Below are 71,423 nucleotides of genomic sequence, written 5' to 3'. Positions count from 1 at the left end.
GTAACACGAGTCACTAACTGAGCCGAGGGATTAACTTGAACGTGAACTGGATGGAAGAATCTCCAATCACGTTAAAGTTCCCATTCAAACATTCCTTAAACGTGAACACAACCTGGCAACAGTTCAGAAGTGAAGTGGTTGTGACCAGGAGCAGTGACTGCTCTCTACCTGTCTCCGACAGCTCTTCAACGTGATCCCTGTTTTTGCACTGACATCGTCCAGGTCTTTCTTGGTCCCCTTCGATAGTTTCTTCCCCAGAACCTCTCGCACAAACGGTTCATCAAACGTGTAATACCTGCCAAACGGAGAAGTGTTTCAATTCATCTTGTTTTACACAGCACACGTCCCAGCACGGGGCTAGATACAGAGTAAAGCTCCCTCTGCACTGTCCCCATCAAACACTCCCAGGACAGGTACAGCACAGGGTTAGATACAGAGTAAAGCTCCCTCTACACTGTCCCCATCAAACACTCCCAGGACAGGTACAGCACGGGGTTAGATACAGAGTAAAGCTCCCTCTACACTGTCCCCATCAAACACTCCCAGGACAGGTACAGCACGGGGTTAGATACAGAGTAAAGCTCCCTCTACACTGTCCCCATCAAACACTCCCAGGACAGTTAGAGCACGGGGTTAGATACAGAGTAAAGCTCCCTCTACACTGTCCCCATCAAACACACCCAGGACAGGTACAGCACGGGGTTAGATACAGAGTAAAGCCCCCTCTACACTGTCCCCATCAAACACTCCCAGGACAGGTACAGCACGGGGTTAGATACAGAGGAAAGCTCCCTCTACACTGTCCCCATCAAACGCTCTCAGGACAGGTACAGCACGGGGTTAGATACAGGGTAAAGCTCCCTCTACACTGTCCCCATCAGACACTCCCAGGACAGGTACAGCACGGGGTTAGATACAGAGTAAAGCTCCCTCTATATTGTCCCCATCAGACACTCCCAGGACAGGTACAGCACGGGGTTAGATACAGAGTAAAGCTCCCTCTATATTGTCCCCATTAAACACTCCCAGGACAGGTACAGCACGGGGTTAGATACAGAGTAAAGCTCCCTCTACACTGTCCCCATCAAACACTCCCAGGACTGGTACAGCACGGGGTTAGATACAGAGTAAAGCTCCCTCTACACTGTCCCCATCAAACACTCCCAGGGCAGATACAGAATCATAGGATTATTAAGGCACAGGAGGAGGCCATTTGGCCCATCATTTCTGCACCGGCTCTTCAAATGAGCATTATGACTTAGTGCTGTTGCCCTGCCTTTTCTCCAGACCCCTGCCCATTGCTTCTATAAAATTATCATCAAATGCCCTCTTGAATGCCTCGATTGAACCTGCCTTCACCACGCTTCCAGGCAGTGCATCCCAGACCCGAACCACTCGTGTGAAAATTTTTTTTCTCACGTTACATTTGCTTCTTTGGCAAATCACTTTAAATCTGTGCCCTCTCGTTCTTGATCCTTTTACGAGCAGGAACAGCATCTCCCTATTTACTCTGTCCCGCCCCCTCATGATTTTAAACATCTCTATCAAATCTCCTCTTAGCCTTCTTCTCTCCAAGGGGAACAGTCCCAACCTCTCCAATCTATCCTCACAACTGAAGTTTCTCATCCCTGGAACCATTCTTGTAAACCTCTTCTGCACTCTCTCCAATGTGTTCACATCCTTCCTATAATATGGTGCCCAGAACTGCACACAATATTCCAGCTGAGGTCTAATGAGTGTCTTCTATAAATTCAGCATAACTTCCTTGTTCTTGTACTCTATGCCCCTATTAATAAAGTCCAGGATACTATATGCAGCACGGGGTTAGAAACAGAGTAAAGCTCCCCCTACACTGTCGCCATCAAACACTCCCAGGACAGGTACAGCACGGGGTTAGATACAGAGTAAAGCTCCCTCTACACTGTCCCCATCAAACACTCCCAGGGCAGGCACAGAATCATAGGATTATTAAGGCACAGGAGGAGGCCATTTGGCCCATCATTTCTGCACTGCCTCTTCAAATGAGCATTATGACTTAGTGCCGTTGCCCTGCCTTTTCTCCAGACCCCTGCCCATTGCTTCTATAAAATTATCATCAAATGGCCTCTTAAATGCCTCAATTGAACCTGCCTCCACCACACTTCCGGGCAGCGCATCCCAGACCCGAACCACTCGCTGTGTGAAAATTTTTTTTCTCACATTACATTTGCTTCTTTGGCAAATCACTTTAAATCTGTGCCCTCTCGTTCTTGATCCTTTTACGAGCGGGAACAGCATCTCCCTATTTACTCTGTCCCGCCCCCTCATGATTTTAAACATCTCTATCAAATCTCCTCTTAGCCTTCTTCTCTCCAAGGGGAACAGCCCCAGCCTCTCCAATCTATCTTCATCGCTGAAGCTTCTCATCCCTGGAGCCATCCTTTAAACCTCTTCTGCATTCTCTCCAATGTGTTCACATTCTTCCTATAATATGGTGCCCAGAACTGTACACAATATTCCAGCTGAGGTCTAATGAGTGTCTTATATAAATTCAGCATAACTTCCTTGTTCTTGTACTCTATGCCCCTATTAATAAAGTCCAGGATACTGTATGTAGCACGGGGTTGGAAACAGAGTAAAGCTCCCGCTACACTATCCCCATCAAACACTCCCAGGACAGGTACAGCACGGGGTTAGATACAGAGTAAAGCTCCCTCTACACTGTCCCCATCAAACACTCCCAGGACAGGTACAGCACGGGGTTAGATACAGAGTAAATCTCCCTCTATACTGTCCCCATCAAACACTCCCAGGACAGGTACAGCACGGGGTTAGATACAGAGTAAAGCTCCCTCTACACTGTCCCCATCAAACAATCACAGGACAGGTACAGCACGGGGTTAGATACAGAGTAAAGCTCCCTTTACACTGTCCCCATCAAACACTCCCAGGGCAGGTACAGCACGGGGTTAGATACAGAGTAAAGCTCCCTCTACACTGTCCCCATCAAACACTCCCAGGACAGGTACAGCACGGGGTTAGATACAGAGTAAAGCTCCCTCTACACTGTCCCCATCAAACACTCCCAGGACAGGTACAGCACGGGGTTAGATACAGAGTAAAGCTCCCTCTACACTGTCCCCATCAAACACTCCCAGGACAGGTACAGCACGGGGTTAGATACAGAGTAAAGCTCTCTCTACGATGTCCCCCACTTCACAGGCTGGCAAGGCAAGGATGGCAGGACTCGCTCCCAAGGTGCTTGGCATTGTCAGTCCCACTGTCCCCATTATTCCAAACTCGCCGATTTAACTTAAATCCAACTCGGACAGCGTACTTTTCAATTAACATCGACTGCATGGGCGGGGGGATCTGGAAGAGCAGTTGGTTGATCAGCTTTTGGGGGCTGTGCAGGAGGCGCTCCAACATCTGGAAGGCCCGGTAATGATCCATCGTGTCGCTCTCCAGAACATCTGACGTCGCTCCGATCTGCTCTAAAACGCCACTCTGGATCCGAATTGTTACAGCATCGCTGACTGAAACAAAGGTGCGGCAGTGGATTAGACCAGACCGAGATGGGAGTACCCCCAACCCCAGATCACCCCCGACCCCTTCTGCCAAACATCCAGCGCATCGACCTCCCGACTGTCTAGTTCCTTTTTCAAATCCAGTCTGAAAATGGGGAATATTATTTCAGAATTCTGTCCCGGTTTGGGCTGAACAGCATTTAACTGTCCCTTGAGAAACTGTCCCTGGAAGATCCACATTATGATCAAGGATGGGGTGAGACGGAGAGAGGCAGGTGGAGGCTCATAAACACCGGTACTGACCCGAGGGGCTGAATGGCCTCTTTTTGTTTCTGACGTAACGGAATGTAAGACAGAGGTTAAGCTCTGACCTTTCACGCACAGGTTAAAGGTTAACATTGCAAGATATGGTTCACCGTTGGCGCCCTCGAAGGGACCGGGTTCACTGTTGGCCACCGCGGGCCAGTTTATCGTTGGGGCTATGCTCCGCGCGCCTCCTCAGCCTGTTACCTGAATACCCGTCCAGCCAGAGCTGATAAACGTCCTTGTCGATCAGTGTTGTGTTTCCCACAAACACGTCCAGTTCCACCGCCATGACTCCACACAATCTCCCAGCTCACGCACACCGTAAACACCGCCTGGTGTCCTCTGGTAACTGTAGCGACTGCACCCCTCCACAGGTCCTATCATTAATGTGTCCCTTCCTGTTACTGTGGTAACTGTCACCCTCCCAGCCCTTTGCACCTGTTACTGAAGTAACTAGCCCCCCCAGAACATGTTACTGTGGTAACTAACTCCCCAGACCCTGCTACTATGGTAACTAGTCCCCCAGAAACCTGTTACTATGGTAACTACTGCCCCAGAAACCTGTTACTATGGTAACTAACTTCTCCAGAACCTGTTGCTATGGTAATAACTGCCCCAGAAACCTGTTACTATGGTAACTACTGCCCCAGAAACCTGTTACTATGGTAACTAACCCCCTCAAACCTGTTACTATGGTAACTAACCCCCCCAAACCTGTTACTATGGTAACTAACTTCTCCAGAACCTGTTACTATGGTAACTAGCCCCCCAGAACCAGTTACTATGGTAACTAACTCCCCAGAACCTGTTACTATGGTAACTAGCCCCGAAACGAGGTGACAGTTGCTTTTTATGAAGGTCGGGCAGTTTTAGTGATCTTTTTCCCCCTCAGATAGTTTGAAATCCTCCCCTGAACCGCATGAAACCCTCTGAGGGAATCTCAGCCGCTGGAAAATACAATAAACCCCCTAAAATAAACAGCTCAAGGCAACCGCTTCCGGGTCAAAGAGGCCGGCCAATCAGACAGCAGGTAGCGTGACCGGGAACGTCCGGTGGGACGATGGCCAATCGGAACAGGCCAGCGAGACGCGTCACAGATAGGACCAGCGCATGCTCAGTAGAGGAGGTGGCGAGAGCAGGGAGGCGGGAGCTACATAGTCCCAGCCACCAGCAACTGAGCCCCAGCCACTAGCAACAGAGACCCAGATCTTAGCAACTGAGCCCCAGCCACTAGCAATAGAGGCCCTGCTCCGAGCAACAGAGACCCAGCCCCTAGCAACGGAGTCCCAGCCCTTAGCAACTGAGTTCCAGCCCCTAACAATGGCACCCGACCCATCCCCCTTCAGACCCTGTCATTCTTCTAAATGCCCTCCATCCCTCACTCTACCTCTTCCTTCACTCCATCCCCTTGTCTCACTCCATCCCATCCCGCTAAATTCACTTCATTCCCTCGCTCACATCCCTTGTCACAACGATGGGAAATTGTAACTGAGTGGTAGCTACCTATAACTTCACCAGCTAACCAAAGACATACTGAACTGTTTAGACAGTTTTAAATACAAGAAAAAAAAGTACTGACTAAAGATGGCTGCCACATGTTTCCTGATGTCTGGAAATGTAAGTTGACCACTGGGTTACTATATGGATTGCACTGCAGACAGGCCCTGACATGATTGCTTATGGAATGTCACACCTGGGGGTGTCAAGCCCCACTTCAAAAAGGACAATTGAAAGGAATGGGCCTGCCATTTGCATCTTTATGAGCTTATCTCTCCAGCAAAAACCAAGAGTCCACCAAGGCAACAGCAACCTGGGAGGTGGGGTCACCAAAATGGATAATGACTCCTTCAGAAGCTGATAACTCGGCCATTATAAGCCATAGAACAAAAGTCAGACACGGACATCAACATCCAAAACTAAGGAGGATATTAAAAATGTAAAGTGTTGGACTTTAATCAACTGTAATGCTACCAATGAAGAACTGCTAGCTAGCCAGGATATACAACCAACAGACACTCAAACCCCCACAGTGGAAGATGAAGGGACCCCATCTCCTGTTGGCTGCCACGATCTTGAAATGTGTCATAGGTTTCTAAGATAAAACATCAAAATGTGATCACTTGTTCTACAGCAATGATGACAGCAGACATGGTAACTGGAATTCCTTTGGAATCGACAGTGGGCAGGACTTTAACAACTGGGTTTATGAAGCAGAAGCAGAGGAATCTGGAGAAACTGCTAATGGAGTAGTAAGGAATCTCTCTCCCTCTCCTTGGGAATAAGCGCAATTCAAGTAATCAACGCAGCCAAGACCTACTGACGAACCGGGATCTTGAAAGAAGTGCAACATATCTACACCTATATGTCCCAAGAGTCATATGGACTCAAAACATTATCTCTTGTTTCTCTCTCTACAGATGCTGTCAGATCTGCTGAGTTTTTGCAGCATTTTCTGTTATTATACCAGATAACTTCAGTCGGCCACAATGTTTAATAATCTACGCCTCAAAGGACTTCGAGCCACATATCCTTTTAACTTTTATTTGGACTGTAACTTTCCTTTCTTCTTATGTGTGTGTTTGTGCATGTGTATGCACGTGTGTGCCTCTTTGTGCATGTGTGTATGACGTTACAACTTTAATTATTTTTTCTCACATTTATTAAACTTGCTCGCTTTTTGACTCAAGAAAACCTCATTAATTGGCTCCTTATGATTCACTGTTTGGATATAGATTTGAAAAAGGCATCCAGGGTAAAAGAAATGTTAAAACATTTGTGGTGACCAACTGAGGAGGCTGAGCTTGAAGGGAGCCAGTTCACTCCTCCTCACCTGGTCATAACACCCTCAAATCCATTCCATCCTTCCACTCCCTCGGTCCTTCTCGATCCCCCATTCACATTCCTCCAAACTCACGCTTTCCCCTCACTCATCCCTCCAATCCCCTCCCTACGCCTTCTCTCGCTACATCCCCTTCCCTCACTCTATCTCCATCACTCCCTCAAACTCACTCACAGGATCACAGAATGGTTACGGCACAGAAGGAGGCCATTCGGCCCATTGTGTCTGCACCAGCTCTCCGAACGAGCATTTCACTCAGTGCCACTCCCCTGCTTTCTCCCTGTAACCCTGCACATTCTTCCTTTTCAGATAACATCTGATTCCCTTTTGAAAGCCCCAATTGAACCTACCCCCGCCACACTCTGGGGCAGTACATTCCAGACTCTAACCACTCGCTGTGTGACTAAGTTTCTCCTTTTGTTGCTTTTGCTTCTCTTAAACCTGACTTTAAACCTGTGCCCACTCGTTCTTGATCTTTCCACCAATGGGAACAGTTTCTCCCCTATCGACTCTGTCCAGACCTCTCACTGTTTTGACTCTATCAAATCCCCTCTCAGCCTTCTGTTCTCCAAGGAAAACAGTCCCAACTTCTCCAATCTACTCACAGAACTGAAGTCCCTCATCCCTGGAACTATTCTCGTGAATCTTTTCTGCACCCTCTCTAATGCCTTCACATCCTTCCTAAAGTGTGGCACCCAGAACGGGATACAATACTCCAGTTGAAACTGAACCAGTATTTTGGACAAGTTCAGCATAACCTCCTTGCTCTTGTACCCTATGCCTCTACTGATAAAAGCCCAGGAGTGTGTATGCTTTATTAACCGCTCTCTCAACCTGTCCTGCCACCTCCAATAACTGATGCACATATACCCCCAGTTGCCTCTGCTCCTGTTCCCCCTATAGAATTGTACCCTTTAGTTTATATCACCTCTCCATGTTCTTCCTACCAAAATGAATTCTAGAAAGAGAAAACAGTTGGGACCAGTACTCTTATTTCCCAGTTTTTACTGGTGTTCCATTTTAAGGTATACAAGACCAGTTCAGACCAGTACTCTTATTTCCCAGTTTTTTACTGATGTTCCATTTTAAGGTATACAAGACCAGTTCGGACCAGTATTATTTCCCAGTTTTTACTGGTGTTCCATTTTAAGGTGTACAAGACCAGTTGGGACCAGTACTCTTATTCCCCAGTTTTTACTGGTGTTCCATTTTAAGGTAGACAAGACCAGTTGGGACCAGTACTCTTATTTCCCAGTTTTTTACTGATGTTCCATTTTAAGGTATACAAGACCAGTTCGGACCAGTATTATTTCCCAGTTTTTACTGGTGTTCCATTTTAAGGTGTACAAGACCAGTTCGGACCAGTACTCTTATTCCCCAGTTTTTACTGGTGTTCCATTTTAAGGTATACAAGACCAGTTGGGACCAGTACTCTTATTTCCCAGTTTTTACTGGTGTTCCATTTTAAGGTATACAAGACCAGTTGGGACCAGTACTCTTATTTCCCAGTTTTTACTGGTGTTCCATTTTAAGGTATACAAGACCAGTTCGGACCAGTATTATTTCCCAGTTTTTACTGGTGTTCCATTTTAAGGTGTACAAGACCAGTTGGGACCAGTACTCTTATTCCCCAGTTTTTAGTGGTGTTCCATTTTAAGGTAGACAAGACCAGTTCGGACCAGTACTCTTATTTCCCAGTTTTTTACTGATGTTCCATTTTAAGGTATACAAGACCAGTTCGGACCAGTATTATTTCCCAGTTTTTACTGGTGTTCCATTTTAAGGTGTACAAGACCAGTTCGGACCAGTACTCTTATTCCCCAGTTTTTACTGGTGTTCCATTTTAAGGTATACAAGACCAGTTGGGACCAGTTCTCTTATTCCCCAGTTTTTACTGGTGTTCCATTTTAAGGTAGACAAGACCAGTTGGGACCAGTACTCTTATTTCCCAGATTTTTACTGGTGTTCCATTTTAAGGTATACAAGACCAGTTGGGACCAGTACTCTTATTTCCCAGTTTTTACTGGTGTTCCATTTTAAGGTATACAAGACCAGTTGGGACCAGTACTCTTATTTCCCAGTTTTTACTGGTGTTCCATTTTAAGGTATACAAGACCAGTTCGGACCAGTATTATTTCCCAGTTTTTACTGGTGTTCCATTTTAAGGTGTACAAGACCAGTTGGGACCAGTACTCTTATTCCCCAGTTTTTAGTGGTGTTCCATTTTAAGGTAGACAAGACCAGTTCGGACCAGTACTCTTATTTCCCAGTTTTTTACTGATGTTCCATTTTAAGGTATACAAGACCAGTTCGGACCAGTATTATTTCCCAGTTTTTACTGGTGTTCCATTTTAAGGTGTACAAGACCAGTTCGGACCAGTACTCTTATTCCCCAGTTTTTACTGGTGTTCCATTTTAAGGTATACAAGACCAGTTGGGACCAGTTCTCTTATTCCCCAGTTTTTACTGGTGTTCCATTTTAAGGTAGACAAGACCAGTTGGGACCAGTACTCTTATTTCCCAGATTTTTACTGATGTTCCATTTTAAGGTATACAAGACCAGTTCGGACCAGTATTATTTCCCAGTTTTTACTGGTGTTCCATTTTAAGGTATACAAGACCAGTTGGGACCAGTACTCTTATTTCCCAGTTTTTACTGGTGTTACATTTTAAGGTATACAAACCAGTTGGGACTAGTACTCTTATTTCCCAGTTTTTACTGGCGTTCCATTTTAAGGTATAAAAGACTAGTAGGGACCAGTACTCTTATTTCCCAGTTTTTTCCCTCACTTGCATCCCTCCAAACCCATTACCAAATGATCTCATTGACACGTGTAAAATTCGGAGGGGGTTTGACAGGGTCAATACCGAGAGGATGTTTCCCCCCGGCGAGGGACAGTCTGGAACACTGGGGTCACAATCTCAGAGGAAGGGGGTCGGCCATTTGGGACTGAGACAAGGAGGAATTCCTTCACTCCGAGGGCAGTGGATCTTTGGAATCCTCTACCCCAGAGAGCTGCGGACGCTCAGTCGTTTGGTACGTTGAAGACTGATTTTTGGAGATGGATGGGGGGGTGGGGGAGTGAGTGGGGAAGTGCAGTTGAGGTGGATGATCAGCCATGATCGTGCTGAATGGGGTAGCAGACTCAAGGGGCTGAATGGCCTCCTCCTACTTCTCAAGGTTTTATGTTCAATCGGTTAATGAATGCAGGCTCTGCTCACGCACTCAGCACCGCTGACGCTGGTTGGCCTGAAAGCCCTCTCCGGGGGACAGAGTTTTACGTTGGTCCCAAATCCAACCCCTTCCCAACCCTACCCCCTCAGCTCCGCAGGCTGGTGGTGGAGTGGTGGGGGCGTTCATACGATGCCAATGGGTGCTCGCTGCCTACCTCCCCACTCCTGCCTCTGCATCAATTTTACCAGCAGCAAGGGGGTGGGGGTGAGGGTGGGGGGGAAGCATTGGCATTTCCTCTCACCACCCTCCCCCACCCCCACCGATCTGCAACCCCCCTGTTCCTATCAACCCCAGCCTCTCTTCACCATCGCCGACATCCCCAACCTTGCCACTGCACCTCCCCAGCGAAGTCCATCAACGCGTTCAAGTGCCCGGGCTACCTGCTCTCTCGCTGTGTCCTACCGCCTTCGAGGATCGATGCCACGTGAACCACCCCAGGCCTCTCTGTGCCCGCACGCTTGTTCGAACCACGCTATTAAGCCTGTACTGCCTCTCTCTTTGCCACTGCCACCAGAAACAACACCAATCAGGGGCAGGAGCCAGCCTGATTGGCCCCTCGGGCCTGCTCCCCCATTCAATAAGGTCACGGCTGACCTGACTGCAACCTCTCGCCTACACCTCCCTGATAACCTCTCGGCCCCCTCGCTTATCAAGACTCTCTCGACCTATCATCTCACAGTTCACTGAGTTAACCCATTCTGCTGGAGCCACACTCATATCACCCTGCTGCAGAAATAACACACACACACACACAGACAGACAGACAGACACACACACACAGTCAGACAGACACACAGAGACAGTCAGACAGACACACAGAGACAGTCAGACAGACACACACACACACACACACACAGTCAGACAGACAGACAGACACACACACACACAGTCAGACAGACAGACAGACACACACACACACAGTCAGACAGACAGACAGACAGACACACACACACACACACAGTCAGACAGACAGACAGACAGACAGACACACACACACACAGTCAGACAGACAGACACACACACACACACCGAGTCAGACAGACACACACACACACACACACCGAGTCAGACAGACACACACACACACACACACCGAGTCAGACAGACACACACACACACACACCGAGTCAGACAGACACACACACACACACACACCGAGTCAGACAGACACACACACACACACACACCGAGTCAGACAGACACACACACACACACACACCGAGTCAGACAGACACACACACACACACACACCGAGTCAGACAGTCAGACACACACACCGAGTCAGACAGTCAGACACACACACCGAGTCAGACAGTCAGACACACACACCGAGTCAGACAGTCAGACACACACACCGAGTCAGACAGTCAGACACACACACCGAGTCACAGTCAGACACACACACCGAGTCAGACAGTCAGACACCGACACCCAGACAGTCAGACACCCAGACAGTCAGAGACACCCAGACAGAGACACCCAGACAGAGACACACAGACAGAGACACACACACAGACAGAGACACACACACAGACAGAGACACACACACAGACAGAGACACACACACAGACACACACACACACACAGACACACACACACACACACAGACAGACACACACACACACACAGACAGACACACACACACAGACAGACACACACACACAGACAGACACACACACACACACACACAGACACACACACACACACAGACAGACACACACACACACACACAGACAGACACACACACACAATGATGATCAGAGCGTTTGAAGGGGGGGGGGGAGCCAGAGGCATCTCTGCAGTAAGTGGGTTTCAGTGGCTGCTGTCTGACTCTGCTCTCTCCCGGTAGCTTTGGATTCAGCAGCTGGATCAATGGAAAGGCTTCCTCCCTTCCCCTGCCTCCCCCACACCACCCCACCCTACCCTCGACCTCCCGCTTCCCATTCCTGCCTTTCTCCCGTCTCCACCTCCCCACCCCACCCCCACCCCCACCCCCACCCCTCCACTGGCTCTTATCCAACACCACTCAGAAGGACTGGTGCGAGAGGCTGAAACAGGATGCTCCCATTGTCATAACCGGAGGCTGCCATTGATGCACAGGAGCTGCCTTCAATTCAACGGGTGCGTTCAAGACGGCCGGTCCCAGAGCGGAGCCCCCGGCTGGGTTTTAACCGGGCGGGCAGGACAAGGCTCTGGGTCGCCGCTCGCCTGCTCCCCCCCCCCCCCCACTCCCACTCCCACCCCACCTTGCACAATCGGGAGTTCAAGAGGCCCCATCCGAAACAAGACAAGGACACCAGCGGGGCCGGAGATCCAAGACATCCGCCAGACACCAGCGGGAGTGGGGGGGGGGGGGTGGTGGTGGGGGGGGCAGCCGTGTCCGAAGCACCCATGCGAGGCGTCGGGCGCTGTCTGGTCCGGGGAGGGGGCTGCCTGCGGGCCCTGTGCTGAAGATGAGCGGCGCGGGGGAGGGGGGTTCACGGTCACGGTCACCCCCCGCCGACCTGTCCCAGCTCTCGGAGGACGACCTGCTGGCCTGGGGCAAGGAGGAGCTGGTCCAGCGGCTCCGGCAGGCCGAGGCGGACAAGATCGCGGCCCTGGTGCAGCGGGGCAGGCTGATCCAGGAGGTGAACCGCCAGCTGCAGGGCCACCTGCGGGAGGTCCGGGAGCTGAAGGCCGTCAACGGCCAGCTGCAGGGGGAGAACCAGGAGCTGCGGGACCTCTGCTGCTTCCTGGACGAGGACCGGCTGAAGGTGAAGGGGCTGGCCCGCGAGTGGCAGGCCTTCGGGCGCTACGCGGCCCGCGTGATGCGGGAGGACGTCGGGGGCTACCTGAGGAAGCTGGCCAACCTGGAGCGGCTGCAGGAGGCCCTGGTGAGGGAGAACCTGGACCTCAGGGAGCTGTGCTCGGCCCGCCGCCGCCGCCGCCGCCGACGCCACCGGGAGGACGAGGACGGGGACGAGCCGGGGGAAGAGGAGGAGGAGGAGGAGGAGGAGGAGGAGGAGGAGGAGGAGCGGGCCGCCACCTCGGACGCCAGCCCCGCGGGGTCCTCCGACCTCAACATCCTGCCCTGCGGGCCCCGGGACCTGGGCGACGGCAGCTCCAGCACCGGGAGCGTGGGCAGCCCGGACCAGACCCACCTCGCCTGCTCACCCGAGGATTAAAAGGCCGGTTCCCACCCCCCCGGGGGGGGGGGGGAGGGGAGGGGAGGGGGTGAGCAGCAGGGTCCACGCGCGAATCATCGCCGGAGACATAAACAGCCAAATGGACGCCAGCCCCTCCCTCCCGACCCCCAACCCCTCCCTCCCGACCCCCAACCCAGCCCCCCAACGCTGCCCCTCGCCCCACCCAGCCCCAACCTAGCCCCTCCCACCCCTTCCCAACCCCGCCCCTCCCCCACCCCCAACCTAGCCCCTCCCACCCCTTCCCAACCCTGCCCCTCCCCCCACCTCCCACTCCCCCACCCCTCCCAACCCCGCCCCTCCCCAACCGAACCATATCCCTCCCACCCCTCCCCACATCCTCCCAACCCTGCCCCACCCACCCCCTCCCAACCCTCCCCACATCCAACCCCGCCCCTCCCCCCACCCTGCCCCTCCCAACCCCGCCCCTCCCCTCCCCCAACCCTGCCCCTCCCAACCCCGCCCCTCCCCTCCCCCAACCCTGCCCCTCCCAACCCCGCCCCTCCCCTCCCCCAACCCTGCCCCTCCCAACCCCGCCCCTCCCCTCCCCCAACCCTGCCCCTCCCAACCCCGCCCCTCCCCAACCGAAACATGTCCCTCCCAACCCCGCCCCTCCCCCAATCCAACCCTGCCCCTCCCCCACCCTTCCCAACCGAACCATGTCCCTCCCACCCCTGCCCCTCCCACCCCCTCCCAACCCTGCCCCGCCCACCCCCTCCCCCATCCAACCCCGCCCCACCCACCCCCTCCCCCATCCAACCCCGCCCCGCCCACCCCCATCCAACCCCGCCCCGCCCACCCCCTCCCCCATCCAACCCCGCCCCGCCCACCCCCTCCCCCATTCAACCCCGCCCCTCCCCCACCCCTCCCAACCCCGCCCCCTCCACCCACCCCTCCCAACCCCGCCCCTCCCACAACCCAACCCTGCCCCTCCCCCACCCCCGCCGTTCCCAACCGAACCATGTCCCTCCCACCCCCTCCCCACCCTGCCTCTCCCACGCCCTCCCCACCCTGCCCCGCCCACCCCCTCCCCACCCTGCCCCGCCCACCCCCTCCCCCCATCCAGCCCCGCCCCTCCCCCACCCCTCCCAACCCCGCCCCCTCCCCATGCCCCTCCCCCCACCCCCCAACCCTGCCCCTCCCTAACCCAACCGAACCCTGCCCCTCCCACCCCCACCGGTTATCTGAAGCGAGGCCCGGGTTGCACGGGGCGGGGGGGGGGCCCACGGGATCTTGCCGGCGTGGCGGCGGCACGAGCAGGCCACGCCTCCAATGGACTTTTTTTGGCGGGGTGGGTGGAGCTAACGTCCTGAAGCTGGAGACGGGCGCCGCACGAATTCTTTCCCGTCAGCCGCCGGCAGAACTGGTTGTCAAGGTGACGGGGGCCTTGAGTGAGGATGGCGGACATCACCGGACATCCGAAAAAGTTCCGGCCGCTTTCCGAAGGGATTCGTTCTTCCGACTTCGCATCATGTTCGTGGACGATCCCAGTGAATGTTGTGTGTGATGACCGGGGTGTGTACTGTGTAATACACTGTATATTGTTTACAAACTCAGCCTGGTCTAGCTTCAAAACCCTCTTCCTCATCGGCATCACACAGCTGGAGGCGCCGCTCACCCTGCAGCACGTAGCAGTGCCCAATATAACTCACTTCAAACTCTCTCACACCATGGCCTCTCCGCCTCCCTATCCCTGTAACCTCCTCCATCCCTCCCTATCCCTGTAACCTCCTCCATCCCTCCCTATTTCTGTAACCTCCTCCATCCCTCCCTATTTCTGTAACCTCCTCCAACCCCTACAACCCTCCCTATCTCTGTAACCTCCTGCAGCCCCTACACCCCTCCCTATCTCTGTAACCTCCTTCGGCCACTACACCCCCTCCCTATCTCTGTAACCACCTCCAGTCACTAAAACCCTCCCTATCTCTGTAACCTCCTGCAGCCCCTACACCCCTCCCTATCTCTGTAACCTCCTTCGGCCACTACACCCCCTCCCTATCTCTGTAACCTCCTCCAGTCACTAAAACCCTCCCTATCTCTGTAACCTCCTTCGGCCACTACACCCCCTCCCTATCTCTGTAACCACCTCCAGTCACTAAAACCCTCCCTATCTCTGTAACCTCCTGCAGCCCCTACACCCCTCCCTATCTCTGTAACCTCCTCCAGTCACTAAAACCCTCCCTATCTCTGTAACCTCCTCCAGCCCCTACACCCCTCCCTATCTCTGTAACCTCCTCCAGCCCCTACAACCCTCCCTATCTCTGTAACCTCCTGCAGCCCCTACACCCCTCCCTATCTCTGTAACCTCCTCCAGTCACTAAAACCCTCCCTATCTCTGTAACCTCCTTCGGCCACTACACCCCCTCCCTATCTCTGTAACCACCTCCAGTCACTAAAACCCTCCCTATCTCTGTAACCTCCTGCAGCCCCTACACCCCTCCCTATCTCTGTAACCTCCTCCAGTCACTAAAACCCTCCCTATCTCTGTAACCTCCTCCAGCCCCTACACCCCTCCCTATCTCTGTAACCTCCTCCAGTCACTACAACCCTCCCTATCTCTGTAACCTCCTTCGGCCACTACAACCCCTCCCTATCTCTGTAATCTCCTCCAGTCCCTACAACCCTCCCCATCTCTGTAACCTCCTCCATCCCTCCCTATCTCTGTAATTTCCTCCAGTCGCTACAGCCCTCCCTATCTCTGTAACCTCCTGCAGCCCCTACAACCCTCCCTATCTCTGTAACCTCCTCCATCCCTCCCTATTTCTCTAACCTCCTCCAACCCCTACAACCCTCCCTATCTCTGTAACCTCCTGCAGCCCCTACACCCCTCCCTATCTCTGTAACCTCCTTCGGCCACTACACCCCCTCCCTATCTCTGTAATCTCCTCCAGTCCCTACACCCCTCCCTATCTCTGTAACCTCCTCCATCCCCTACAACCCTCGCTATCTCTGTAAACTCCTCCAGCCCCTACAACCCTCCCCATCTCTGTAACCTCCTCCATCCCTCCTTATCTCTGTAACCACCTCCAGCCCCTACAACCCTCCCCATCTCTGTAACCTCCTCCATCCCTCCCTATCTCTGTAACTACCTCCAGCCTTACAACCCTCGCTATCTCTGTAACCTCCTCCAGCCCCTACACCCCCTCCCTATCTCTGTAATCTCCTCCAGTCCCTACAGCCCTCCCTATCTCTGTAACCTCCTCCATCCCTCCCTATTTCTGTAACCTCCTCCAGCCACTACTACTCTCCCTATCTCTGTAACCTCCTCCAGCACCTAAACCCCTCCCTATCTCTGTAAACTCCTCCAGCCCCTACAACCCTCCCTATCTCTGCAACCTCCTCCAGCCCCTACAACCCTCTCTATCTCTGTAACCTCCTCCAGCCCCTACAACCCTCCCCATCTCTGTAACCTCCTCCAGCCACTACACCCCCTGCCTATCTCTGTAATCTCCTCCAGTCCCTACAACCCTCCCCATCTCTGTAACCTATTCCAGCCACTACACCCCCTCCCTATGTCTGTAATCTTCTCCAGTCTCTACAACCCTCGCTATCTCTGTAACCTCCTCCATCCCTCCCTATTTCTGTAACCTCCTCCAACCCCTACAACCCTCCCTATCTATGTAACCTCCTGCAGCCCCTACACCCCTCCCTATCTCTGTAATCTTCTCCAGTCCCTACAACCCTCCCCATTTCTGTAACCTCCTCCATCCCTCCCCATCTCTGTAATTTCCTCCAGTCCCTACAGCCCTCCCTATCTCTGTAACCTCCTGCAGCCCCTACACCCCTCCCTATCTCTGTAACCTCCTCCAGCCCCTACACCCCCTCCCTATCTCTGTAATCTCCTCCAGTCCCTACAACCCTCCCTATCTCTGTAACATCCTCCAGCCCCTACACCCCTTCCCTAACTCTGTAACCTCCTCCTGCCACTACACCCCCTCCCTATCTCTGTAATCTCCTCCAGTCCCTACAACTCTCCCTATCTCTGTAACCTCCTCCATCCCGCCCTATTTCTGTAACCTCCTCCAGTCCCTACACCCCTCCCTATCTCTGTAACCTCCTCCAGTCCCTACAACCCTCCCTATTTCTGTAACCTCCTCCAACCCCTACAACCCTCCCTATCTCTGTAACCTCCTCCAGCACCTAAACCCCTCCCTATCTCTGTAAACTCCTCCAGCCCCTACAACCCTCCCCATCTCTCTAACCTCCTCCAGCCACTACACCCCCTGCCTATCTCTGTAATCTCCTCCAGTCCCTACAACCCTCCCCATCTCTGTAACCTATTCCAGCCACTACACCCCCTCCCTATCTCTGTAATCTCCTCCAGTCCCTACAACCCTCCCTATCTCTGTAACCTCCTCCATCCCTCCCTATTTCTGTAACCTCCTCCAACCCCTACATCCCTCCCTATCTCTGTAACCTCCTCCAGCCCCTACACCCCTCCCTATCTCTGTAACCTCCTCCAGTCACTACAACCCTCCCTATCTCTGTAACCTCCTTCGGCCACTACAACCCCTCCCTATCTCTGTAATCTCCTCCAGTCCCTACAACCCTCCCCATCTCTGTAACCTCCTCCATCCCTCCCTATCTCTGTAATTTCCTCCAGTCGCTACAGCCCTCCCTATCTCTGTAACCTCCTGCAGCCCCTACACCCCTCCCTATCTCTGTAACCTCCTTCGGCCACTACACCCCCTCCCTATCTCTGTAATCTCTTCCAGTCCCTACACCCCTCCCTATCTCTGTAACCTCCTCCATCCCCTACAACCCTCCCTATCTCTGTAAACTCCTCCAGCCCCTACAACCCTCCCCATCTCTGTAACCTCCTCCATCCCTCCTTATCTCTGTAACCACCTCCGGCCCCTACAACCCTCCCCATCTCTGTAACCTCCTCCATCCCTCCCTATCTCTGTAATCTCCTCCATCCCCTACAACCCTCCCTATCTCTGTAACATCCTCCATCCCTCCTTATCTCTGTAACCTCCTCCCGCCATTACAAACCTCCCTATCTCTGTAACCTCCTCCAGCCCCTACACCCCCTCCCTATCTCTGTAACCTCCTCCAGTCCCTACAACCCTCCCTATTTCTGTAACCTCCTCCAGCCCCTACATCCCTCCCTATTTCTGTAACCTCCTCCGGTCCCTACAACCCTCCCTATCTCTAACCTCCTCCAGCCCCTACACCCCCTCCTCATCTCTGTAACCTCCTCCAGCCCCTACAACCCTCCCCATCTCTGTAACCTGCTCCATCCCTCCCTATCTCTGTAACCTCCTCCAGCCCTTACAACCCTCCCTATCTCTGTAACCTCCTCCAGCCCCTACACCCCCTCCCTACGTCTGTAACCTCCTCCAGCCCCTACACCCCCTCCCTACGTCTGTAACCTCCTCCAGCCCCTACACCCCTCCCTATCTCTGTAACCTCCTCCAGCCCCTACACCCCTCCCTATCTCTGTAACCTCCTCCAGCCCCTACACCCCTCCCTATCTCTGTAACCTCCTCCAGCCACTACTACTCTCCCTATCTCTGTAACCTCCTCCAGCACCTAAACCCCTCCCCATCTCTGTAAACTCCTCCAGCCCCTACAACCCTCTCTATCTCTGTAATCTCCTCCAGCCCCTACAACTCTCCCCATCTCTGTAACCTCCTCCAGCCACTACACCCCCTGCCTATCTCTGTAATCTCCTCCAGTCCCTACAACCCTCCCCATCTCTGTAACCTATTCCAGCCACTACAACCCCTCCCTATCTCTGTAATTTCCTCCAGTCTCTACAACCCTCCCTATCTTTGTAACCTCCTCCATCCCTCCCTATTTCTGTAACCTCCTACAACCCTCCCTATCTCTGTAACCTCCTGCAGCCCCTACACCCCTCCCTATCTCTGTAACCTCCTCCAGTCCCTACAGCCCTCCCTATCTCTGTAACCTCCTCCAGCCCCTACACCCCCTCTCTAACTCTGTAACCTCCTCCTGCCACTGCACCCCCTCCCTATCTCTGTAATCTCCTCCAGTCTCTACAACCCTCCCTATCTCTGTAACCTCCTCCATCCCTCCCTATTTCTGTAACCTCCTCCAACCCATACAACCCTCCCTATCTCTGTAACCTCCTGCAGCCCCTACACCCCTCCCTATCTCTGTAACCTCCTTCGGCCACTACACCCCCTCCCTATCTCTGTAATCTCTTCCAGTCCCTACACCCCTCCCTATCTCTGTAACCTCCTCCATCCCCTACAACCCTCGCTATCTCTGTTATCTCCTCCAGCCCCTACAACCCTCCCCATCTCTGTAACCTCCTCCATCCCTCCTTATCTCTGTAACCACCTCCAGCCCCTACAACCCTCCCCATCTCTGTAACCTCCTCCATCCCTCCCTATCTCTGTAACTACCTCCAGCCCTTACACCCCTCGCTATCTCTGTAACCTCCTCCAGCCCCTACACCCCCTCCCTATCTCTGTAATCTCCTCCATCCCCTACAACCCTCCCTATCTCTGTAACCTCCTCCATCCCTCCTTATCTCTGTAACCTCCTCCCGCCATTACAAACCTCCCTATCTCTGTAACCTCCTCCAGTCCCTACAACCCTCCCTATTTCTGTAACCTCCTCCAGCCCCTACATCCCTCCCTATTTCTGTAACCTCCTCCGGTCCCTACAACCCTCCCTATCTCTAACCTCCTCCAGCCCCTACACCCCCTCCCCATCTCTGTAACCTCCTCCAGCCCCTACAACCCTCCCCATCTCTGCAACCTGCTCCATCCCTCCCTATCTCTGTATCCTCCTCCAGCCCTTACAACCCTCCCTATCTCTGTAACCTCCTCCAGCCCCTACACCCCCTCCCTACATCTGTAACCTCCTCCAGCCCCTACACCCCTCCCTATCTCTGTAACCTCCTCCAGCCCCTACACCCCTCCCTATCTCTGTAACCTCCTCCAGCCCCTACACCCCTCCCTATCTCTGTAACCTCCTCCAGCCACTACTACTCTCCCTATCTCTGTAACCTCCTCCAGCACCTAAACCCCTCCCCATCTCTGTAAACTCCTCCAGCCCCTACAACCCTCTCTATCTCTGTAATCTCCAGCCCCTACAACTCTCCCCATCTCTGTAACCTCCTCCAGCCACTACACCCCCTGCCTATCTCTGTAATCTCCTCCAGTCCCTACAACCCTCCCCATCTCTGTAACCTATTCCAGCCACTACACCCCCTCCCTATCTCTGTAATTTCCTCCAGTCTCTACAACCCTCCCTATCTTTGTAACCTCCTCCATCCCTCCCTATTTCTGTAACCTCCTCCAACCCCTACAACCCTCCCTATCTCTGTAACCTCCTCCAGCCCCTACACCCCTCCCTATCTCTGTAACCTCCTCCAGTCCCTACAACCCTCCCTATCTCTGTAACCTCCTCCAGCCCCTACACCCCCTCCCTAACTCTGTAACCTCCTCCTGCCACTACACCCCCTCCCTATCTCTGTAATCTCCTCCAGTCCCTACAACTCTCCCTATCTCTGTAACCTCCTCCATCCCGCCCTATTTCTGTAACCTCCTCCAGTCCCTACACCCCTCCCTATCTCTGTAACCTCCTCCAGTCCCTACAACCCTCCCTATCTCTGTAACCTCCTCCAGCCCCTACACCCCCTCCCTATCTCTGTAACCTCCTCCTGCCACTACAACCCCTCCCTATCTCTGTAATAGTCCCTACAACCCTCCCTATCTCTGTAACCTCCTCCATCCCTCCCTATTTCTGTAACCTCCTCCAGCCCCTACAACCCTCCCTATCTCTGTAACCTCCTGCAGCCCTACACCCCTCCCTATCTCTGTAACCTCCTTCGGACACTACACCCCCTCCCTATCTCTGTAATCTCCTCCAGTCCCTACAACCCTCCCTATCTCTGTAACCTCCTCCATCCCTCCCTATTTCTGTAACCTCCTCCAACCCCTACAACCCTCCCTATCTCTGTAACCACCTCCAGCCCCTACAACCCTCCCCATCTCTGTAACCTCCTCCAGCCACTACACCCCTCCCTATCTCTGTAACCTCCTCCATCCCTCCCTATTTCTGTAACCTCCTCCAGCCACTACTACTCTCCCTATCTCTGTAACCTCCTCCAGCACCTAAACCCCTCCCTATCTCTGTAAACTCCTCCAGCCCCTACAACCCTCCCTATCTCTGCAACCTCCTCCAGCCCCTACAACCCTCTCTATCTCTGTAACCTCCTCCAGCCCCTACAACCCTCCCTATCTCTGTAACCTCCTGCAGCCCCTACACCCCTCCCTATCTCTGTAACCTCCTCCAGTCACTACAACCCTCCCTATCTCTGTAACCTCCTTCGGCCACTACACCCCCTCCCTATCTCTGTAATCTCCTCCAGTCCCTACAACCCTCCCCATCTCTGTAACCTCCTCCATCCCTCCCTATCTCTGTAATTTCCTCCTGTCCCTACAGCCCTCCCTATCTCTGTAACCTCCTGCAGCCCCTACACCCCTCCCTATCTCTGTAACCTCCTTCGGCCACTACACCCCCTCCCTATCTCTGTAATCTCCTGCAGCCCCTACACCCCTCCCTATCTCTGTAACCTCCTCCAGCCACTACACCCCCTGCCTATCTCTGTAATCTCCTCCAGTCCCTACACCCCTCCCTATCTCTGTAACCTCCTCCATCCCCTGCAACCCTCGCTATCTCTGTAAACTCCTCCAGCCCCTACAACCCTCCCCATCTCTGTAACCTCCTCCATCCCTCCTTATCTCTGTAACTACCTCCAGCCCTTACAACCCTCGCTATCTCTGTAACCTCCTCCAGCCCCTACACCCCCTCCCTATCTCTGTAATCTCCTCCAGTCCCTACAGCCCTCCCTATCTCTGTAACCTCCTCCATCCCTCCCTATCTCTGTAACCTCTTCCAGCCCCTACACCCCCTCCCTATCTCCGTAATCTCATCCTGTCCCTACAAAACTCCCTATCTCTGTAACCACCTCCATCCCCTACAACCCTCCCCATCTCTGTAACCTCGTCCATCCCTCCTTATCTCTGTAATCTCCTCCCGCCCCTACAAACCTCCCTATCTCTGTAACCCCCTCCAGCCCCTACACCCCTCCATATCTCTGTAACCTCCTCCAGTCCCTACCACCCTCCCTATCTCTGTAACCTCCTCCAGCCCCTACACCCCCTCCCTATCTCTGTAATCTCCTCCAGTCCCTACACCCCTCCCTATCTCTGTAACTTCCTCCATCCCCTACAACCCTCGCTATCTCTGTAAACTCCTCCAGCCCCTACAACCCTCCCCATCTCTGTAGCCTCCTCCATCCCTCCTTATCTCTGTAACCACCTCCAGCCCCTACTACTCTCCCTATCTCTGTAACCTCCTCCAGCACCTAAACCCCTCCCTATCTCTGTAAACTCCTCCAGCCCCTACAACCCTCCCCATCTCTGTAGCCTCCTCCATCCCTCCTTATCTCTGTAACCACCTCCAGCCCCTACAACCCTCCCTATCTCTGTAACCTCCTCCAGCCCCTACAACCCTCCCCATCTCTGTAACCTCCTCCAGCCACTACACCCCCTCCCTATCTCTGTAATCTCCTCCAGTCCCTACAACCCTCTCCATCTCTGTAACCTATTCCAGCCACTACACACCCTCCCTATCTCTGTAATCTCCTCCAGTCTCTACAACCCTCCCTATCTCTGTAACCTCCTCCAGCCCCTACACCCCTCCCTATCTCTGTAACCTCCTTCGGCCACTACACCCCCTCCCTATCTCTGTAATCTCCTCCAGTCCCTACAACCCTCCCTATCTCTGTAACCTCCTCCAGCCACTACACCCCCTCCCTATCTCTGTAATCTCCTCCGGTCCGTACAACCCTCCCTATCTCTGTAACCTCCTCCATCCCTCCCTATTTCTGTAACCTCCTCCAGCCCCTACAACCCTCCATATCTCTGTAACCTCCTCCAGCCCCTACACCCCTCCCTATCTCTGTAACCTCCTCCAGTCCCTACAACCCTCCCTATCTCTAACCTCCTCCAGCCCCTACACCCCCTCCCTATCTCTGTAATCTCCTCCAGTCCCTACACCCCTCCCTATCTCTGTAACCTCCTCCATTCCTTAGAACCCTCGCTATTTCTGTAAACTCCTCCAGCCCCCACAACCCTCCCCATTTCTGTAACCTCCTCCATCCCTCCTTATCTCTGTAACCACCTCCAGCCCTTACAACCCTCCCTATCTCTGTAACCTCCTCCAGCCCCTACACCCCCTCCCTATCTCTGTAATCTCCTCCAGTCCCTACAACCCTCTCCCTATCTCCGTAATCTCATCCTGTCCCTACAAACCTCCCTATCTCTGTAACCTCCTCCATCCCCTACAACCCTCCCTATCTCTGTACCCTCCTACAGCCCTCCCCATCTCTGTAACCTCCTCCATCCCTCCCTATCTCTGTAACCTCCTCCAGCCCCTACAAACCTCCCTATCTCTGTAACCTCCTCCATCCCTCCCTATCTCTTAACCTCCTCCAGCCCCTACAACCCTCCCTATCATTGTAACCTCCTCCAGCCCCTACACTCCTCCCTATCACTGTAACCTCCTCCAGCCCCTCCACCCCTCCCTATCTCTGTAACCTCCTCCAGCCCCCCTATCTCTGTAACCTCCTCCAGCCCCTACAACCCTCCCTATCTCTGTAACCTCCTCCAGCCCCTGCAACCCTCCCTATCTCTGTAAACTCCTCCAGCCCCTACAACCCTCCCTATCTCTGTAACCTCCTCCAGCCCCTATATTCCTCCCTGTCTCTGTAACCTCCTCCATCCCTCCCTATCTCTGTAACCTCCAGTCCCTACAAACCTCCCTATCTCTGTAACCTCCTCCATTCCTCCCTATCTCTGTAACCTCCTCTTGCCCCTACATCCCTCCCTATCACTGTAACCTTCTCCAGCCCCTACACCCCTCCCTATCTCTGTAACCTCCTCCAGCCCCTACAACCCTCCCTATCTCTGTAACCTCCTCCAGCCCCTACAACCCTCCCTTTCTCCGTAACCTCCTCTATCCCCTACAACCCTCCCTATCTCTGTAACCACCTCCAGCCCTCCCTATCTCCGTAACCTCCTCCATCCCGCCCTTTCTCCGTAACCTCCTCCATCCCTCCCTATCTCCGTAACCTCCTCCATCCCTCCCTATCTCCGTAACCTCCTCCATCCCTCCCTATCTCTGTAACCTCCTCCATCCCTCCCTATCTCTGTAACCTCCTCCATCCCTCCCTATCTCTGTAACCTCCTCCAGCCCCCTCTATCTCTGTAACCTCCTCCAGTCCCTACAACCCTCCCTATCTCTGTAACCTCCTCCAGCCCCTACAACTCTCCCTATCTCTGTAACCTCCTCCAGCCCCTACACCCCTCCCTATCTCTGTAAACTCCTCCCCACCCTACAACCCTCCCTATCTCTGTAAACTCCTCCAGCCCCTACAACCCTCCCTATCTCTGTAACCTCCTCCAGCCCCTACAACCCTCCCCATTTCTGTAACCTCCTCCATCCCTCCCTATCTCTGTAATCTCCTCCAGTCCCTACAACCCTCCCTATCTCTGTAACCTTCTCCTGACCCTCCAACCCTCCATATCTCTGTAACCTCCTCTAGCCTCTACACCCCTTCCTATCTCTGTAACCTCTTCCAGCCCCTACAACCCTCCCTATCTCTGTGACTTCTCCCAGCCCCTACAACCTTCCCTATCTCTGTAACCTCCTCCAGCCTCTACACCCCTTCCTATCTCTGTAACCTCCTCCAGACCCTTCTTCCCTCCCTATCTCTGTAACCTCCTCCAGACCCTACAACCCTCCCTCTCTCTGTAACCTCTTCCAGCCCCTACAACCCTCCCTATCTCTATGACTTCTTCCAGCCCCTACAACCTTCCCTCTCTCTGTAACCTCCTCCAACATTTACAACCCTCCCAATTTCTGTAACCTCCTCCAGCCCCTACAGCCCTCTCTCTCTCTGTAACCTCCTCCAACCCTTACAACCCTCCCAATTTCTGTAACCTCCTCCAGCCCCTACAACCCTACGAGATCTCAGCGCTCCTCCCATTCCAGTCTCTTGCCCGTTCCCTGATTTCCCATCGCTCTACCATTGGCGGCCATACCTTCAGCTGCCTGGGGTGGGGGGGGGGGGGTGGTGGGGTCCTAAGCTCTGGAATTCCCTCCCTACACCTCTCCACCTCCCTCTTTACACCTCTCTCTCTCCTCTGTCTCTCTCTCTCTCTCTCTCATATTCTCTCTGTCTCTCTCCTCCTTTAAGACCTCCTTAAAACCGACCTCTTTGACTGTGCTTTCTGTCACCTGCCCCTAATATTTCCTTAGAAGGCTCGGGGTCAAATTTGTGACTGATGGCGCTCTTGCAGGTTGCTTTGCTGAGCCAAAAGGCGTTATATAAATGCACGCCATTGTTGCAGTGCCGTCAACAATCTGTGTATTGCAAGGATTTCGAGTGCCTGGCTGCACAAAGCTCAGGAAGCCCAGAGTTTCCTGTGCTTCTCGCTGATCTTATTTTAGCGTTCCACAGCCTTTTCCTGTTTTCCCAGAACCGGGGGGTTGGGAGGCGGGGGCGGAGAAACCCTCACCCCTCTCACAGTTAAAGGATCCCCACAGCCGATCCCACTTCTGCCCTGTCCCCACTTACAGGAGCCCAGAGCGTACAGATAAAAGAACGAATATCCCTGAGCCTGTTCAGGAGGCCGGGAGGTGGTGTCAAGCCTGTTCCAGGCCTCAGTTAGGCCTCGAAAAACTCAGCAGGTCTGGCAGCATCGGCGGAGAAGAAAAGAGTTGACGTTTCGAGTCCTCATGACCCTTCGACAGAAGACCCTTCTGTCGAAGGGTCATGAGGACTCGAAACGTCAACTCTTTTCTTCTCCGCCGATGCTGCCAGACCTGCTGAGTTTTTCCAGGTAATTCTGTTTTTGTTTTGGATTTCCAGCATCCGCAGTTTTTTTGTTTTTATCTCAGTTAGGCCTCGCTTGCAGAGCCTCTGAGCAGCTCTGGCCTCTGTATCATGAAAAAGGATAAAGGGGCACTGGAGAAGGTGCAGAAAAGATTTACTGGAATGATATCAGAGCTGAGGGGGCGATAACCCATCAAGAAAGATTGAACAGACCAGGGCTCTTTACTCTAGAAAAGAAAAGGCCGAGGGGTGACCTGATAGAGGCCTTCTAGATTCTGAAGGGGGTTTCGATAGGGTCGACGTACAGATGATCTGGGTGAGACCAGGACTAGGGGCCCATCAATATAAGAAAGTCCCTAATAAATCTGATCAGGAATTCAGGAGAAACCTCTTCACCCAGAGAGTGGGGAGGGTGTGGAACTCGCTCCCACGTGAGGTGAATTGTATAGATACATTTAAGGGGGAAGCTGGATAAACACATGAGGGAGAAAGGAATAGAAGGATATGTTGATGGGAGTGGGGGGGGTGGAGGGGGAGATGAAGAAGGGGGTGGGAGGAGGCTCGTGTGGAGAATAAACACCAGCACAGAGCAGATGGGCCAAATGGCCTGTTTCTGTGCTGGGAATAAGTCTTAAGTCTATCTGATAATTCGCAGGAGTTGCATTCCTTTGAGGCTGATGGTCTTCACTATGGGTTATCACCGGCAGTTTCCCTCTCATTCCCCTTTAAGTAGCCAGTCTGGCTTGCTTCCATTCAGCCCCATTGCAAAAAATACTTCTGCACCTCCGCAAGCAGTCTCTTCCAGGGCTGGTGACCCTGCCTCCAGGAAGGGCTGCCCGGCCTGTGAATGCCGTACTATCCCGGCTGAGCAGTGGCTGGCACACGTGCCAGCGAGCCACAGCGCCGGGCACTGAAGGAGTGCAGCACTGTCAGAGCTGCCCGTCTTTCAGGATGAGGCCTTAAACCAAGGCCCTGTCCGCCCCCTCGGGTTGGGTGTTAAAGATCCCACAGCTGCTACAGAGGGGAAGAGCAGAGGGGAGTTCCCCCATGTATCCTGGGGGCCAATAGTTATTTGTTAAAAAATTCAGTTATTCTTTTGTGGAATGTGGGCATCGCTGAACAAGGCCCAGCATTTGTTGCCCATCCCTAATTGCCCTTGAACTGAGTGTCTCGCTCGGCCATTTCAGGGGGCAGTAAAGAGTCAACCACATTTGCTGTGGGGTCTGGAGTCACATGTAGGCCCAGACTGGGTAAGGACGGCAGATTTCCTTCCCTAAAGGGAACGTTAGCGAACCAGGTGGGATTTCACAACAATCGATAATAGTTTCATGGTCACCATGACTGAAACTGGCTTTATAATTCCAGATTTGTTAGCTGAATTTAATTTCCACTAGCCACCCTGGTGGGATTTGAACCCCGCAGCATTATCCTGGGCCTGTGGATTACTAGTCTAGTGACATTACCACAACACCAGCTCTCTCCTCTCGATCGATGTCACTGGAAAAAAAAAACAGATGATCTGGGTCATTATCACATCGCTGTTTGCGGGAGCTTGCTGTGCGCAAATTGGCTGCGTTTTCCTACATCGCAACCTGTCATTGCCCGCAAAGCGCTTTTGGAACGGCCTGAGGATGTGAAAGGCGCTACAGAAATGCAACGTCTTCCTCGCAGCTCCCCTGAAGTTCAGCATCGCCAAATCCAGAACTCTTTCTGGTCGATCACAGGAGACACAGTTTGACCCCTTTGAGATATTTAGGGACAGGTGACTAAAAGCTCAGTCAAAGAGGTCAGTCTTAAAGGAGAGAGAGGGAGGCGGAGAGGTTTAGGGGGGGAATTCCAGAGCTCAGGGCCCCCAGGCAGCTGAAGTCGCCAATGGTGGAGCGATGGGAATCGGGGGGGGGGGGGGGTGTGAGAGGCTGGAATCGGAGGAGCGCAGAGATCTCGGAGTGTTGGGGCTGGAGGAGGTTACAGCGATGGGGGGTTGGGGTGGTGGGTTGTGAGGGGGCAATCTCTCAGTGAGGGAGAGAACCTTCCTCAGCACTGGGTGACGCACACTTCCCAAAACCCATGTCCAACACACCTGAGGACATTAACCTTTCACCCCACTCAGGTAGGGACAAAGGGGTTCGAGCCTCCATAGCTGCACCTCAGGGAGTGTGAATATTCCAAATGCACAGGGAGCTCGTGGACTCTAACACCCTGGTCACCCACAACCGAGAGATGAATAACTGAACATTCTTCACCCGTAGGAATGGGCAGGGGCCATTCAACCCACTGGAACCTGCTTCCCCCTTTCACTTACTGTAGGCCTCATCCCCACTGCTCCATAACCCTTGGCACCACAACACATAATAATGGTCTTGAAGGTGCTGATAACACCCTGGCAGAGTCTGCAGGCGCTTCCGGGAGAGAATTCCCGATTCCCACTGCCCCTGTTGTGTGGAGAAATGCTCCCGGATTTCACTCTGCGATGGCCTGCCTCCACTTTTAGGAGACCACCCCCCCCCCCCCCACCACAATCCACGTCACCCTGTGTGTGCGTGCGAACCTGGTCATGTTGAACACCCCCTGGAGGAAGAGCCGAGGGTGGCAGGGGCGCAGAATGTACTCAGGGCCGGTGGTGGGGGAGTGGGGGGGGGGGGGGGACTTCAGCACCCATCACCAACAGTGGCTCGGTAGCGCCACAAATGGACCGAGCTGGCACCAGTCCTTGCGGGCAGCGGATGGAACCAACGAGAGGGTAAAACCTATCGCCACCTCGCCCTCACCAACCTGTCTGCCCGTGAGAGCATTGGCGGGAGTGACCACCGCAGGGCCCTTGTGGAGAACGGGTGCCCTCCACTCCCTACCCACCCCCTCACGTTGATGTTACTGTGCTTTTGCGCTGGGTGGCACGACCAGGGTGATCAATGGGATAGACTCAGGGCAGAGCTGGCCGGTCAGAACTGGGCACCCGGTCCATAGCGCTGGTAATCCACTGAAATACCGTCTAAAAGAGTCTGCAGGAGCAGGTTCACATTCGCAGCCGGCAGGATAGATTGAGAGTTTGGTAGGCAAAGCATCGGGGACCTTGGGCTCCACAAATAGAGGCACTGAGTACAAAAGCAGGGAGGTTACGTTTGGAGGGCTCTGGGTCTATACTCGATGGAGTTTAGAAGGATGAGGGGAGGATCTGATTGAAACTTACAGAATACTGAAAGGCCTGGATAGAGTGGACGTGGGGAAGATGTTTCCATTAGTAGGAGAGACTAGGACCCGAGGGCACAGCCTCGGAGTAAAGGGAAGACCTTTTAGAACAGAGATGAGGAGAAACTTCTTTAGCCAGAGAGTGGTGAATCTATGGAATTCATTGCCACAGAAGGCTGTGGAGGCCAGGTCATTGCGTGTACTTAAGAGCGAGATAGATAGGTTCTTGATTGGTAAGGGGGTCAAAGGTTACGGGGAGAAGGCGGGAGAATGGGGTTGAGAAACTTATCAGCCATGATTGAATGGCGGAGCAGACTCGATGGGCCGAATGGTCCTGTGTCTTATGGTCTTATGGTTACGCTGCACCTTTATGAAGCTCTGGGCTAGGCCACAAATTGGACGAGAGAAATCGGCTTGCAGGACCACAGGGACCGAGCGGGGAGCGGGATGGACTGGAAAAAGCTCCACAGAGAGCTGGCATGGGCTTGATGGGCAGAATGGTAGCCTCCTCCTCCTCCTGTGCCTCCTCCAATGGGAGTTAAATGCTGCAGCGGAGGAGGGGCGGGTTTTGCAGGGCTGCGGCGTTGACATGGCAAGGAAGTGGCTCCAGTTTGGGTCTTGCCTCGCGTTTGCCCACCTTTGTGTGTCTGGGCCTCTTGTCTCATCCTGTATCAGGGAACGGGGCAGACTTGCACCACCTCACGGCTGCCACCGGGCGGCACAAAGAGCAGAGTTTCCCCAGGCCCTGTAGTACCCCCTGCCTGCCACTGCGAGCTGCTGTCCGCCAGTCGCAGAGGCCATTCTGCCCAACCGGTCCCTGCTAGCCCTCTGATCCAACACCAAAAAAACCTCTCCCCTCCCCACCCCATCCCCGCTGCCCAACCACTTTCTTAACATGCCGTTTACCAGAAGATGAAGGACAGAGATTGTGTTTGAGCTGGCAATTTGCATGGTGGGAACAGAAATGCAGATTATTTTCTAGAAGGTGCCAAAATGTCAAATATTCAGAGAGGCTTGGGGATGTACTCGTACAGGGGACACAAAAAGTCAGCATGCAGGTGCAGCAAGCAATGAGGAAGGTAGATGACGTGTTGGCCCGTATTGCAAGCGGATTGAGGAACAAGAATAAGGAAGTCTTTTTTTTACAATTGTATATGGTTTTCGTGAGGTCACACCTGTTTTATTTATTCATTCACAGGGATGTGGGTGTCGTTGGCTGGGCCCAGCATGTATTACCCATCCCTAATTGCCCCTTGAGAAGCTGGGGGGGTGAGCCGCCTTCTTGAGCTGCTGCAGTCCGTGTGGTGTAGGTACACCCACCGTGTTGTTAGGGAGGGAGTTCCAGGGTTTTGACCCAGCGACAGTGAAGGAACGGCCGATATATTTCCAAGTCAGGATAGTGAGGGGGACTCCCAGTTGGTGGTGTTCCCATGTGTCTGCTGTCCTTGTATATTGATCTGTGACCAACACTACACCATGAGTGAGTGAGGGAGGGGCGTTGACGTTGGAATTTCCACTTTTTTGTCTCTGACTTGGACGCGTTAGCTTTCCTGCAGGGATTCTCCTCCTTAAAGGGGAGGCTGCTGGCCTGTCACCATCCATTTTGTTTTTGGCCCCATTTATTCCACACTCCAGTTGCTGGGCTGCAGCTGAAGGGCAGCAGGACAGACATGTGGGGCAACAGAGTCCTTCCCCCTCCCTCCTCTCTCTCTCACACACACACACACACACACACACAGAGTAAGGCTAGAAAGCCAGGCTCTATATGGGGCGCTGGTAAATTGGGTGACGTTCAAAAAAGGATCGAGTCTTCACCGCCCCTGAGATCCCCATCGCTTGTACTTGCCGAGTGCCAGCTTGGCGTAGCGCTGGCACACAATGACTCCGGTGGAAACATCATCTTTCACCCAACTCCAGGTGCCCCGCAGCGCTTCTTTCAAGGCCCTAAAGCCAATGAGTCTGTAAGATTTGAGCCCCACTGCTCCAGGACTCGAGCAAACAAATCCAACCAGTTGCCGGTACTGAGTGAGTGCAGCACTGTCCGAGGCGCTGTCCTTTGGATGAAACATTAAACCGAGGCCCACGCACCACCGCCTCCCCCAGCTCCGCTCCTTGTCTACCCTCTCGGGTAAAAGTTCCCATGGCACTTATCTCGAAGCGGAGAGAGGGGGAGGTCTCCCCAGTGCCCTGGCCAATATTTACCCCTCAACCATCATGAAAAGTGGATGACCTGGTCATTATTTATTTCTGGGAGCATGCTTGCTTGGACGTTGTGGATCCTATGTTACAAGAATAACTGCACTTCAAAAAGTACTTCATTGACTGTGAGGTGATGCACTTGGGCAGGACAAACAAGGCACGGGAATACACGATGAATGGTAGGACCCTGGGAAGTACTGAGGATCAGAGGGACCTTGGTGTACATGTCCACTGGTCCCTTAAGGTAGCGTGACTGGTAGATAAGGTGGTTAAGAAGGCATATGGGCTACTTGCCTTTATTAGGCAAGGCATAGAATTTAAGAGCAGGGAAATTATGCTGGAACTGTATAAAACACTGGTTAGGCTACAGCTAGAGTATTGTGTGCAGTTCTGGAATGCGCATTATAGGAAAGATGTGATTGCATTAGAGAGAGTGCAGAGGAGATTTACCAGGATGTTGCCTGTTCTGGAGAGTTTTAATTATGAGGAGAGATTGGATAGACTGGGGTTGTTTTCCCTGGAGCAGAGGAGATTGAGGGGGAAATTGAGGCGTATAAAATTGAGGGGCATAGATAGGGTAGACAGGAGGGAACTTTCCCCTTGGTGGAGGGATCAGTAACCAGGGGGCATAGATTTAAGGTAATGGGCAGGAGGTTTAGAGGGGATGTGAGGAAGAATTCTTTCACCCAGAGGGTGGTGGGGATCTGGAACTCACTGCCTGAAAGGGTGGTAGAGGCAGAATCCCTCATAACATTTAAGCAGTATTTGGATGTGCACTGGTGATGCCATGGCATACAAGGCCTAGTGGTGGAAAATGGGATTAGAATAGTTAGGTAATTGTTTGACCGGCGCAGACTCAATGGGCCGAAGGGCCTTTTTCTGTGCTGTGGACCTCTATGACTATGACTATGACTTGTCCTTCTAGATGGTAGAGGTCATGGGTTTGGAAGGTGCTGTCGAAGGAGCCTTGGTGAGTTGCTACAGTGCACCATGTAGATGGTACACACACTGCTGCTACTGTGCGTCGGTGGTGGAGGGAGTGAGTGTTTGTGGATGTGGCGACAATCAAGGGGGGGCTGCTTTGTCCTGGATGGTGTCGAGCTTCTTGAGTGTGTGAAATTTTGGTCTCCATGTGTAAGGAAGGATCCACTTGCACTGTAGGCGGTACAGTGAAGGTTCACTAGATTAGTCCCTGTGATGAGGAGGTTGCTCTATTGAGAGACTGAGTAAATTAGGCCTATATTGTCTGGAGTTTAGAAGAATGAGAGGCGATCTCGCTGAAATGTCCAAGATTCTGAAGGGGCTTGAGAGGGCAAGACTAGGAGAGATTTCCACTGGCCGGGGGAATCTACAACAAGGGCCCAGTCTCAGGATAAAGGCCTGAGATGAGGAGAAATTACTTCACTCAGAGGGTTGTGAATCTTTGGAATTCTCTACCCCAGAGGATTGTGGATGCTCCATCGTTGAATAAGTTTAAGGCTGCAGAAGAGACAGAGTTTTGGGGTCTCGGGGTATGAAGGGATGTGGGGAGCGGGTGGGAAGGTGGAGTTGAAGCCCAAGGTCAGCCAGGATGGTCCTGCACGGTGGAGCAGGTCCAACGGGAGTGGTGGGTCTTGTCTTGTGTCTGATGCTGGGCGCCGCACTTTTGGAAGTATGTAAAGGCTCTGGGGAGGGTGCAGAAGAGATTGGGCAAGAACAGTGCCAGGGATGAAGGATTAAAGTTACGCGGACAGACTGGAGGAAGTCGCGGGGGTGGAGGGAGGGGGTCGGTGGAGGAATTACAGGGAGATAGTGAGGAAGCCGGGGCAGTGCGACTAACTGGATGGCTCCTTGAAAGGACTGGTACAGAACGGACAGGCCGAATGGCCTCCTTCTGCGTTGTACCACTCTCTGACAGAGTGACGCATCGCCCTGGTGTGGCTGGACAGAGCCGAGGGCCACTTCCTGTCCGACCCTGTCCCTCTTCCCCTCCCCAACCATCACCAAGTTGCCTCTTCCCCCAATCCTGACACACTGACCTACCCCAATTCCTAACCTCGTGTTTTTCAACTTTGAACCCTTCCGCTATGCCTTTTGACCCTTGACCCGGTAGTTCAATGCTCAGAATTTTTGAGAGGCTCCTGCAGCTCCACAATTGTCTCAAATTTCAATTATTTGTCTCCCGGCATTGTGACACATAGGTTTCAGGAACATGACTCGCACCAGCCTGATATGACTCAGGAGTATACAATCCATTGCTACATCCTGCACGTCCGACTGAATGCAAGACTTGTTTTTCCTTCACACGCCCCTCATCAAGCTCTTATTCATTTCCCCATTCTCAGTAAAGGACAACCACAGACAAATAATTTTTCTAAATCTTTCCCATCTGCATTCAGCTCTTTCACTGCAGCACCACCACATGTGTTAGAGACAGAGTAAAACTAGCTCTACATGTCCCCATCAAACACTCCCAGGACAGGTACAGCACAGGGTTAGATACAGAGTAAAGCTCCCTCTACACTGTCTCCATCAAACACTCCCAGGACAGGTACAGCACGGGGTTAGATACAGAGTAAAGCTCCCTCTACACTGTCTCCATCAAACACTCCCAGGACAGGTACAGCACGGGGTTAGATACAGAGTAAAGCTCCCTCTACACTGTCCCCATCAAACACTCCCAGGACAGGTACAGCACGGGGTTAGATACAGAGTAAAGAACCCTCTACACTGTCCCCATCAAACACTCCCAGGACAGGTACAGCATGGTGTTAGATACAGAGTAAATCTCCCTCTACACTGTCCTCATCAAACACTCCCAGGACAGGTACAGCACGGGCTTAGATACAGAGTAAAGCTCCCTCTACACTGTCCCCATCAAACACTCCCAGGACAGGTACAGCACGGGGTTAGATACGGAGTAAAGCTCCCTCTACACTGTCCCCATCAAACACTCCCAGGACAGGTACAGCACGGGGGTAGATACAGAGTAAATCTCCCTCTACACTGTCCCCATCAAACATTCCCAGGACAGGTACAGCACGGGGTTAGATACAGAGTAAATCTCCCTCTACACTGTCCCCATCAAACACTCCCAGGACAGGTACTGCACGGGGTTAGATACAGAGTAAAGCTCCCTCTACACTGTCCCCATCAAACACTCCCAGGACAGGTACAGCACGGGGTTAGATACAGAGTAAAGCTCCCTCTACACTGTCCCCATCAAACACTCCCAGGGAAGGTACAGCACGGGGTTAGATACAGAGTAAAGCTCCCTCTACACTGTCCCTATCAAACACTCCCAGGACAGGTACAGCACGGGGTTAGATACAGAGTAAAGCTCCCTCTACACTGTCCCCATCAAACACTCCCAGGACAGGTACAGCACGGGGTTAGATACAGACTAACCTATCCCAGTTCGTCTTGTTAGGGTGGAACTCTATCAGTGCAATCACATTGTCGTCAGTTAGTTCCGGAACAGGCTGTTTGTCAGAGCGCTGCTCTCTGATCAGGTACTGGCGTCTGTGTGTGAGGTGTGGCAGAATTCAAGCCACCTTCTAATCTGAGTGAAGGTCTAATGTTCATTTGTCATGGAGAGAGCCGTGAGCAGGTACTGTATGATAGGCCTTTACTGCCAGGGGGATGGAGTATAAAAGTAGGGAAGTCTTGCTACAACTGTACAGGGCACTGGTAAGACCACACCTGGAGTACAGTGTACAGCTTGGGTCTTATTTAAGGAGAGATATACTTGCATTGGAGGCAGTTCAGAGAAGGTTCACTGGGCCGAACTCTGGGATGAAGGGGTTTGTCTTATGAGCAGAGGTTGAGCAGGTTCGGCCCTGTACCCTTGGTGTTTAGAAGAACGAGAGGTGATCTTATCGAAACATGTAAGACCCTGAGGGGTTGGGGGGCTCAACAGGGTGGGTGCTGGGAGGAAATGTCTCCTCCTGGGAGAGACTAGAACTTGGGGTCGTTTCAGGATAAGGGCTCTCCTGTTTAAGTGGAGGTGAGGAGGAATTTCCTCTCTGTGAGCCGTGAGTCTGTGGAATTCTCTTCCCCAGAGAGCAGAGGAGGCTGGGTCATTGAGGATATGGTCAAGGGAGAGTTAGACAGGTTTTTGCTCGAAATGGGGGTAGAGTGGTGACAGGCAGGGAAGTGGAGCTAAGGCTGCAATCAAATCCCCTGTGACCTTATTGAATAGCAGCGCAGGCTAATCCCACCCCTATTTCTCAGGCTCTTAACGTGAGGCCCAGTCAAGGGCAGGCCTTAGACAGCGTGACCGAGCTGCTCTCTCAGTCCGAAACGATTTGAAGTACACGGGAAATGCCAAGTGTGCGCGAGTGAGAGAGAGGGAGAGAGAGAGAGTTGAAGAACGAGAAAATGACATTAAAAAAAATACACCGGAACCTCAGCTGGGAGAGCAATGATTTAATTTTTAGCCTTTTTGCTGATCGGTGCTTTCAGAAATCGATGCGCTCCCCTGGAGTAAAAAATAAATTATACAAAAATACATTTGGAAATAAATAGTGAATTGAGGAAAACGAGCGTCCAGGACGGTGAAGTCGGGGGGGGGGTGTGGGTGGGAGGGTGGGGGGGGGGGCGAGGTTTTCGTTCCTGATAACCCGTTGCTAAGCTTCCCCGGAAACGGGTCCTGGATTCTGGTCACAAGAGCGACAGCAGGAATGGCGTCGTCGCCAAGGGATGCCCGGCGATGGCCAGTGGGCAGGGGGCCTCAAGTATCGCCAGAGGTCCAGCGCCCAGCCAGGCACACGTCCTGCTCGACCTCTCGCTTGGTCCAGGCTGAATTCTCGAGGGAGTCGATGGGACGGCAGCGGAATTAATAAACCCTCGGGGGTGGCGGGTGGGTGGGGTCGGGGGTGGTGGTGGTGGGGGATGGAGGGGTTGGTAATGGCTGGAGTGGCACCCTTGCCCGTTCTGGCCATGGCACAAGGATGGTCAGTTTGAGCTTCGCCCGCTCCCAAAGGTTCTGCCACTGACCCGCTGACCGTCCCTTCCTGGCGACCCCAATGGCCGCCACACGTGAGGCGGTCAACCCACCCCTTGTGCCCTTTGACCCCTGGCCCCACAAGCCCATCCAAAGAGGGGAGCGCCCCCTCCCCACTCCACCCCCCTGGAAGTCAGGGTCAATCTCTTCAGTGGGCAAGGGGAGGAGGCCATTCGGCCCCTTGAGTCTCTTCCCGCTCACCTGTGACGGGGAGGGGGGGTGGTGGGGAGCGGTGAAGGCGAGCCCTGCACTCTGCCCCCGCCCCCCCATGGCGCCGGGGGGGGGTTGGGGGAGGAGGGGGTGGGGTGGGGTGGGGGTGGCGATAGCCTCTCGCCGGCGCGCGGCCTAAAGGGTCACCAAGGTCGGGGAGCTGAGCGAGTCCGACGATTGGTCGCCGCTGCTGCTGCCACGGCGATGGGCGGCGGCGCACGGCTCCGGGGGGGCAAAGAGGCCCAGGCCCTGGCCCGAGGGGCCGGCGGAAGGTTCCGGGTCGTAGGCCGGCAGGCTGGGGTAGGTGAAGGCCAGGCTGGCAGTGAAGGGGGTGACCAAGGGGGTCCGCAGGAGGGTGGGCGTGTGCAAGGCCTCGGGCTCAGGGCTCCCCTTGCTCACACTGATCTCGGGGATAGGCCTGATGGGGACTTTCAGTGGCTTGGGCCTGGAAAGGCAGCCGGCTGTCTCAGCAACCAGGTCCTTAGGCCTCGCCGGGAGACCTCTGACCATTCCCGAAGTCGAGGGGCCCCTGGAATCGTCCGGAATTTTGCAAATGGGATGATGAGCCTCCAGGATGAGCTCTAATCTGTCCTTCTCCTTCTGCAGATCAGCAATTTCCTTCTGCAAGCCTGACTTCACGTCCTCGAGTTGGTCCGTTTCCTGGGAAAAAATCAAATCGATCGTTTCATCCACAGGGATATCAAACAGCACAGGGTCAGATACAGAGTAAAGCTCCCTCTACACTGTCCCCATCAAACACTCCCAGGACAGGTACAGCACGGTGTTAGATACAGAGTAAAGCTTCCTCTACACTGTCCCCATCAAACACTCCCAGGACAGGTACAGCACAGGGTTAGATACAGAGTAAATCTCCCTCTACACTGTCCCCATCAAACACTCCCAGGACAGGTACAGCACGGGGTTAGATACAATGTATAACACCTTCTGCACTGTACCCATCAAAGTCGCCCAGGACAGGTACAGCACGCGGTTAGATACAGAGTAAAGAACCCTCTACACTGTCCTCATCAAACACTCCCAGGACAGGTACAGCACGGGGTTAGATACAGAGTAAAGCTCTCTCTACACCGTCCTCATCAAACACTCCCAGGACAGGTACAGCACGGGGTTAGATACAGAGGAAAGGTCCCTCTACACCGTCCCCATCAAACACTCCCAGGACAGGTACAGCACGGGGTTAGATACAGAGTAAATCTCCCTCTACACTGTCCCCATCAAACACTCCCAGGACAGGTACAGCACGGGGTTAGATACAGAGTAAAGCTCTCTCTACACCGTCCTCATCAAACACTCCCAGGACAGGTACAGCACGGGGTTAGATACAGAGGAAAGGTCCCTCTACACCGTCCCCATCAAACACTCCCAGGACAGGTACAGCACGGGGTTAGATACAGAGTAAATCTCCCTCTACACTGTCCCCATCAAACGCTCTCAGGACAGGTACAGCACGGGGTTAGATACAGAGTAAAGCTCCCTCTACACCGTCCCCATCAAACACTCCCAGGACAGGTACAGCACGGGGTTAGATACAGAGTAAAGCTCCCTCTACACTGTCCCCATCAAACACTCCCAGGACAGGTACAGTATGGGTGTTTGAGTGTGCTCAGGGGGTGTCCTTGCTCCATCTGATACTGTGGATTTCTCTCTATCTCTGAGAGTTCCTGGCACTCACCACCTGCAATCTCTCGGTCAGCTCTCTCCTCCTGTTCCGACACTTTGCTGCTGCCAGTTTGTTTCTCTCCCTTCGCAGTTTCTTCCTCTCCTCCTCCTCTGGTGACACCTGGGAAAGATCGCAACACATTAAAACTCAAGAGAAACCAAGTACAATCCACCCTTCAGAATCTGATGCCAGCTGCACTTTGGCAGGCCACAAACTACCCTCAAAATCAGCTGGTTCTGGCCCCTACTCCAATAGGGGCCAGAGCCCAATAATCCAGGCCAACCCTCCCAGGGTCAGTGCTGACAGAGCACTGCACTGTCAGTGGGTCAGTACTGAGGGAGTGCTGCACTGTCCGAGGGTCAGTGCTGAGGGAGTGCTGCACTGTTGGAGGGTCAGTGCTGAGGGAGTGTTGCACTGTTGGAGGGTCAGTGCTGAGGGAGTGCCGCACTGGCAGAGGGTCAGTGCTGAGGGAGCGCTGCACTGTCGCAGGGTCAGTACTGAGGGAGTGCCGCACTGTCAGTGGGTCAGTACTGAGGGAGTGCTGCACTGTCCGAGGGTCAGTGCTGAGGGAGTGCTGCACTGTTGGAGGGTCAGTGCTGAGGGAGTGTTGCACTGTTGGAGGGTCAGTGCTGAGGGAGTGTCGCACTGGCAGAGGGTCAGTACTGAGGGAGCGCTGCACTGTCGGAGGGTCAGTACTGAGGGAGTGCCGCACTGTCGGAGGGTCAGTACTGAGGGAGTGCCGCACTGTCGGAGGGTCAGTACTGAGGGAGCGCCACACTATTGGAGGGTCAGTGCTGAGGGAGTGCTGCACTGGCAGAGGGTCAGTGCTGAGAGAGTGTCGCACTGTCAGAGGGTCAATACTGAGGGAGTGCTGCACTGTCGGAGGGTCAGTATTGACGGAAAACTGCACTGTCGGAGTGACAGTACTGAGGGAGTGCTGCACTGTCGGAAGGTCAGTACTGAGGGAGTGCTGTACTGTCGGAGGGTCAGTACTGAGGGAGCACTGCTCTGTTGGAGGTTCAATACTAAGGGAGTGCTGCACTGTCGAAGGGTCACTACTGAGGGAGCACCGCACTGTGATAAAGTCAGTACTGAGGGAACGCTGCACTGTGGGAAGGTCAGTGCTAAGTGAGTGCTGCACTGTCGGAGGGTCAGTACTGAGGGAGCACCGCACTGTCGGAAGGTCAGTACTGAGGGAGTGCTGCACTGTCGGAGGGTCAGTGCTGAGGGAGTGCTGCACTGTCGGAGGGTCAGTACTGAGGGAGCACTGCTCTGTTGGAGGTTCAATACTAAGGGAGTGCTGCACTGTCGAAGGGTCACTACTGAGGGAGCACCGCACTGTGATAAAGTCAGTACTGAGGGAACGCTGCACTGTGGGAAGGACAGTGCTAAGTGAGTGCTGCACTGTCAGAGGGTCAGTACTGAGGGAGCACCGCACTGTCGGAAGGTCAGTACTGAGGGAGTGCTGCACTGTCGGAGGGTCAGTACTGAGGGAGTGCTGCACTGTCAGTACTGAGAGAGTGCTGCACTGTCGGAGGGACAGAACTGAGGGAGCGCCGCACTGTCGGAAGGTCAGTACTGAGGGAGTGCTGCACTGTTGGAGGGTCAGTACTGAGGGAGTGCTGCACTGTTGGAGGGTCAGTACTGAGGGAGTGCTGCACTGTCAGAGGGTCAGTACTGAGGGAGTGCTGCACTGTCGGAGGGTCAGTACTGAGGGAGCGCCGCATGTCGGAAGGTCAGTACTGAGGGAGTGCTGCACTGTTGGAGGGTCAGTACTGAGGGAGTGCAGCACTGTTGGAGGGTCAGCACTGAGGGAGTGTCACACTGTCGGAAGGTCAGTACTGAGGGAGTGCTGCACTGTCGGAGGGTCAGTACTGAGGGAGTGCTGCACTGTCAGTACTGAGAGAGTGCTGCACTGTCGGAGGGACAGTACTGAGGGAGCGCCGCACTGTCGGATGGTCAGTACTGAGGGAGTGCTGCACTGTTGGAGGGTCAGTACTGAGGGAGTGCTGCACTGTCAGAGGGTCAGTACTGAGGGAGTGCTGCACTGTCGGAGGGTCAGTACTGAGGGAGCGCCGCATGTCGGAAGGTCAGTACTGAGGGAGTGCTGCACTGTTGGAGGGTCAGTACTGAGGGAGTGCTGCACTGTTGGAGGGTCAGCACTGAGGGAGTGTCACACTGTCGGAATGTCAGTACTGAGGGAGTGCTGCACTGTCGGAAGGTCAGTACTGAGGGAGTGCTGCACTGTCAGAGGGTCAGTACTGAGGGAGTGCCGCACTGTCGGAGGGTCAGTACTGAGGGAGCGCCACACTGTTGGAGGGTCAGTGCTGAGGGAATGCCGCACTGGCAGAGGGTCAGTGCTGAGGGAGTGCTGCACTGTCGGAGGGTCAGTATTGACGGAAAACTGCACTGTCGGAGGGACAGTACTGAGGGAGTGCTGCACTGTCGGAAGGTCAGTACTGAGGGAGTGCTGCACTGTCGGAAGGTCAGTACTGAGGGAGTGCTGCACTGTCGGAAGGTCAGTACTGAGGGAGTGCTGTACTGTCGGAGGGTCAGTACTGAGGGAGCACTGCTCTGTTGGAGGTTCAATACTAAGGGAGTGCTGCACTGTCGAAGGGTCACTACTGAGGGAGCACCGCACTGTGATAAAGTCAGTACTGAGGGAACGCTGCACTGTGGGAAGGTCAGTGCTAAGTGAGTGCTGCACTGTCGGAGGGTCAGTACTGAGGGAGCACCGCACTGTCGGAAGGTCAGTACTGAGGGAGTGCTGCACTGTCGGAGGGTCAGTGCTGAGGGAGTGCTGCACTGTCGGAGGGTCAGTACTGAGGGAGCACTGCTCTGTTGGAGGTTCAATACTAAGGGAGTGCTGCACTGTCGAAGGGTCACTACTGAGGGAGCACCGCACTGTGATAAAGTCAGTACTGAGGGAACGCTGCACTGTGGGAAGGACAGTGCTAAGTGAGTGCTGCACTGTCAGAGGGTCAGTACTGAGGGAGCACCGCACTGTCGGAAGGTCAGTACTGAGGGAGTGCTGCACTGTCGGAGGGTCAGTACTGAGGGAGTGCTGCACTGTCAGTACTGAGAGAGTGCTGCACTGTCGGAGGGACAGTACTGAGGGAGCGCCGCTCTGTCGGAAGGTCAGTACTGAGGGAGTGCTGCACTGTCAGAGGGTCAGTACTGAGGGAGTGCTGCACTGTCGGAGGGACAGTACTGAGGGAGCGCCGCACTGTCGGATGGTCAGTACTGAGGGAGTGCTGCACTGTTGGAGGGTCAGTACTGAGGGAGTGCTGCACTGTCAGAGGGTCAGTACTGAGGGAGTGCTGCACTGTCGGAGGGTCAGTACTGAGGGAGCGCCGCACTGTCGGAAGGTCAGTACTGAGGGAGTGCTGCACTGTTGGAGGGTCAGTACTGAGGGAGTGCTGCACTGTTGGAGGGTCAGCACTGAGGGAGTGTCACACTGTCGGAATGTCAGTACTGAGGGAGTGCTGCACTGTCGGAAGGTCAGTACTGAGGGAGTGCTGCACTGTCAGAGGGTCAGTACTGAGGGAGTGCTGCACTGTCGGAGGGTCAGTACTGAGCGAGCGCCGCACTGTCGGAGGGTCAGTACTGAGGGAGTGCTGCACTGTTGGAGGGTCAGTGCTGAGCGAGCGCCGCACTGTCGGAAGGTCAGTACTGAGGGAGTGCTGCACTGTTGGAGGGTCAGTACTGAGGGAGTGCTGCACTGTTGGAGGGTCAGTACTGAGCGAGCTCCGCACTGTCGGAAGGTCAGTACTGAGGGAGTGCTGCACTGTTGGAGGGTCAGTACTGAGGGAGTGCTGCACTGTTGGAGGGTCAGCACTGAGGGAGTGCCGCACTGTCAGAGAGTCAGTGCTGAGGGAGTGCCGCACTGTCAGAGAGTCAGTGCTGAGAGAGCGCCGCACTGTCGGAGGTGCCATCTTTCAGGATGAGATATTAAACCGAGACCCTGTCTGCCCTCTCGGGTGGGTGTAAAAGATCCCACGGCCACTATTGGAAGTAGAGCAGGGGGGAGTTCTCCCCGGTGTCCTGCGGCCAATATTTATCCCTCACCCAACATCACTAAAAACAGATGATCTGGGTCATTATCACGTTGCTGTTTGTGGGATCTTGCTGTCACAAATTGACTGCACTGAACCATTCTATTCTGCATGCTAAGAAACAGAGGCACTGGCACAAATGCGAATAAAGTTTCTGAGGATGATACCGGATTGGAGAGGTTATAATCTGTCGGGAAAGATTGAACAGGTTGGGGCTCTTTTCTCTAGAAAAGAAAAGGCTGAGTGAGGTGGGGTGGGTGACCTGATAGGGGAATTTAAAATGATGGAGGGGGTTTTGATAGGGTTGACGTAGAGAAGATGTTCCCACTTGTTGTGGGGGGAGACCAGAACTCGGGCTGTCAATATAAGACAGTCACTAATAAATCCCATCGGGAATACAGGAGAAATGTCTTTACCCAGAGAGCGGGGAGAATGTGGAACTCGCTCCCACAGGGGGTGGTCGAGGTGAATAGTGTAGATATGTTTAAGGGGGAAGCTGGATAAACACAACGGGGGAAAGGAACAGAAGGATAGGGGGATGGGGTGAGATGGAGAGAGGGGCAGGAGGAGGCTCGTGCGGAGAATAAACACCAACACGGAGCAGATGGGCAGAGTGGCCTGTTTCTCTGCTGTAGTATCAATTGAAATAGATCACAGGATTATGGAATGATATTAGCACAGGAGGAGGCCATTCGGCCCACAGTGCTTGTGCTGGCTCTTTAAAAGATCCGCTTAGTCCCACTACACAACTCCCCCCCGCTCTTTTATCCCCACAGTCCTGTAAATTTCTCCTTTTCGAGTATTTATCCGATTCCCCCCTTTTGAAAGTCCCTACTGAATCTGCTTCCACCGCCCTTTCAGGCAGCGCCTTCCAGATCACAACAACTCGCTGTGTAAAAAAAAACATTCTCCTCATCTCCCCTCTGGCTCTATTACCAATTCTCTTCAATCTGTGTCCCTCTGGTTACCGACCCTCCTGACACTGGAAACAGTTCCTCCTTATTTACTCTGTCCAAACTCTTCCTGGTTTTGAAAGCCTCGATTAAATCTCCCCCTTTAACCTTCTCTGCTCGAAGGAAAAACAGTCCCAGCTTCTCCAGTCTCTCCACATTAACTGAAGTCTCTCATCCCTGGGACCGTTCTGGGAAATCTCCTCCGTACCCTCTCCGAGGCCCTGACGCAAGTGCCAGGCAATGACCATCTCCAACAAGAGAGAATCTAACCATCTCCCCTTCACATTCAATGGCATTACCATCGCTGAATCCCACACCATCAACATCCTGGGGGGTTACCATTGACCAGGAACCGAACTGGACCAGCCATATAAACACTGTGGCTACAAGAGCAGGTCAGAGGCTGGGAATCCTGCAGCGAGTAACTCACCTGCTGACTCCCCAAAGCCTGTTCACCATCTACAAGGCACAAGTCAGGAGTGTGATGGAATACTCCCCACTTGCCTGGATGAGTGCAGCTCCCACAACATTCAAGAAGCTCGACACCATCCAGGACAAAGCAGCCGCTTGATTGGCACCACATCCACAAACATTCACTCCCTCCACCACCGACACACAGTGGCAGCAGTGTGTGTACCATCTACAAGATGCACTGCAGCAACTCACCAATGCTCCTCTGACAGCACCTTCCAAACCCACAACCTCTACCATTTAGAAGGACAAGGGCAGCAGACACATGGGGACACCACCACCTGCAAGTTCCCCTCCAAGTCACTCACCATCCTGACTTGGAAATATATCGGCCGTTCCTTCACTGTCACTGGGTCAAAATCCTGGAACTCCCTCCCTAACAGCGCTGTTGGTGTACCTACACCACAGGGGCTGCAGCGGTTCAAGAAGGCAGCTCACCCCCACCTTCTCAAGGGGCAGTTAGGGATGGGCAATAAATGCTGGGCCCAGCCAGCGACACCCACATCCCATGAACGAATAAAACCTTCCTAAAGTATGGTGCCCAGAATTGGACACAACTCCTCATCTAATCAATGATTAATCATAAAACTCTTTGTATTTGTTCCGGTACTTATAAAATGAAGGATTCCTTTAGCTTTTTTTTACGCACTTGCCCCGGCCTTCAAAGATGTACTTACACCCCCAGGTCTCTGTTAAAATTGTGGCCATGGGCTGACGATACCTCACCTCACGCTCCTGGAGCAAAGCGAGTCCCTCCTCACCAACTCCTCACCCCGCTCCGTGTTAATGTGTACTCACCACGTGTTAGCCTGTGGTGCCAACCCTCACCCGCCCTTTCGGGAGAGTGGAGGTTGAGGGGATCTGGAAAGTGGCAAGGCGAGGGTGCAGTGGAAGAGAAGGCGGGAAAGGGAGCTGGATATGCCAGTTCAACTGAGAGTTAGTAAGGCAGGAACTATGAGTGAGTAAGCACAGTCTTGGCCAAGACCAAACAGTTGGCAAGGGATGTGTTAGTCAGCAGGAAATCATTCCATTCTGTGGACGATGTTGCTGGAGGACTTCCTGCCATGGAGGGAGCATTGACTCATTGCCTTGCATCTTGGGGAGAGGGACTGGAAGTTAGGAGGCACCTAAGAATCTTAAAAGGTGAGAGAGAGAGAGAGTGTGTGTGAAAGAGAGAGAGAGAGAGAGTGTGTGTGTGTGAGAGAGAGAGAGTGTGTGAAAGAGAGAGAGAGAGAGAGAGTGTGAAAGAGAGAGAGAGAGAGTGTGTGTGTGTGAGAGAGAGGGGAAGGGGCTAGGGAGGGAATTCCAGCCAATTGGCTGTCAGCCGCCATCTTGTACCTCCTCCGAGGGTGGGGGGGGGGGGGGGGGGGGGTGGGTGGGCAGGGGAGGGGGGTGGGGGAGAGGGCCTCGGGTTCACTGCCTGGTCGGAAAGACCCGGCACCTGCGGCAAGGTGGCACCAGGTGACCGGAATGTCAGCCTGGATCCCGCTCGCTAGTCTCTGGAGTGGGACTCGAACCCCCGACCTTCCGACTCCAAAGTGAGAGAGGGAGGGAGAGAGCACTGTGCACTCACAATATCTAACACGCTGTGCTCACAGGAACAGGTGGAGGCCATTCAGCCCCTCGGGCCTGTTCTGCCATCCAATGAGCTCATGGCTGATCTGGGACCTAACTCCATGTTCCCACCTTTACCCCACATCCTTTAACACCTTCGGTTAACAGCAATCTATCGCTCTCAGATTTAAAATTAATTAATCCGGCATCGATCGCCGATTGCAGGAGGGAGTTTCCAAATGTCCCCCACCCTTTGAGTGTGGAAGAGTTTCCCAATCTCACTCCTGAAAGGACTGGGTCTCATTTCAAGACTCTGCCCCCTCGTCCGAGACTCCGCCAATCAGCGGGAGAAGCTTCTCGCTCTCTCTTCCCTTCAAATCCTTGAAAACTTTGATCAAATCTCTCCTTAACCTCCTAAGTTCCAAGGAACGAAAGCCTCATTAAACCGATTTGTAGCTTTTAAATGTTTTGATCTCTCCAGGGTCAGCCTCTTGCAGCTGCAGTTTGGACAGCATGTTTCACTGTGTAATGTTTAATTGGGGGACGAGGAGGGCCAGGGTTCTGTCAGGAGACGAGTGAACCAGGTGCCAACTCTCACCACAGCACATGTCTGGCCGTTTACCTCACAGCAGTGCCAGATGTGTTGCAACATCTGTTTCTCATGGAGCCTGTGCAGCTGCTGCTGTGATTCAGACGCTGGCAGAGACTGGACTGCAGAGATGGGACTGAGCTCGCAGGTTTAAGCTATCGCTGGGCTGAACCTGCGACATGGAACTGCCTTAAAGTGTCGTTCAGTGTAGGAGGCTGCACACGTTCACTCACTCACACTCACATTCACACACACACACACACACACGCTCACCTTCACACACTCACACACACACACTCACACACACACACACACACACTCACACACACTCACACACACACACTCTCTCACACACACACACACACTCTCACACACAAGCTCACACTCACACACTCATAGACACTCACACACACTCTCACACACACGCTCACACTCACACACACAATCACACACACACTCTCACACTCACACACTCTCTCACACACACACACACACAGGCTCACACTCACACACTCACACTCACACAGACACTCACTCACACTCACACTCACACACACTCACACTCACAGACACTCACACTCACACACACGCTCACACTCACTCTCACACTCACTCGCTCACTCACACACACATGCTCACACTCACTCACACACACTCACTCTCACACACTCTCACAGACACACACTCACACTAACTCACTCACACACTCACACTCACTCACACATACACACTAACTCAATCACACACACACACATTCACTGTCACACTCAGAGACACACACTCCCACTCAACTCACACACACATGCACACACACACACACTCATTCACTCACCCTCACACTCACTCACACACTCACACCCACTCTCACACACACACGCTCGCTCACACTCATTCATTCACACTCACACTCACTCAATCACACACACACACACTCACTCACACAGACTCACTCACACACACTCATTCACATGCACTCACATACACTAACATACACACACACACTTACTCACACACACTTGTTCACACACACACTCACTCACCCACACATTCACTCACGCACAACACAGACACACACAGACGGATACTCATGTACACATACACAGACACACAAACACAGACACACACATACACTAGCCACACAGGCACACTCAAATATACAGCCATGGATGCACATATGTCACAAACAGACACACAAACACAGACACTCACATACACAGGCACAGACATAGACACACACACAGATACACTCGCTACACAGGCACACTCACATACACAGACAAGGAGGCACACACACTGACACACACACACACACACACACACACAGGAGGATTATGTGTCAGCATATAGCGTATAAACAGGAGCAATGTCACTATAACACAGCCTGAATGGTTCCAACAAGAAGCATAGAGGCTATAATATATAATAATATATCCTGAAAGATTGGACAGGTCAGGGCCTCTTTTCTCTAGAAAGGACAAGGCTGAGGGGTAGCTGATTGGGGATTTCCTAAGGGTCGACGAAGGGAAGATGTTTCCTTTTATGGGGGAGATCAGAACTAGGGGCCATCAATATGCGACAGTCACTAATAAATCCAATCGGGAATTCAGGAGAAGCTTCTTCACCCAGAGAGCGGGGAGAATGTGGAACTCGCTCCCACAGCGGGTGATCAAAGTGAATAGTATCGATACATTTAAGGGGGGAGCTGGATAAACACACGAGGGAGAAAGGAGTAGAAGGATATGGTGATGGGGGAGATGGAGAGGGGGTGGGAGGAGGCTGGAGTGGAGCTGGCCTATACCCAGTGGCCAGCTACAAAGCTGGATATTCTACGTAAAGGTTATTTCAGTAGCAGTTTCTTTCTGAACTTAGACTCACATATCCCTCTCTGACCCGCCCAGAATAACACCCATCCAACATCCACTCTGCTGTTACACACTATGTGATCAACATACGGGATTATATATTAAACTGACCACCCAATCAAGTTCCACATTCATCTAAAAACTTCACTGTTCCAGTCTGTAACTCACTCCCGGGTATCTGTTATTCTAAATATAAACCACCCCGAGCCCCTCGATTAGATTCCAGTCTGTTACTCACTCCCGGGTATCTGTTATTCTATATATAAACCACCTCGAACCCCTCGATTAGATTCCAGTCTGTAACTCACTCCCCGGTATCTGTTATTCTATATATAAACCACCCCGAACCCCTCGATTAGATTCCAGTCTGTAACTCACTCCCGGGTAGCTGTTATTCTATATATAGACCACCCCGAGCCCCTCGATTAGATTCCAGTCTGTAACTCACTCCCCGGTATCTGTTATTCTATATATAAACCACCCCGAGCCCCTCGATTAGATTCCAGTCTGTAACTCACTCCCGGGTATCTGTTATTCTATATATAAACCACCCCAAGCCCCTCAATTAGATTCCAGTCTGTAATTCACGCCCAGGTATCTGTTATTCTATATATAAACCACTCCGAACCCCTCGATTAGATTCCAGTCTGTAACTTACTCCCGGGTATCTGTTATTCTATATATAAACCACTCCGAACCCCTCGATTAGATTCCAGTCTGTAACTCACTCCCGGATATCCGTTATTCTATATATAAACCACTCCGAACCCCTCGATTAGATTCCAGTCTGTAACTCACTCCCGGGTATCTGTTATTCTATATATAAACCACTCCGAACCCCTCGATTAGATTCCAGTCTGTAACTCACTCCCGGGTATCTGTTATTCTATATATAAACCACTCCGAACCCCTCGATTAGATTCCAGTCTGTAACTCACTCCCGGGTATCTGTTATTCTATATATAAACCCCCCGAACCCCTCGATTAGATTCCAGTCTGTAACTCACTCCCGGGTATCTGTTATTCTATATATAAACCACTCCGAACCCCTCGATTAGATTCCAGTCTGTAACTCACTCCTGGGTAGCTGTTATTCTATATATAAACCACTCCGAACCCCTCGATTAGATTCCAGTCTGTAACTTACTCCCGGGTATCTGTTATTCTATATATAAACCACTCCGAACCCCTCGATTAGATTCCAGTCTGTAACTTACTCCCGGGTATCTGTTATTCTATATATAAACCACTCCGAACCCCTCGATTAGATTCCAGTCTGTAACTCACTCCCGGGTATCTGTTATTCTATATATAAACCACCCGAACCCCTCGATTAGATTCCAGTCTGTAACTCACTCCCTGGTAGCTGTTATTCTATATATAAACCACTCCGAACCCCTCGATTAGATTCCAGTCTGTAACTTACTCCCGGGTATCTGTTATTCTATATATAAACCACTCCGAACCCCTCGATTAGATTCCAGTCTGTAACTCACTCCCGGGTATCTGTTATTCTATATATAAACCACCCGAACCCCTCGATTAGATTCCAGTCTGTAACTCACTCCCTGGTAGCTGTTATTCTATATATAAACCACTCCGAACCACTCGATTAGATTCCAGTCTGTAACTCACTCCCGGGTATCTGTTATTCTATATATAAACCCCCCGAACCCCTCGATTAGATTCCAGTCTGTAACTCACTCACGGGTATCTGTTATTCTATATATAAACCCCACCGAACCCCTCGATTAGATTCCAGTCTGTAACTCACTCCTGGGCAGCTGTTTTTCTATACATAAACCACCCCGAACCCCTCAATTTGATTCCAGTCCGTATCTCACTCTCGCTTAACTGCTATCATATAGATTGGTTCACTATTTATGGTCAGTCCCTGGACTGTGTTAATATTTACAGGGGGTCTATTGGGAGTGAGTCAGTATTTACAGGGGTCCCCGGGGATTGTGTCAGTATTTACAGGGGGTCCCCGGGGAGTGAGTCAGTATTTACAGGGAGTCGGTGAGGTGAGGGTTACGAATCTGAGCTCTCGCTCCATACATGACAGTTCTCTGCTGGACAATGTTGACAATAAACGTTACCCTGTCTAAGTTAATCTTGGTAACTTTTTTCTGTAGAAGATAGCCTCATATCACAACTGCTTCTGTGGCTGGGCGGGACACAAATTTTAAAATTTTCCCTGTGTGACACAGGTCAGGAGTGTGATGGAATACTCCCCACTTGCCTGGGTGAGTGCAGCTCCCACAACATTCAAGAAGCTCGACACCATCCAGGACAAAGCAGCCCCGCTTGATTGGCACCACATCCACAAACATTCACTCCCTCCACCACCAACGCACAGTAGCAGCAGTGTGTGTACCATCTACAAGATGCGCTGCAGCAACTCACCAAGGCTCCTTCGACAGCACCTTCCAAACCCACGACCTCTACCATCTAGAAGGACAAGGGCAGCAGACACATGGGGAACACCACCACCTGCAAGTTCCCCTCCAAGTCACTCACCATCCTGATTTGGAAATATATCGGCCGTTCCTTCACTGTCACTGGGTCAAAATCCTGGAACTCCCTCCCTAATAGCGCCGGGGGTGTACCTACACCACATGGATTGCAACGGCTCAAGAAGGCAGCTCACCCCCCCACCTTCTCAAGGGGCAATTAGGGATGGGCAATAAATGAGAAAATAAACAGATGCGCAAACTGTAAAGACGGGTGTATGACAATGTTTCAGGCGGCCCTACCTCCTCTTCTCTGCGCCGTCTCCCCACGAGAGGGGGCACCATCGCCCTGATGACCCCGGCCCGCGAGGTGCCTGAGGTGCCCGGGGCAGGGCCCACCCCAGGGTGTGGGTAAGGGTAGGTCCTTGGGTAGAGGTTCGACGTGGAGGTGGTGATGACTGTGGGCTGCACCATCCACTGGAGCTCCTGGCTGCTGGCGATGGTGGTGAGTGAGGGTACCACACTGCCCATCCCACACGGGGGCATGCTGTACTTCTGGAACAGAAAGCGAGGGTGAAGGGGGGGAGGTTAAAGCACTTTAACAGTTAACTGAGACTTAAACCACAAACAAAACCCATCCCCCACCAGCCTCCTCCCAGCCCCTCTTCATCTCGCTCCCTCCCTCCCTCTCTCTCCCTCCCTCTCTCTCCCTCCCTCTCTCTCCCTCTCCCTCCCTCCCTCTCTCTCCCTCTCCCTCCCTCCCTCTCTCTCCCTCCCTCTCTCTCCTTCCCTCTCTCTCCCTTCCTCCCTCTCTCTCCATCCCTCCCTCCCTCCCTCCCTCCCTCTCCCTCCCTCTCTCTCCCTCCCTCTCCCTCCCTCCCTCTCTCTCCCTCCCTCTCTCTCTCCCTCCTCTGTCTTCCCCCTCTCCCTCCCTCCCTCTCTCTCCTCATCTGTCTCCCTCCCTCTCTCTCCCCTCTCTCTCCCTCCCTCTCTCCTCATCTCTCTCCTTCCCTCTCTCTCTCTCCCCCTCCTTCCCTCTCTCTCTCTCCCCCTCCCTCCCTCTCTCTCTCTCGCCCCTCTGTCTCCCCCCTCTCCCTCCCTTCATCTCTCTCCCCTGTCTCTTCCTCTCTCCTCATCTCTCTCCCTCCCTCTGTCTCTCCCCTCTCTCTCCCTCTCTCTTCATCTCTCCCCCTCCCTCTCTCTCCCTCCTGCCCTCTTCATCTCGCCCTGCCACCCCAACCCTACCCTTCTATTCATCCCTCCCTCGTGGAGTGGGACCCTTCTGACTCCAGAGGCGGGAGAGAGAGAGAGAGAGAGGGAGAGAGAGAGAGAGGGAGAGAGAGAAAAACCCACTGAGCCACAACTGAGACCTCACCCCAGAGTGGTTTAAAAATGAAGATGAAAATGCAGGTCACAGTTTCAAATCCTCTTGTGGTACAGGGGAGGGGCTAGGGGCCAGGCTCCCTCAGTGTGACGGAGAATCCCTGTCTGTGAGCTGTCCCTGAGATGTTAGTGACTGACCCCCTCTCTGAACCACATGCTGGCATCTAGACAACTAGAGTTTCTCGATGCATTTGGTGCATAGGCCAAGGTTAAGCCGAGTCATCCTAAGCTCACACAGTCAACTCTGACTGTTTCCTTCTTGTCCCACTGCCTGTCAAATCCCCTCCCTCCCTCCCTCTCTCTCTCTCTCTCTCTCCCCACCTTGGTCTCTCTCCCCCTCTCTGTCTCCCTCCCTCTCTCTCCCTCCCTCCCTATCTCTCTCCCCCCCTCTCTCTCCCTCCTCTTCCTCCCTCTCCCTCTCTCCCCACCTTGCTCTCTCTCCCCCTCTCTGTCTCCCTCCCTCTCTCTCTCCCTCCCTCCCTATCTTTCTCCCCCCCCTCTCCCTCCTCTGCCTCCCTCTCCATCCGTCCTGTCTCCCCCTCTCCCTCCCTCCCTCTCTCTCTCCCCTCTCTCTCTCTCTCTCTCTCCCCTCTCTCTCCCTCTCTCTCTCTCCCCTCTCTCTCCCTCTCTCTCTCCCTCCTCTGGTTTCCCCTCTACCTCCTTCCCTCTTTCTCTCCCCTCTCTCTCCCTTTATCTCTCTCCCTCCTCTGTCTTCCCCTCTCCCTCCCTCCCTCTCTCTCTCTCTCCCCTCTCTCTCTCTCCCCTCTCCCTCCCTCCCTCTCTCTCTCCCCTCTCTCTCCCTCTCTCTCTCCCCTCTCTCTCCCTCCCTCTCTCCCTCTCTCTCTCCCTCCTGTCTCCCCCTCTCCCTCCCTCCCTCTCTCTCTCCCTCCTCTGCCTCCCTCTCTCTCCCTCCGTCCCTCTCTCTCTCCTCTCTCTCTTTCTCTCCCCTCTCTCTCCCTTTCTCTCTCTTCCTCCTCTGTCTTCCCCTCTCCCTCCCTCCCTCCCTCTCTCTCTCCCCTCTCTCTCCCTTCTATCTCCCTCCCTCCCTCTCCCTCTCTCTCTCTCCCTCCTCTGCCTCGCTCTCTCTCCCTCTCTCTCTCCCCTCTCTCTCCCTCCCTCTCTCTCCCCCACCCCCTCTCTGCCTCTAGTCCTCTTTCACTGGTGTCTCTCACTTTAGTTTCTTCTCCAGTTTCTGCCTTTTGCTCTCTGTATCAGTTTCTGCCATTCTGAATTCTTTTGGTGTGTCTTAAATATTTCAGGTTCTCTCGCTCTCTGTTTTTATTTCTGAAGTTTCGCTACCTGTTTTTCCTCTCTGTGTGTCTATACCTCACCGCTCCCCCCTTTCTGTCTCTCACTTCACCACCCAACCTCTCGCCTTTTCTCTGCCTCTAACTGTATCCCCGTCTCGCTTCTGCCTGTTCCTCTCACTCCTTCTTTCTCTCCGGTCTCTATTGGCCTTTTATAACCCTCCCTCCTTTATCAGGTGGTTTCCGCTCTTGAGATTGGCCAGAATTGGCTATCACCACACAAACGGGAGTCCAGGGCCTGAGAAGACCAGCCAGGGCAGTTCGGAGGCTGCAGCCATGGATCCTGTTCCCCGGGTCATCGATCACACACAGACTGGATCCCAGGACAGGGCACAGACTAGATCACAGACCACACACAGATGGATGCCAGGACACGCAAACAGACTCGATCACATAACACATGCATAGACTGGATCACAGGTAACACAGAGACTGGATCCCACAGACAGGCATAGAGCGGATAACGTGACACACACAGGCTGGATCCCCGATCACACAGACAGGCTGGATCACGGGCTAAATGCACATACTGGATCACAGGTCACACACACAGACTAGATACAGGTCACACAGAAACTGGGTCACAGGTCACAGGCTGACTAGGTCACAGGTCACAGGCTGGATCACAGATCACATAGAGCCAGGATCACAGGTCACCCACAGACTGTATCCCCAATCACACACAAACTGGATCACAGTTCACACACAGACTGGATCACAGATCACACACACAAACTGGATCACAGGTCACACACAGACTGGGTCACAGGTCACACACAGACTGGATCACAGGTCACACACAGACTGGATCACAGGTCACACACACAATCTGGATCAGAGGTCACACACAGACTGGATCACAGGTCACCCACAGACTGTATCCCCAATCACACACAGACTGGATCACAGGTCACACACAGACTGGATCACATGTCACCCACAGACTGTATTCCCAATCAAACACACAGACTGGGTCACAGGTCACACACAGACTAGATCACAGGTCACACACACAATCTGGATCACAGGTCACACACAGACTGGATCACAGGTCAAATACACAGACTAGATCACAGGTCACACACAGGGACTAGATCACAGGTCACACACAGACTGGATCACAGGTCACACAGGGGGACTAGATCACAGGTCACACAGACTGGACCACAGGTCACACACAGACTGGATCACAGTTCACATACACAGACTAGATCACAGGTCACACACGGAGACTGGATCACAGGACATACACAGACTAGATCACAGGTCACACACACAGACTGGATCATATTTCACATACACAGACTAGATCACAGGTCACACACAGGGACTAGATCACAGGTCACACACAGACTGGATCACAGGTCACACATGGGGACTAGATCACGGGTCACACACAGACTAGATCACGGGTCACACACACACACACACACACAGACTGGATCACAACTCACAAGACACAAGGTATGTCAGACCCACAGATGCTGCATTACAGGCACCACCAGGCCCTGAAACCCAAGCCAACACAACACAGCCGCCTGCTGCCTCCTCCCCTCACACCTGCCTCCAGCTCCTTACCTGTGTAGGCCTGGGGACCGGGGAGCTGCTGTAGGGCCCTGCGCCTCTGTAGCTGCCTGGGAACATGCTGGCCGTGTGGCTGAGCTCTCTCTCTCTCTGTCTGTCTATCTATGTGTCAGGGTTTACTTCAATTCCCTGTGTGGGGTGACTCAGAGACTCGCAGCCTCCTCCCGCTGACAGCTCATAAGTGGGACACCCCACCCCAGCCCGAGGGTGGGAGGAGGGAGAAACTCCTGTCATATCATGTGGAATAGGAACCCTCTTCAAATCCAGCCAAAGGGGAGTAAATATCCTCCTATAAACCAACCAGACCTGGTTAATTAATCTCCACAAGTTCTGCTGCGAGTTTTCTCTTGACTCCCTCTGTGTGTGTTTTTTTCTAATTGATTTATTGCAGTTGGTTGTCTAGTTTGAGTTCACTCCACGAAAGCGCAAACTGTTGTAATATCCTTAGTTGCTGACACACTTGCCCATATTTGGTGGGAGTTTCCTTCTCTAGGGAATCCCTCCGTATCCTCTTCAAGTTCCCAAACTGTCTCACCACCGCACCTCTTTTTTCCTTTTCTCTGCGCACATTTAAGGAAGGGTTTGTGTTTCTTAATGCCAGGTATCTCCGGCCAGCTTCAGTTTCTGAGCCTGGCTTAATGTTCCTCCATAAGCAATTCGCAATCTCTCAGCCTTTTCATTCATTCCAAATGATAAGACACACAAACACACACACACACAGACACACACACACACACACACACACAGACAAACACACACGCACACACACACACACACACACACACACACAAACACACACACACACACAGACACACACAGATGCACACACACACACAGACACACACATAGACACACACAGATGCACACACACAAACACACACACACACAGACAAACAAACACAGATGCACACACACACAGATGCACACACACACACACATAGACACACACACAGACACACACACACACACACACACACAGACACACACAGATGCACACACACAGCTGCACACACACACACACACACAAACAGACACACACACAGACACACACACACAGATGCACACACACACACAGACACACACACACAGATGCACACACAGATGCACACACACACAGACACACACAAACACAGACACACACACACAGACACACACACAGATGCACACACACACACAGACACACACAGATACACACACAGACACACACACACACACACACACACACACAGACACACCCACAGACAAACACACACACACAAACACACACACACAGACAAACACGCACACAGATACACACAGATATATACACACACACAGATGTACACACACACACACGGACACACAAACACGCACAGATGCACACACACACAGACAAACACAGCACACACACACACACACACACACACAGACAAACACTCACACGGACAGACAGACGCACACAGCACACACACACACACACAGACAAACACACACACAGATGCACCCATAGACACACACACACAGTGAGCACACACAGACACACACAAACATATACATACACACACACATGCACACAGACAAACACACACATGGACAGACAGACACACACACAGCACACACACACACAGACAAACACACACATAGATGCACACACAAGCACACACACACAAACATATACATACACACACACATGCACACAGACAAACACACACACACACAGATGCACACACACACACACACATACACACAGACAACCACACACAGGCAGACACACACACACAGATACACACACAGATATATACACACAGATGCACACACACAGACAGATGCACACACACACAAGATGTACACACACACACACACACACACACAGACAAACACACACGCGGACAGACACACACACAGATATACACACACACAGATGCACACACACAAACACAGACAAACACACACACAGATGCACACACACAGACAAACACACACACGGACAGACACACACACACACAGATACACACACAGATACACACAAACACAGACAAACACACATACAATCATACACACACAGACAAACACACACACAAACACAGACAAACACACACACAAACATACGGACACACAGACGACCACACACACAAACACAGACAACACACACACACACAAATACAAACACAAACACACATACACACACGCACGATGAGTCATCCTCCTGTCCTGGACTTGGCACATGTACCTCTGGCTCTGCCAGCCCCTGTGCAGCACCTCCGCTCTCTGACTCAGAAGTTGCTGAGCTCCACAGCCTCGAGTACGTGTCTCAGGCTGAGATCCCATTTCCTTCTTTAAAACACCCCCAAGGTATCAGACAGTATTTGACCCCAAGACACAGTGGGAGATATTAGGGACAGGTAACCCAAAGTCTCGGCCAGAGAGGTCTGTTTTAAGGACCGTTTTAAAGGACAGGGGCGGAGAGGTTTAAGGAGGGGACTCCGGGGCTGAGGGCTCCAGGCAGCTGAACACACGGCTGCCAATTTATTTTTTATTCATTCATGGGATGTGGGTGCCACTGCCTAGGCTCAGCATTTATTGCCCATCTCTAATTGCCCCTTGAGAAGGTGGGGGTGAGCTGCCTTCTTGAGCCGCTGCAGTCCCTGTGCTGTAGGTACACCCCCAGCGCTGTTAGGGAGGGAGTCCCAGGATTTTGACCCAGTGACAGTGAAGGAACGGCCGATATATTTCCAGGTCAGGATGGTGAGTGACTTGGAGGGGAACTTGCGGGTGGTGGTGTTCCCCATGTGTCTGCTGCCCTTGTCCTTCTAGGTGGTAGAGGTCGTGGGTTTGGAAGGTGCTGTTGAAGGAGCCTTGGTGAGTTGCTGCAGTGCATCTTGTAGATGATGCACACCCTGCTGCTGCTGTGCGTCGGTGTTGGAGGGAGTGAATGTTTGTGGATGGGGCGACAATCAAGCGGGGCTGCTTTGTCCTGGATGGTGTCGAGCTTCTTGAGTGTTGTGGGAGCTGCACTCATCCAGGCAAGTGGGGAGTATTCCATCACACTCCTGACTTGTGCCTTGTAGATGGTGGACAGGCGTTGGAGAGTCAGGAGGTGAGTTACTTGCTACAGGATTCCCAGCCTCTGACCTGCTCCTGTAGCCACAGTATTTATATGGCTGGTCCAGTTCAGTTTCTGGTCAATGGTAACCCCGAGGGTGTTGATAGTGGGGGGATTCAGTGATGGTAATGCCATTGAACATCAAAGCAGCGATGGTTAGTTTCCCTCTTGTTGGAGATGCTCATTGCCTGGCACTTGTATGGTGAACAACTGAACAATTAAAGTCCTGGGGTGAGTGCTGGGTTGTTGTGGAAGGTGGAGGGCGATGATGGGCAAGAGGCCAGAATTGCAGGAGCGGAGAGATCTCGGAGGGTTGTAGGGGCTGGAGGAGGTTACAGAGATAGGGAGGGGTGTAGGGGCTGGAGGAGGTTACAGAGATAGGGAGGGGTGTAGGGGCTGGAGGAGGTTACGGAGATAGGGAGGGGTGTAGGGGCTGGAGGAGGTTACAGAGATAGGGAGGGGTGTAGGGGCTGGAGGAGGTTACAGAGATAGGGAGGGGTGTAGGGGCTGGAGGAGGTTACAGATAGCGGGGGTTTGGTGGGGGGTGAAGGCGAGAGGGGGGGTTTGAGAACAGGGATGAGAATTTGAAAATGGTAGCATTGCCGGACCAGGAGCCCGTGCAGGTCAGTGAGTGTTGGGGGGGGTTGGGGGGAGTCAGGATGATGGGCCAACAGGACTTGCTGCGACTTAGGCTACAGGGACACCAGAGGCTTGGTCCCTGGCGCATCTCCTCGATTTCAACTGGGCGGCTGGGCCTTCAGCTGCCTGGAGGGTCCCGAACTCTGGAATTCCCTCCCTAAACCTCTCCGCCTCTCTCCCTGCTTTGAGACGCTCCTTAAAACCGACCTCTGTGACTTTTGAGTTTTTGGTTGTGTCCCTCGTATCTCCTTACACGACCTGGGGGTCTGATAACACTCCCGGCAAGCACCAAGTGGAAGAGGCTACATAAATGCAAGTTACCGTTGTCTGAACAGCAAGTTAGTCAGCCAGAGGTGGAACGTGAGACCCTATAATAACCTTTCATTCTACAAATCCCGCGCTAACTCGTCCCTGCTTTGATTCCTGATAACCAGGCACCGACAGGCGACTCGTCTCCGAGCATGTTGAGACATTTGCTCACGATTCGCTGACTCATTTTTTTTAAACAGAAATTTCAAAAAGATCCTACGATTAGGAAATAAGATTTCATTTCAATGAACTGGGTTTGATTGCAAAAGAGACACCCACGCAGACGTCACTCCCTGCCAATGGATAAGAGAGGGTTGGGAGAATCAGGGAGCAGCCGCACAATCCCGCCGCTCGTTCCTTTCAATCGGATTCCGGGCGGAGCAGCAGGGGCTGAGCTGAGCCGGGATCCGAACAGGAATGATGCCGGGGCAGCTGGGAGAGATCTCCGACCAGCGACGACCTCTGCCCATTGGCGATTTGCTCATTCGGGTTTATCAGAGACCCTCAGCAGCCTCACTGACAGACCTCAGTTCCAGGTCCAGCGACAACCCGATTTTAATGTCATTCTGTTCAAATCGGAGCCTCCCTCACCCTCCCACCCCTCCCTATCCCTGAAACCCCCTCCAGCCCCTACAACCTTCCCTATCCCTGAAACCCCCTCCAGCCCCTACACCCCATCCCTATCTCTGTAACCTCCTCCAGCCCCTACACCCCTCCCTATCTCTGTAACCTCCTCCAGCCCCTACAAACCTCCCTATCTCTGTAACCTCCTCCAGCCCCTACAAACCTCCCTATCTCTGTAACATCATCCAGCCCCTCCAACCCTCCCTATCTCTGTAACCTCCTCCAGCCCCTCCAACCCTCCCTATCTCTGTAACCTCCTCCAGCCCCTACAACCCTCCCTATCTCTGTAACATCCTCCAGCCACTACACCCCTCTGCATCTCTGTAACCTCCTCCAGCCCCCACAAACCTCCCTATCCCTGTAACCTCCTCCAGCCACTTCACCCCTCCCTATCTCTGTAACCTCCTGCAGCCCCTATACCCTTACCCATCTCTGTAACCTCCTCCAGTCCCTACAACCCTCCCTATCTCTGTAACCTCCTCCAGCCGCTACAACCCTCCCAATCTCTGTAACCTCCTCCAGCCCCTACACCCCTCCCTATCTCTGTAACCTCCTCCAGCCCCTACAACCCTTCATATTTCTGTAACCTCCTCCAGCCCCTCCACCATTCCCTATCTCTGTAACTTCCTCCAGCCCCTACACCCCTCCCCATCTCTGTAACCTCCTCCAGCCCCTCCACCATTCCCTATCTCTGTAAACTCCTCCAGACCCTACAACCCTCCCTATCTCTGTAAACTCCTCCAGCCCCTACAAAACTCCCTATCTCTGTAACCTCCTACAGCCCCTAAAATCCTCCCCATCTCTGTAACCTCCTCCAGCCCCTTCACCCCTCCCTATCTCTGTAACCTCCGCCAGCCCCTACACCTTTCCCCATCTCTGTAACCTCCTCCAGCCCCTACACCCCTCCCGATCTCTGTAACCTCCTCCAGCCCCTACAACCCTATCTCTATAACCTCCTCTAGCCCCTACAACTCTCCCCATCTGTGTAACCTCCTCCAGCCCCTACACCCCTCCCGATCTCTGTAACCTCCTCCAGCCCCTACACCCTTCCCCATCTCTGTAACCTCCTCCAGCACCTACACCCCTATTTCTGTAATCTCCTCCAGCCCCGATTTCCCTTCCTATCTCTGTAACCTCCTCCAGCCTTAACACCCCTCCCGATCTCTGTAACCTCCTCCAGCCCTACAACCCTCCCTATTTCTGTAACCTCCTCCAGCCCCTCCACCATTCCCAATCTCTGTAACTTCCTCCAGCCCCTACACCCCTCCCCATCTCTCTAACCTCCTCCAACCCCTCCACCATTCCCTCTCTCTGTAACCTCCTCCAGCCTCTACACCCCTCCCTATCTCTGTAACCTTCTCCAGGCACTACTACCTTCCCTATCTCTGTAACCTCCCCCAGCCCCTACACCCCTCCCCATCTCTGTAACCTCCTCCAGCCCCTACACCACTCCCGATCTCTGTAACCTCCTCTAGCCCCTACAACCCTCCCTATCTCTGTAACCTCCTCCAGCCCCTACAACCCTCCCCATCTCTTTAACCTCCACCAGCCCCTACACCACTCCCTATCTCTGTAATCTCCTCCAGCCCCTACAACCCTCCCGATCTCTGTAACCTCCTCTAGCCCCTACAACCCTCCCTATCTCTGTAACCTCCTCCAGCCCCTACAACCCTCCCCATCTCTTTAACCTCCTCCAGCCCCTACACCACTCCCTATCTCTGTAATCTCCTCCAGCCCCTACAACCCTCCCTATCTCTGTAACCTCCTCCAGCATTAAAACCCCTCCCAATCTCTGTAATCTCCTCCAGCCCTACAAGCGTCCCTATCTCTGTAACCTCTTCCAGCCCCTCCACCATTCCCTATCTCTGTAGCCTCCTCCAGCCCCTACATCCCTCTCTATCTCTGTAACCTTCTCCAGTCCCTACAACCCTCCCTATATCTGTAAAAAGCTCCAGCCCCTACAACCCTCCCTATATCTGTAACCTCCTCCAGCCCCTGCAACCCTCCCCATCTCTGTAACCTCCTCCATCCCTACACCCCTCCTGATCTCTGTAACATCCTCCAGCCCCTAAAAACCTCCCTATCTCTATAACCTCCTGTAGCCCCTACAATCCTCCCCATCTCTGTAACCTCCTCCAGCCCCTTCACCCCTCCCCATCTCTGTAACCTCCTCCAGCCCCCACACCCCTCCCGATCTCTGTAACCTCCTCCAGCCCCTACAACCCTCCCTATCTCTATAACCTCCTCTAGCACCTACACCCCTCCTCATCTCTGTAACCTCCTCCAGCCCCTACTAACCTCCCCATCTCTGTAACCACCCCCAGCCCCTAACCCTCTCCCAATCTCTGTAACCTCCTCCAACACCTACAACCCTCCCTCTCTCTGTAAACTCCTCCAGCCCCTACTCCCCTCCCTATCTCTGTAACCTCCTCCAGCCCCTACAACCGTCCCTACCTCGTTAACATCCTCCAGCCCCTACTACCCTGCCTATCTCTGTAGACTCCTCCAGCCCCTACAACCCTACCTATCTCTGTAACCTCCTCCAGCCCCTACAACCCTCCCTATCTTGGTAACATCCTCCAGCCCGTACAACCCTCCCTATCTCAGTAACCTCCTCCAGCCCCTACAACCCTCCCTATCTCTGTAACCCCCTCCAGCCACGACAGCCCTCCCTATCTCTGTAACCTCCTCCAGCCCCTACACCCCTCCTGATCTCTGTAACCTCCTCCAGCACCTACAAACCTCCCTATCTCTATAACCTCCTCTAGCCCCTACAATCCTCCCCATCTCTGTAACCTCCTCCAGCCCCTTCACCCCTCCCCATCTCTGTAACATCCTCCAGCGCCTACACCCCTCCCGATCTCTGTAACCTCCTCCAGCCCCTACAACCCTCCCTATCTCTATAACCTCCTCTAGCCCCTACACCCCTCCTTATCTCTGTAACCTCCTCCAGCCCCTACAACCCTCCCTATCTCTGTAACCTCCTCCAGCCCCTGCACCACTCCCTATCTCTGTAACCTCCTCCAGCCCCTACAACCCTCCCTATCTCTGTAACCTCCTCCAGCCCCTACAACCATTCCTATCTCTGTAACCTCCTCCAGCCTTAACACCCCTCCCGATCTCTGTAATCTCCTCCAGCCCTACAACCCTCCCTATCTCTGTAACCTGCTCCAGCCCCTCCACCATTCCCTATCCCTGTAACCTCCTCCAGCCCCTACACCTCTCCCTATCTCTGTAACCTCCTCCAGCCTCTACTAGCCTCTCTATCTCTGTTACCACCCCCAGCCCCTAACCCTCTCCGAATCTCTGTAACCTCCTCCAGCCTCTACAAACCTCCCTATCTCTGTAACCTCCTCCAGACCCTACAACCCTCCCTATCTCTGTAACCTCCTCCAGCCCCTACACACCTCCCTATCTCTGTAACCTCCTCCAACTCCTACAACCCTCCCTATCTCTGTAACCTCCTCCAGCCCCTACACCCCTCCCTATCTCTGTAACCTCCTCTAGCCCCTACAACCCTCCCTATCTCTGTAACCTCCTCCAGCCCCTACAACCATTCCTATCTCTGTAACCTCCTCCAGCCTTAACACCCATCCCGATCTCTGTAATCTCCTCCAGCCCTACAACCCTCCCTATCTCTGTAACCTGCTCCAGCCCCTCCACCATTCCCTATCCCTGTAACCTCCTCCAGCCCCTACACCTCTCCCTATCTCTGTAACCTCCTCCAGCCTCTACTAGCCTCTCTATCTCTGTTACCACCCCCAGCCCCTAACCCTCTCCGAATCTCTGTAACCTCCTCCAGCCTCTACAAACCTCCCTATCTCTGTAACCTCCTCCAGACCCTACAACCCTCCCTATCTCTGTAACCTCCTCCAGCCCCTACACACCTCCCTATCTCTGTAACCTCCTCCAACTCCTACAACCCTCCCTATCTCTGTAACCTCCTCCAGCCCCTACACCCCTCCCTATCTCTGTAACCTCCTCCAGCCCCTACAACCCTCCCTATCTCTGTCACCTCCTCCAGCCCCTACAACCATTCCTATCTCTGTAACCTCCTCCAGCCTTAACACCCATCCCGATCTCTGTAATCTCCTCCAGCCCTACAACCCTCCCTATCTCTTGAACCTCCTCCAGCCCCTCCACCATTCCCTATTTCTGTAGCCTCCTCCAGCCCCTCCACCATTCCCAATCTCTGTAACTTCCTCCAGCCCCTAGACCCCTCCCCATCTCTCTAACCTCCTCCAGCCCCTCCACCATTCCCTCTCGCTATAACCTCCTCCAGCCTCTATACCCCTCCCTATCTCTGTAACCTTCTCCAGCCACTACTACCTTCCCTATCTCTGTAACCTCCTCCAGCCTCTACAGCCCTCCCCATCTCTGTAACCTCCTCCAGCCCCTACAACCCTCCCTATCTCTGTAACCTCCTCCAGCCCCTACACCCTCCCGATCTCTGTAACCTCCTCTAGCCCCTACAACCCTCCCTATCTCTGTAACCTCCTCCAGCCCCTACAACCATTCCTATCTCTGTAACCTCCTCCAGCCTTAACACCCATCCCGATCTCTGTAATCTCCTCCAGCCCTACAACCCTCCATATCTCTGTAACCTCCTCCAGCCCCTCCACCATTCCCTATTTCTGTAGCCTCCTCCAGCCCCTCCACCATTCCCAATCTCTGTAACTTCCTCCAGCCCCTAGACCCCTCCCCATCTCTCTAACCTCCTCCAGCCCCTCCACCATTCCCTCTCTCTATAACCTCCTCCAGCCTCTATACCCCTCCCTATCTCTGTAACCTTCTCCAGCCACTACTACCTTCCCTATCTCTGTAACCTCCTCCAGCCTCTACAGCCCTCCCCATCTCTGTAACCTCCTACAGCCCCTACAACCCTCCCTATCTCTGTAACCTCCTCCAGCCCCTACACCCCTCCCGATCTCTGTAACCTCCTCTAGCCCCTACAACCCTCCCTATCTCTGTAACCTCCTCCAGTCCTTACAACCCTCCCTATATCTGTAAAAAGCTCCAGCCCCTATAACCCTCCCTATCTCTGTAACCTCCTCCAGCCCCTACAACCCTCCCAATCTCTGTAACCTCCTCCAGCCCCTACAACCCTCCCTATCCCTGTAACCTCCTCCAGCCCCTATAACCCTCCCTATCTCTGTAACCTCCTCCAGTCCTTACAACCCTCCCTATATCTGTAAAAAGCTCCAGCCCCTATAACCCTCCCTATCTCTGTAACCTCCTCCAGCCCCTACAACCCTCCCAATCTCTGTAACCTCCTCCAGCCCCTACAACCCTCCCTATCCCTGTAACCTCCTCCAGCCCCTATAACCCTCCCTATCTCTGTAACCTCCTACAGCCCCTACAACACTCCCTATCTCTGTAACCTCCTCCAGCCCCTATACCCCTCCCTATCCCTGTAACCTCCTCCAGCCCCTACAACCCTCCCTATCTGTGTAACCTCCTCCAGCCCCTACAACCCTCCCTATCTCTGTAACCTCCTCCAGCCCCTACAACGCTCCCAATCTCTGTAACCTCCTCCAGCCCCTACACCCCTCCCTATCTCTGTAACCTCCTCCAGCCCCTACAACCCTCCCTATCTCTGTAACCTCCTCCAGCCCCTACACCCCTCCCTATCTCCCAAACCTCCTCCAGCCCCTACGACCCTCCCTATCTCTGTAACCTCCTCCAGCCCCTACGACCCTCCCTATCTCTAACCTCCTCCAGCCCCTACAATCCTCCCTATCTCTGTAACCTCCTCCAGCCCCTACAACCATCCCTATCTCTGTAACCTCCTCCAGCCCCTGCAACGTTCCCTATCTCTGTAACCTCCTCCAGCCCCTACAACCCTCCCTATCTCTTTAACCTCCTCCAGCCCCTACAATCCTCCCTATCTCTGTAACCTCCTCCAGCCCCTACACCCCTCCCTATCTCTGTAACCTCCTCCAGCCCCTACAACCCTCCCTATCTCTGTAACCTCCTCCAGCCCCTACAACCCTCCCTATCTCTTTAACCTCCTCCAGCCCCTACAACCCTCCCTATCTCTGTAACCTCCTCCAGCCCCTACACCCATCCCTATCTCTGTAACCTCCTCCAGCCCCTACAACCCACTGAGATTTCTGCGCTCCTCCAATTCTGGCCTCTTTCACATCCCCTGATCTCCCATCGCTCCACCATTGGCAGCCGGGCCTTCAGCTGCCTGGGGGTCATTAACTCTGGAATTCCCTCCCTAACCCTCTCCCCCTCTCTCTCTCTCTCTCTCCTTTAAGAAGCTCCTTAAAACCAACTCTTTTGATTAAGCTCCTTTACTCAGATCTCCTTCTGTTTCTCAGGATCAAATTTTGATCGACGATGCATTGAAATGGGTAAGGTCGCTATCTAAATGCAAAGTGGACTTTCGATATGCATTTTTGATGCAGGTTGTCCCTCTGCAGGTTATCAGTCTCACTACATCAGAACAGAACCAGAACAGGTTTTTAATTTAGACCATTTTAGATGTCTTGCTGTGTGGTCTGAAAGCATGTTGAGACTAACCAATAGCTTTTGGAACTGCGGTTGCTCTTCTTACACAGGAGGCAGCCAATCTGGTGCACAGCAAGATCCCAGAACCAGCAACAGCCAGATCAACGTCTTTTCTTTAGTGATGTTGTTTCATGTATACATTTTGTTCCCCGGGGAGAATTCCTCATCCAACCTCAACACACAGCCCGCCTTCAGCCCCTGACTCCCCACTCCCAACCCCACCGGCGCTGCTCACCGCCAGCCTCCTCTTCCAAAGAGCAGCTGTGCTTGATCTTTTACATCCACCTGCAAGTGCACACTGGTCTCTCATGTGAAAGGCGGCACCTCCGACATTGCGGTGCTCCCTCAGTACTGACCCTCCGACACTGCAGCGCTCCCTCAGCACTGACCCTCCGACAGTGCAGCGCTCCCTCAGCACTGACACTCCGACACAGCAGTGCTCACTTAGTTCTGACCCTCTGACAGTGCAGCACTCCCTCAGTACTGACCCTCCGACAGTGCAGCGCTCCCTCAGTACTGACCCTCCGACAGTGCAGCGCTCCCTCAGCACTGACACTCCGACACAGCAGTGCTCACTTAGTTCTGACCCTCTGACAGTGCAGCACTCCCTCAGTACTGACCCTCCGACAGTGCAGCGCTCCCTCAGTACTGACCCTCCGACAGTGCAGCGCTCCCTCAGCACTGACACTCCGACACAGCAGTGCTCACTTAGTTCTGACCCTCTGACAGTGCAGCACTCCCTCAGTACTGACCCTCCAACAGTGCGGCTCTCCCTCAGTACTGACCCTCTGACAGTACGGCACTCCCTCAGTACTGACCCTCTGACAGTGCGGCACTCCCTCAGTACTGACCCTCCGACAGTGCAGCACTCCTTCAGTACTGACCCTCAAACAGTGCAGCGCTCCCTCAGTACTGACCCTCCGACAGTGGAGCGCTCCCTCAGCACTGACCCTCCGACAGTGCAGCACTCCCTCAGCACTGACCCTCCGACAGTGCAGCACTCCCTCAGTACTGAGCCTCTGACAGTGCAGCACTCCCTCAGTACTGACCCTCCGACAGTGCAGCACTCCCTCAGCACTGACACTCCAACAGTGCGGCACTCCCTCAGTACTGACCCTCCGACAGTGCGGTGCTCCCTCAGTACTGACCCTCTGACAGTACGGCACTCCCTCAGTACTGACCCTCTGACAGTGCGGCACTCCCTCAGTACTGACCCTCCGACAGTGCAGCACTCCTTCAGTACTGACCCTCAAACAGTGCAGCGCTCCCTCAGTACTGACCCTCCGACTGTACAGCACTCCCTCATTACTGACCCTCCGACAGTGCAGCACTCCCTCAGCACTGACCCTCTGACAGTGCAGCTCTCCCTCTGTACTGACCATCCGACAGTGCAGTGCTCCCTCAGTGTTGACCCTCCGACAGTGCAGCACTCCCTCAGAACTGACCCTCCGACAGTGCAGCGCTCCCTCAGTACTGACCCTTCGACAGTGCAGCGCTCCCTCAGCACTGACCCTCCGACAGTGCGACACTCCCTCAATACTGACCCTCCGACGGTGCAGCACACCTTCAGTACTGACCCTCCGACAGTGCAGCACCCCCTCAGTACCGGCAATGGGTGTGTCCGCCTGGATTTTTTGCTCGCGCGTGTCTGGTGCGGTGTCTCGAACACACAACCTCCCTGGCTCTGTCTGCTTTAACTCACACAGTTTGTGCCCTTAACTCCTGAGGGAACAGCGAACAGTGACGGAAGATGTCCCTCTGATGCCGCACCAAGTTATCAACGCCCCCACCCCGAGCTCCCCCCGCAAAGCGTCAGTAGTTGAACAGTCAGGTCAATCAGGCTGTTCAGGTAAGCGATGGGGTACGCTGAGTGAGATTGGAGCTGGACCGGCGGCTGTACAACTTGGGCTAAAAATTTATTTACAGTAAAATTAACCGGGTTCACAATCAAGAATCTTTCTCCGGTGCCAATTCTTGGCAGTTTCACTCTGTGGCAACATGCCCACTCCTCACCCCTCCCCAAACCTGCATGCCAATCGTTGCCTCTAGCCCTCCCTCTGGATGGCTGTGAAACGATTTCGTGGATGGTGGCAGTGCGGGTTGGGGAGGGGTGGGGGGGTGGTGGGGAGGGGGATGTTGCGTTCCGGGCCGAGCTATTTGACCGTGGCAGGCATCGCTGATCGCAACTGTCGGTCGTCTTGGCACTCATCTTTTGCGTTGGAGGGGGTTGGGGTTGGTGGGGTGGGGTGGGGGGAGTGGTGGTGGGCCGGCAAGTGGGGTTTACTTGATTGTGGTCGGGAGGGGCGGTGGGGCGGAGTGGGGGGGGGGGCCGGCATGCCCCGCCCACTGGCACTGAGGCTAAGCGGGGGCTCCGAGCTGTGAAGTGAAGCTCGCGGCCCCCTCCCCCCTAGCCCCGCCGGGATCGATTTAACAAATAGGAGGGGGCAGGCAGGCTGTTTCCCACCCTCTCCCCAACCCCCAACCACCCAAGGGGTAAATATTAAGGATTCGGAATGAAGCAGGGGTTAGTGGGGAAATGAGGGGCATTATCGGCTTTCCCTTGTTACCCCCCTGGGCTGGGGCATTTAGCGCCTGAGGGTGGAGCACGGGGTGGGGCAGATGTTGGGTGGGGTGGGGGTGGGGAGAGGCAGAATCACCCTCTCTCCCCCTCTTCACCAGGAGTGTCACCGCCCACCCGCCCCCCCCCCACAACCCCCCCACCCCACCGCGTCTTCCCTCCTCCCACCTGGAGAATCAGGAGCCCTGACCCCTCCTGGTGCAGAGGAAGATCCCACTGTTTTATTTCCCCCCCCCCCCTCCCCCCACCGTGGGGGATAATTACCATCCCCCCCTGCCGGTAGGAATCTGGGGAATAAGCTTTTGAAAAGGGTGGCGATGCCCCTCACAGTCAAATAGCCGCCTCCTCAGCTCACTGGGTGGGGGGAGTTGGGGGAAGGCAAGGAGAGGAGGGCGGGGCAGGGTGGATGGTGGGTGGGGGGGGTTCGATTCGTTGCTGTGTCGCCTCTCCCCCCTCCCCAACCCTCCCATGGGTGACTCCCTCCTACGAGGTCTGGGAGATGGGGGCCAGCTTCTTGTGTTTGGACGCTCGGGCAGGCGTCCCCTTGGGCCTGGGGGCTGCACCCGACGAGGAGGATGAGGCTGAGCTGTCGCTCGAGCTCCGCGTCTCGACCCCCGCGCTCATCTTCAGCTTCCTGCGCTTGGCCAGGGGGGCGTTGTCCACACTCTTCAGCAGGAAGCCTTCCCTCTTGCACTGGTTAAACGCCTGGCGACAGAGGGAGAGAGAGAGAGTGGGATTGTTACATTCACCGGATCTACCCTCACAAACAGCTCCCACCCGCCCCACCCCCACCCTCAGTGCTCACTGTCTCTCTCTCTCTCTCTTTGCTTCTCTCTCCCTCCACCCTAGGTCTCTCGGGGTGAAAGTGTGGTCACAGAGAGAGAGAGAGAGACACAGAGACAGAGACAGAGGCAGAGAGACAGAGAGAGAGAGATACATAGACAGGGACAGACAGAGAGACAGAGACAGAGAGAGGGACAGAGACAGACACAGAGAGAGAGACAGACGGACAGACCAAGAGACAGACAGAGACAGAGGCACAGAGACAGTGAGAGAGATACACAGAGAGGGAGAGACAGGCAGACAGGGATACAGAGACAGAGAGAGGGACAGAGACGGAGAGAGAGACAGAGACAGACAGAGAGAGAGACAGACAGACAGGCAGACTGAGAGAGAGACAGAAACAGAGAGCGAGAGAGAGAGAGAGAGAAAAACAGAGACAGAAGCAGAGAAACAGAGAGATACACAGAGAGAGAGACAGAGACAGACAGAGAGAGAGAGACAGACGGACAGACCAAGAGAGACAGAGACAGAGAGAGAGTGAGAGATAAAGACAGGGACAGAGAGACAGAGAGAGAGATACACAGAGAGGGAGAGACAGACAGACAGGGAGACAGAGACAGAGAGAGGGACAGAGACAGAGAGACAGAGACAGACAGAGAGAGACAGACAGACAGGCAGACTGAGAGAGAGACAGAGACAGAGAGCGAGAGAGAGAGAGAGAGAGAGATGGAGGCAGAGGCAGAGAAACAGAAAGATACACAGGGGGAGAGACAGGCAGACAGAGAGACAGAGACAGAGAGAGGGTCAGAGACAGAGACAGAGAGAGAGACAAACAGACAGGCAGAGAGAGACAAACAGACAGAGACAGAGAGAGAGACAAAGTCACGGAGAGATGCAAAAGGGAGACAGGGAGAGAGAGACACAGAGAGAGAGAAAGACAAATAGAGACAGAGAGAGGGACAGTGTAAGAGACACAGAGAGAGAGAGAGAGATGGAGAGAAAGAGACAGTGCGAGAGACAGATAGAGAGAGAGACACACACACACAGATCGAAGTAGCTTCAGGGTAATGGATGGGTAGAAGAATACGGGGATAGAGAGCCAGAGAGTGAGAGAGAGAAGACATACTCCCTGGACAGACTCTATGCCCCATCCCCAGTGCTGATTGTCACCCGCACCATGAATGTAGCCTTGAAATAGGTATTGACAGTCGTTCCGGCAGAATCCAGGATGTCAGGAGTCATCAGTGAGGCTGAGGAGAGCTGGTTGCCATTCTGCAGCCAGTCATTGTGACGTAAATCCGACATTTTCAATCTCTTCGAGGGATCCACTGTGAGTAGACCTGGGATAAATCAGACAGTGAGAGGAGTCACTGTTTATTCAGCAGGGTAAGGATCACTTACTGTGTAACTGTAGAGAGTCACTGTTTATTCAGGGTAAGGATCACTCACTGTGTAACTGTACAGAGTCACTGTTTATTCAGCAGGGTAAGGATCACTCACTGTGTAACTGTACAGAGTCACTGTTTATTCAGCAGGGTAAGGATCACTCACTGTGTAACGGTACAGAGTCACTGTTTATTCAGCAGGGTAAGGATCACTCACTGTGTAACTGTACAGAGTCACTGTTTATTCAGCAGGGTAATGATCACTCACTGTGTAACTGTACAGAGTCACTGTTTATTCAGGGTAAGGATCACTCACTGTGTAACTGTACAGAGTCACTGTTTATTCAGCAGGGTAAGGATCACTCACTGTGTAACTGTACAGAGTTACTGTTTATTCAGGGTAAGGGTCACCCACTGTGTAACTGTCCAGAGTCACTGTTTATTCAGCAGGGTAAGGATCACTCACTGTGTAACTGTCCAGAGTCACTGTTTATTCAGCAGGGTAAGGATCACTCACTGTGTAACTGTACAGAGTCACTGTTTATTCAGCAGGGTAAGGATCACTCACTGTGTAACTGTACAGAGTCACTGTTTATTCAGGGTAAGGGTCACTCACTGTGTAACTGTACAGTCACTGTTTATTCAGCAGGGTAAGGATCACTCACTGTGTAACTGTACAGAGTCAGTGTTTATTCAGTAGGGTAAGGATCACTCACTGTGTAACTGTACAGAGTCACTGTTTATTCAACAGGTTGAGGATTGTAAATTGTGTAAATGCTTTGTATTATAGCGCACTGTTTATCCCACCTTTGGGGAGGTGGCCTAAGTTGCCATTGAGCTGCACCCTTGACCCCTCCCTCCATGTTCTCGTACCTCGAACGATGTTTTTGGCTCCCTCGGACACGTTTTTCCAAGCCTCGCCCCCGAAGGAGAAATCTCCGCCCTTGATCTTCCTCATAATCTCGGTGGAGTTGGTGGATGACATTCCCTTGCAGGTGCTCTGGAAGGGGATATGGCCGGAGAGCATGGTGTACTGCAGAGGAAGAAGGGGAAGGGGCTGCATCACCAAGACATCAGTGGCTATC

The 71,423-nt window shown here is 53.4% G+C and overlaps 4 protein-coding genes across 5 annotated transcripts in view; 1 reads left to right on the top strand and 3 right to left on the bottom strand.

Annotated features, from left to right (window-relative positions):
* The window catches only part of fibpa (fibroblast growth factor (acidic) intracellular binding protein a), a 27,156-nt gene extending 14,302 nt beyond the window's left edge, over window positions 1–12,854 (bottom strand). Inside the window, exons 1-3 of one of the 2 annotated variants that reach the window (XM_041179910.1) lie at window positions 12,718–12,854; window positions 3,317–3,515; window positions 169–295 (exon numbers count right to left, since the gene is read on the bottom strand). In XM_041179910.1, the coding sequence (XP_041035844.1) occupies window positions 169–295; window positions 3,317–3,432 (243 nt within the window). In that variant the 5' untranslated portion in view covers window positions 3,433–3,515; window positions 12,718–12,854. Of the gene's footprint in view, window positions 1–168; window positions 296–3,316; window positions 3,516–4,016; window positions 4,887–12,717 lie in introns of those variants that run through there. The other variant, XM_041179908.1, reaches the window with a different exon arrangement.
* On the top strand, window positions 12,254–13,050 carry ccdc85b (coiled-coil domain containing 85B). Its single transcript, XM_041179911.1, has 2 exons — window positions 12,254–12,795; window positions 12,883–13,050. Exons 1-2 carry the CDS (start codon window positions 12,340–12,342, stop codon window positions 13,048–13,050), a joined length of 624 nt encoding a protein of 207 aa, XP_041035845.1. The 5' UTR covers window positions 12,254–12,339.
* A 23,615-nt stretch (window positions 13,051–36,665) lies between these two features.
* On the bottom strand, window positions 36,666–54,551 carry fosl1a (FOS like 1, AP-1 transcription factor subunit a). Its single transcript, XM_041179932.1, has 4 exons — window positions 54,417–54,551; window positions 50,452–50,703; window positions 38,224–38,331; window positions 36,666–37,190 (listed from the first exon to the last, which is right to left on the bottom strand). Exons 1-4 carry the CDS (start codon window positions 54,480–54,482, stop codon window positions 36,666–36,668), a joined length of 951 nt encoding a protein of 316 aa, XP_041035866.1. The 5' UTR covers window positions 54,483–54,551.
* Window positions 54,552–68,413: 13,862 nt separating this feature from the next.
* Window positions 68,414–71,423, bottom strand: part of LOC121273013 (ribosomal protein S6 kinase alpha-5-like) — a 6,819-nt gene continuing 3,809 nt past the window's right edge. The window contains exons 3-5 of the mRNA XM_041179950.1: window positions 71,212–71,371; window positions 70,130–70,293; window positions 68,414–68,875 (exon numbers count right to left, since the gene is read on the bottom strand). Coding sequence (XP_041035884.1) covers window positions 68,654–68,875; window positions 70,130–70,293; window positions 71,212–71,371 — 546 coding nt within the window. The 3' untranslated portion in view covers window positions 68,414–68,653. The remainder of the gene's footprint in view (window positions 68,876–70,129; window positions 70,294–71,211; window positions 71,372–71,423) is intronic.

Source organism: Carcharodon carcharias, chromosome 37 (genome assembly GCF_017639515.1).
Source record: "Carcharodon carcharias isolate sCarCar2 chromosome 37, sCarCar2.pri, whole genome shotgun sequence".
Classification (NCBI taxonomy): domain Eukaryota; kingdom Metazoa; phylum Chordata; class Chondrichthyes; order Lamniformes; family Lamnidae; genus Carcharodon; species Carcharodon carcharias.
This window is presented reverse-complemented; position numbering and strand designations above follow the sequence as displayed.

Excerpts from the sequence above, each read along its gene's own strand:
- ccdc85b (XM_041179911.1), top strand. The coding sequence starts at position 12,340 with ATGAGCGGCGCGGGGGAGGGGGGTTCACGGTCACGGTCACCCCCCGCC. Across the intron at positions 12,796-12,882 it reads ACCTCAGGGAGCTGTGCTCG|GAGGAGGAGGAGGAGGAGCG; the intron begins GCCCGCCGCCGC and ends GAGGAGGAGGAG.
- fosl1a (XM_041179932.1), bottom strand. The coding sequence starts at position 54,482 with ATGTTCCCAGGCAGCTACAGAGGCGCAGGGCCCTACAGCAGCTCCCCG. Across the intron at positions 50,704-54,416 it reads CGGTCCCCAGGCCTACACAG|AAGTACAGCATGCCCCCGTG; the intron begins GTAAGGAGCTGG and ends TTTCTGTTCCAG. Across the intron at positions 37,191-38,223 it reads TGACCGAGAGATTGCAGGTG|GAAACGGACCAACTCGAGGA; the intron begins GTGAGTGCCAGG and ends ATTTTTTCCCAG.